This window comes from Mya arenaria, chromosome 9, assembly GCF_026914265.1.
Source record: "Mya arenaria isolate MELC-2E11 chromosome 9, ASM2691426v1".
Taxonomy (NCBI): Eukaryota; Metazoa; Mollusca; class Bivalvia; order Myida; family Myidae; genus Mya; species Mya arenaria.
This window is the reverse complement of record NC_069130.1, coordinates 37,339,094-37,408,596: the sequence shown is the minus strand read 5'-3', so window position 1 is coordinate 37,408,596 and position 69,503 is coordinate 37,339,094. Positions and strand designations below refer to the sequence as shown.

The 69,503-nt window shown below is 36.5% G+C and overlaps 1 protein-coding gene and 1 long non-coding RNA gene across 3 annotated transcripts; both read left to right on the top strand.

Moving 5' to 3' along the window:
* The first annotated feature begins 10,211 nt into the window (after positions 1-10,211).
* LOC128202987 (uncharacterized) lies at positions 10,212-18,737 on the top strand. The gene is made up of 3 exons (XR_008255836.1): positions 10,212-10,307; positions 15,253-15,530; positions 15,913-18,737. It is a non-coding gene; the product is annotated as an uncharacterized LOC128202987 (long non-coding RNA).
* A 5,517-nt stretch (positions 18,738-24,254) lies between these two features.
* On the top strand, positions 24,255-48,142 carry LOC128245681 (uncharacterized). Of its 2 annotated transcripts, none has more exons than XM_052963905.1 (5): positions 24,255-24,346; positions 34,525-34,767; positions 36,626-36,784; positions 42,206-42,263; positions 44,834-48,142. In XM_052963905.1, the coding sequence occupies exons 2-5, from the start codon at positions 34,696-34,698 to the stop codon at positions 47,107-47,109; spliced, it is 2,565 nt and encodes an 854-aa protein (XP_052819865.1). In that variant the 5' UTR covers positions 24,255-24,346; positions 34,525-34,695; the 3' UTR covers positions 47,110-48,142. The 2 variants fall into 2 exon arrangements, with proteins under 2 accessions (XP_052819865.1, XP_052819867.1); XM_052963907.1 differs by lacking the exon at positions 24,255-24,346 and adding an exon at positions 29,898-29,973.
* Positions 48,143-69,503: the final 21,361 nt, after the last annotated feature.

Genomic DNA, 69,503 nt, shown 5'->3' with positions numbered 1-69,503 from the left:
TGCAATAGCTTTTTTCCTCAAAAAAACTGTTGTGTTTCAGAAAAACCATCTGTGCTATTTCGTTTTTCGGCAAATGTTCTGCCCGGTCGTGATTCCGAAATCTGTCGAACAGGTCCGGTTCAGTGATAGATTTTTCCAATACATGTTTTGATTTTAAAGACTTCAACGATTCAGCCTTCCTATCAATTATAACTCCGTCTGATTGCTTCCTCATCCAAATAGAGCCATTCAACCGGCGTCCATTGGCTTCTCCGAGTAATCCCATCTTCGTTGAGTAAGATGTATTCTTAAGTGTATTATAATCAGAGTTGCTTGCGCCTTTATACTTGTCCAGCTTCGCCTCCCTGCCAGAAAGCCCTAAAACGCCTTTGTTTTAATTTAGCTTGGCACTTTATGGCAATAACAACACAACATATATACGTCATAACGGGATTGTGTATGACCGAAAGGAAGATATAGATGCTAATTATACCAACATAAACGGTTGTAAGGGGAAGGAGAAACTGGTTACACCGAGAACAACTTGTTCAATAACAACTAACATCACTCCTAGAATTGAAAACAAAGATGTTGAGATGGTTGCAGTTTGTACAAAGACAAACGTTCATGTATGTCATCAAATGCACCGTGTCCGTTTAAAAAGATGCATTAAGATTTACTTGTATATTTTTAAATGGTGTATACCAGTCAAGAAAATTCATTAAAGTAAGAAATCCGTCATGAATGACAGAAAGCCATAGAAACGTATGTTTTAATTCAATTTGGCACTTCATGGCATTAACAGCACAACATATATACGTTATAACGATATTGAATCTAATCGTAATGTTTCTTGTAGGATATAGGTGATGATTATACCAACATAAATTGTTGTAAGGAAAATATAGATGATGATTTTACCAACATAAATTGTTGTTTACAAGAAGAATGACAAACTGAGGACCCCCGGATCAGAACTTGTTCACTAGCGACAAACAACACTACTGAAATGGAAAACAAAGCTGTTGAGACGGTTGCAGTTTGTACAAATACATACGATCATGTGTGGTTCCAAGAAGAACGTGTCTGTTTAAAGCTGCGCTCTCACAGATGGACCGTTTTGACAACATTTTATATTTATCTCAGAATGAGCTAATTTTTGCGTAAATGTCTAACAAAAACAGGAATATAAGACTGCTAATAAAGGACCAGTTGCGTAAATGTCTAACAAAAACAGGAATATAAGACTGCTAATAAAGGACCAGTTGCGTAAATGTCTAACAAAAACAGGAATATAAGACTGCTAATAAAGGACCAGTTGCGTAAATGTCTAACAAAAACAGGAATATAAGACTGCTAATAAAGGACCAGTTGCGTAAATGTCTAACAAAAACAGGAATATAAGACTGCTAATAAAGGACCACTTGCGTAAATGTCTAACAAAAACAGTAATATAAGACTGCTAATAAAGGACCAGTTGCAGATTTGCATATTTACGTTCGAAAATTGATGTTTTATGCCGATAACTCATTTTTCTTTTTTCTTTTCTTTTTTCTTTCAGCTTTAGTAACGCCTTTAGACACAAAACTTTCATTTTCGAACGTAAATATTAAAAAAATGCTATCTGATATAATGTCAACAGTCTTATATCACTAAAGACTGGTTCATTTCTAGACATAAAATAAAAAAGTTGTCAAAACGGCCAATATGTGAGAGTACAGCTTTAATAGAAAATGCATTAAAGATGGTTAAAAAAGATGCACTCAGACTCCCAAATAAGATGTACCACTGTTAATATAATTGTTTTAATTTACCGAAAAGGATGAGTAAATATCGAAAACAATGGTTCTTATGAAGGAAAGGTGCAGAAAACACGATATTTCTAGCTTATGAGACGATAACTGTTAGCTGTATATTTTTAGGAACCACTTGTTATTAAAAACTTGTGCGTTTTTCAGCCATGAAATACACGGAAACCTTACAATCTTGTTATCAGTAATTAATAGTTTCCATTAATGCACTATTTAGTTAGTAGTTAAAGGTTTATCACTCAAAAAGTATGTTTGCTATACATGTGTATGTATAGATTTTCAATGCGAGTGTCACTTTAAGATTTACTTGTGTATTTATAATTTTTGTGTACCAGTAAGGAAAATTACTAAGGTAAGCAATCTATGTAATAGTTAGATGACAGGAAGAGAATTATTAAGAATGGGCGGAGTGAGCGTAGCGAACGAGTCCTTCTTAATTATTAATAATTCACTTTATGTCATCAAAATGACTTAGGATACAACCTCATAGGCTGATACATTGTCAACGCAAAATCTGGATGATTGGCAATAGGCGGGCTTTTGAACACGCGCGAAAGATGAAATTCTTAATGATTAAGTCTACTATTTAATGATTGCCTTTATGCAATAATGTAGGTTGTATTCTAACATTGGTAAACAGTGTGTGTATACCACGTGATAAATACCACGTGCGCCATACATGTTTCGTCTGAAGGCAATATTTTGCTTCGAATGAAGACCTTAACCAAAGATAACTGTACTTTTTCCTCACCATTTGACATGAAACCAAGAACAGTCTTACAGAGCCCCGTCTTCGGTCTCTAACCGAAAATGTATTGATATTTAAGTTTCTTAATTTACTTCGACAATCCCTTTCTCAAACCGCCGTTTGGAGCACTAACAAAACATTATTTTGGAAACAGGTTTGTCGAAGTGTGTGAGAAAACTGATCACCTAATCAAACTCCAGTAATAAAACGAAGGCATGGCTCTTTAAGCGATATAGACTGTCATTTTTTCATTAAAAATGATGAAGAAAAAGAAGTGTCTTCATTCGAAACAAAACATTGCCTTCCTGCCTAGTATTCATGACGTAATTTATAATTTGCCACGTGGTAAACACACACTGATACATCGAAAACACTGAAAGCGTTGAAAGTACAGTGTTGGTGTTGCAACGACTTTGATGTGTGTTACACATCATCATACCCATAAAGGTTAACTTAACAGTATATTATATAATGTGATGTTCTTGAAAGCATTCTTATAAATTCAATGTGCATGTACAATTGTACAAAGTGTTTTAAATGAATATTAATAAGAGGTTTGGCAAACTCTTCTAAGAATTGCTTCCATAGAAAAAGGATTTGTCGAAGAAACTATTGAAATGCTAAATTGAAACAAATTCATATGCAACGACAGAAAGTTGTTAATAAAGTCAATATATGGAAAGTTATGAAAGCTGTTCCATCATTACCCATCAAGTGTAAGCGCTTCTTGGAAAAACTGCTCAAAACATTACACATCAAGGTCTAGCGCTTCTTGGAAAAGTTGTTTCAAGCAGTTCACACCAAGGTCTAGCATTTCTTGGAAAAGCTATTCCAAGCATTACCCATTATTGACTAACGCTTTTTTTGGAAATTTGCTAACTCCCAACGCACGAAAAATAAGAATCAATCCGTATATTTACATTCCCCCTTTTTCATTATTTCTTTACTTTTTCGTGGTAGTAATGATTTTGGTTGCAATGAATTGTGAATGTATCAGGTATCGAGCTTTTTTAATTTGTGTTTTACATATGCATGACCCAGGTCATTTTGATAACATTTCTTAACCTTTCCTGGCAGCTTTCAGAACAACATTTGGATGCCAAACTACCCTGTTAAAGCTGGTGGGAGACTGGAAAGAAAACCTTCATGACAACATATAGGTGTAGTTCTAATACCTCTCAAAAGCATTTCGACTGACTTCCTCATGATCTCATCTTAGACAAGCTTAATGCATATGGTCTCAGCTCAACCTCGGTTTTCTTACAAACAGAAAACAACTTGTGAAACTTGGTCAAATTACCAGTGAGTGGGACTACATCCTGAAAGGCGTGCCACAAGGATCAATATAAGGGCCTCTAGTTTTCAACAAATTTCTCAATGATTTCTTCTACTTTCTCAATAATGCAGTGTAAAAATATGCAGATGACGATACTCTTTCTGTGTGTGATAAAAATCATGATGTTGTTAAGACCACTCTTGAAGAAGAAAGTAACATTTTGATAAACTTGTTTACTTCCAATCAAATGCAGGCTAACCCGGACAATTTCCAAGCAATTTCAGTTGGCTCAAATTATGTTAAAGAAATAAAACAATAAAATATACTTAATTACACTATTGTATGTAAAGATCAAGTTAAACTTTTCGGCGTTGAGGTAGATAGTTTATTAAATGTTGGTGTCCAGATTTTTAAAATGTGCAAAAAACAACTAAGCAATTGAAAAACCTTTAAAGACTGACATACTGTAATATGTGTTTAATAGTAGGCAATAATATTTGCGTAGAAATTTGAATTTATAACGGAGATAATTTCAAAATTGTGACTGCGAGGATTCTCTGCGCAAGGACCGCTTGCTACTTTTTGCTGGGATGGTGGACGTCACGAGTCTGCCATATTAAAAAAATCGTCAAAAGACTCGTTGACGGCCATGTAGGTGGACTAACTCTGACTGGTACATAATCACAAGTTAGACATAGCTACAATAATGAGCGATCAGGGATACTCTTTTTATTATTTAGACATGTTTTATGTATCCCTGTAACGCTGCAACAACTCTCTACCATTTAACAACGGGCAAAATGATATACTGTAATAATATGCATTGATGTTGAATAATAATGACAAAGTTGTTCAATTTTTATCCAACAGTGATCTGAACTTGATTAAATTGGTCATTTGAGTTGTTATTTTCACATTACTATATTATGGGTCACGAATACCGTTATACATGTACACAACCAGTCAAATTTGTCCCAGATTTACCGATATCGGGATACTTGATAAACAATCGACACTTGTACGTGTTTTATGATAACTTAACATGTTTTTGGGCATACTGACATAACTTAATATGTGTTTAATAGTAGGCAATAATATTTTCGCAGAAATTTGAATTCATAACGGAGATAATTTAAAATTGTGGCCGCGAGGATTCTCTGCGCAAGGACCGCTTGCTACTTTTTGCTGGGATGGTGGACGTCACAAGTCTGCCATATTAAACAAATCGTTAAAAGACTCCTTGACGGCCATTTTGGTGGACTACATCTAGTCCATATAAACAGCCGCTTCAGAGTCTTTGATAATTTTTGTGTTGGCGACTCTTCGTTATAGGGAACACAATAAATATCCAAATGTTAAAAAACGTTCCCTTAACGCGCATTATTGTGGCTAATTGATCATCATGATGGATATTTTTAATATATATGGCAAATCCGTCATGTCCATTTTTTTTTTGTGTAAAGTGGGTAGATATTCGGATCAGGATTCTGGCTTAAAGCATAAAATATTATAAAAACAAAAAATATTACTTGATAAGGCCAAACTAAAAAATAGGTCTGTTTCAGGTTACCCGACCGACCCTATTTTTCCCCGCCGACCCTAACCTATTTTTCCCTGAAAAAAATGTGATTTGGGTACGAAAAGCATTTGTTACGAAATGTATGTACTTAAAGTTGACAATATTAGAGTTGGATTTCAGAATGTATTTACCGTACTTCACCTTAGAGTTCAGACACCAATAATTATTTTTTTCGCTCTCCGAAATTCATAGAAAATAACCATTTTTACATTTTATCTACATGTATGGTAAACCTTCTTCATCAAGTTAATTAAAATCCCATTCAACACCATTTTATACATGCACTGAAATGAATAATCACCTTTTATCGGCTTCAGATCAAACAGTCACGTTGTGTGACGTCCCATAACTCTCAGTTATACGTCCCTTAACTCTCAGTTATACCCACGAGGATCTCATGGAGAGCATGGATATTGCTATGCAGGATTAATGTGTCTGGGTGGTGTTTTTGATTGTAACTTAAGTATTGCATTTCTAACTTTAATTCATCACATTAAATAGTTGCCTGTATCATTGAATGTGTTGACTTTGATTGTTCTATTGATGTTTAAATGAGTATTACTGTACGATTATTGCTTCATAAAGTCTATATTAATAGTGTGGTACAAGTTTCAAAGTTTTTGGCGGATCGTTTTACAAACATGTCATGTCTGTGTTTTCTTAATCACTTGATTGCCCTTGTTGTTTCTTTAATCCTCCATTAAATATATCACACATCCTTTTCAACAGGTAATAAATCGTTTAGGATGGGTAGTAACTAACTAACTTATCACAGTGATGTATACGGTTAGGTAATCTAGCCAGGCATTGTAACGATAAAGATCAATAATTTTTATCTGTGAGGCTTAGTAACTGTAAGTTTTGACCGTCTCCGTGGCCTAGTGGTTAAGAGTCCGCCTATGGAGCTACGGTGCTTTACACCGAGCACGTAAAAGAACCAAGGGGTCCCTTCGAAAAAGAGCTAGGGTATCGCACCCGGACTTCCTTGTATCCCACCACTTTCTCTTCAGCGTGCTGTCCCTTCAGCAAAAACAAAGGACCCTGTTGGAAATAAGTGCTTGCACTTTCACGGGTTATCCTTGACCGCAAGGTCTAAAGAAAAAAAATACATACATACATACAATCGATGTTCTTTGGGTGTCCAAAAATTAGGTACCTAAAATAAATTATTTTTTAGAATAATAATGGATGTCTGAATTTTTAGATTGTCCGAACTCAAAGGTGAATTACGGGTAGTTTGTGCTTTTGTGGCAGGTATATTTTAATTCTTGAACTATATTTTCTTGTCAGATACAAATGTGTCAGATACTGACTTTCGGATTGATATTTAAGACTTAAGTGTGCAATTTTGGCAATAGAACCTGCATGTTACTTGTTCTTCAAACCTGAACCCCAGGTCCTCTTGACAGCATTGAGGTTTCCTTGGCTGATGGCTTATATGGTAAATTTGCCGTCCCACTCTTCATGTAATTATGTTACAGGGAAGTTAGCATTCTACAGAGGGTGATTGAAAGCAAATGGGTGCATAAAGAAAAGTAAAACAGTTCCTGGAAAGTCTTAAATAATAGCAGAGTGGTGTACCATAACTTAGTTGAAATCCAACCATCTTTGTAAAAGTATTTAACCAGACAAATAAAGAATGTTTCCTTTGAAGCATGGAACATGTTTAAAAACTACTGATAAACCTGAAAATTGATGACACTATTTTTGTTACTTTCTGAGTCAACAGTTACTGAAATCAATATATCCAAAAAAAATAATATTCCGACCTACCTGCCCTATTTATTGGCAGCGTTACCTGAAACGGACCTATTTTTTATTTGGCCTTATGTTATTTTATATCAGTTAACAAAAATAAATATCCATTTAATAATCATGAGTTTGATATGAATAGCACCTGAAAGGCTGCAGTTCACAGAGTTTTACAACAATCTGAACAATTGCGCTATGGCCGAGTTGTTACGGTTGTATTTAAGAGAACTATTTGAAGCTTGTCAGAGGTGGCCGAGTAATTACGATAAGGGTCGAGTTTTTCTGCTTGGCATTATTGATGTCTTTGTCAGTCAAGTTTCGTTTTTGTTGGAAAGGTAAATCATGTGTTTAAATGCATTAAAACCTTAATTATCCCTTTCAAACATAAAGTACTTCACTAAATAAAATTTCAATATTTCTCAAATCCTCCCAGTTTTTGCACTTAGCAATAAGACATTAGGGATTGGAAGAATCCCATATAACATGTCTATTATATTAGACTAAAAAACATGCTAAACAGTGATATTGTAAGTGCTTTTTGCAATTTCTAGGTCTGACTTAATTCTTAAACGATTTATCTTAATCGTATTGAAAATACATTTATACTTACAATTTTGGCACGAAAAAATGAGATCGTCCAATAAAGGAATATTTTATAATAGCTTTAAGCAAACGATTACACAAGAGAAGTATTTAACTATAATTCCACTAAATCATGCTTTAAATTTATACAAACTTAGATCATGTAATTTTAAATTTCCAGTTGAAACTTTAGCATGGCAAGGAATAGAATACGCGCACAGGCAGTGTCCGCTCTGTCAGTCAGACATTGGCGACAGCTACCATTACATATTAACGTGCACAATTTTACAGGATCAAAGAAAAAGCTTCATTTCACGATATTATTGGCAGCATCCAAATATGATAAAATATAGCGAGCTCCTAAGTACAAGTAATAAAACAACTCTCGTTAATCTGTCAAAGTTCGCCAGATATCTGATGAATCACGTGAAATTTTAACAATTATTGATTACTCTACTTCTTCTTACCTCCAGGCTTATATTCCTAATCAGCAGCGATCATTATCTCTACTAAGTCCATTATTCATAACTAGTTAAATCTAAATAATCTCATATTAAATTTGTAGTCCAAGACCACTTACACCATTCATAATTTTCTGCACGTGCTTTTTGTACCGTTAGCCAACGAAACGAGGCGAATTTCCATTCATAAAATATCCCGAGTTTAAGGGACTTGTTTTTACAACAGATCTGTTAGTATACATGCCAAATTTTAAGCTGTACAACTTTGTATTACATTGATTTCCTTAATCATGTCTGTTAGCGATTTGTCACTGTACCCGGTGGTAAAATTGCCTCAATTGTTATTTTCCGTCATGTTGTTTACCCAATTGCCTGTTTATGTTATTACATGTCTGTTGTAACGATATGTTACCGTGACAAAATAAAAAGTGAATGTGTGTGTGTGTGTGAGATATATTATCGGGTTACCTGGCAGTTTGTGTAATTGTTGTTTTGCTTATTTGATGTTAGCTAAAGTCGATAAAGAATCCTTATTTTAAATGATATTCCTATGTTTTTATCAAACATCAGCTCTTCTTTTGTTGAAATAATGTAAAATCAAGTGAAATTAAACAACTTATTTTCTATCAGTTTTTATCAAAACAATGCAACATGTGTGCCTTTTGATAAAAACTGACAGAAATCATGTAACAAGTGTCAATTAGACTGTTGAGATGAAAGGTGGCTTTTCATTAAACTATATTATTTATCAAATCAGAGAGCATATAACAAATTAAGAGCTCTTTACTTTGTGTTAAAAACATGTTTAAAAAAGGATTAATATTAAATTTAAGGTGACAGTAAATTGTTTGGTACAGAAGAGGATTAAAATAACTTATAAAAAATGCTGTTCTCTGTCATGCCCTACCTACATGTTTAAAAATATGACTTAAACTCTGTACACAAAATGTTTTAGAATCACTTTCTTTTATGTTGCAGTGCATACTCAGAATTAAGAATTAAATATTGTATAAGGTCAAGTTGGCCATCTCAGGCTAACTTTAAGCACATTATGTTAAATAGAAACCATAAACAGGTTACCAATCTTACAAAATTTGTTTTCTATGCTATGAAACTAAGAAATGAAAAGTTACAAGAATTAGCTGCTTCTTAATAAATCAAAATTTTACGTGTAGAGTATTTTAATATAGAACAGTAAAATTATAATGTTAATCATGTAAATACTAAAGAATTTTTTGCTTAATGTTGTATCACTTGATTAAAATTATTTATATTTGCTTGTATGTTTATTGTTTGTCATGTTATTTGTACGTCTTGGCCCTAATTTATGGTTATATTTATAAATGGCCCAAGGCAAATTTGCCGATATGCCAATAAATCTGATTAATTGATATTTATTAAAATGATAATGTATTTATTTTTGATGATTGCCAAAAGTTAACATGTTTATAAAATGAACTTAAACAGTTAAAGTTAATGCATTTGCCCTTTGATCAAATGTAAACAAATCTGTCTATTTGGCAATTGGAAAAAATGAAAACTTATCATATATATTTGTTCCATTTTCTATTAGTCTGATAGTCATAATTTCAGATAAACAGCAGATATTGTATCCAATTTTAGAGGAAGCTGAGCCCATTAAATGGTCTCTGAAATATATATATATATATATATATATATATATATATATATATATATATATATATATATATATATATATATATATATATATATATATATAGATATATATATATTCCTATTAAGTATTCTGTTTTGTAATGAGTGCTTTTATTATGCAATATAACAGTGTCTGACAAAATGTTTATATGAAAGTGTTGAAAGGGGTGAAATAAGTGATTTGGCACCTGAGTGCTACATGTATACAATGTAGCTATGATGAAAAATCCCCTGATATGTGACCCAAATCCCCTGGCATTCTGAACAAAACTCTCTGGGGAGTGTACATGTATGTTTTAGTATGTTAATTTACAATTAAATCAACTCTTGTTATTGCAGATGACTTTGCCTGGAAGGAAAGCATCACAAAAAGATATTGCCCTTCACTGGGGTGGGAAAAAAGATCCAAAAGGCTTTGCAATAAAATTTTATGGTTTTAAAGGTATGTGGTAACATCAATTCATCATATTGAAGTATAACAGATATCATAAATTATTTAAATGTTCATTGTGAAATCTATAGGGCAAACTGGTATTCACTAATTGAGCTAAAATCAAAACAACTGACACTGAGAGATCTTGTCTCTGGCCAAATGTGGGCCAATATGTTTCAAACTTCTCCACATGATGTCATCTATATTTTATGACATATAGACTAAATCTTAAGGTTTTTAAGTTATGGCACAAATGACAGGCATCCTACTGATAAGCAATATTTGATTATTGACATCCTACTATTCAGTATTCTTGGTTAATCTAAACAACATATCATATAATGCTTAAAAACATGATGAAATAAATTCCGAAAGTGTTATTAATTATTTTTATATGGGAGTAAGATAACAATTAACATGACGCTGCCTGTCAGTCAAACTAGCTGATCAGTCAGCGTCCATATTAGGCATGGCTTATCAGTTGCCGGTGCTATCTGCCATGTCCTCCGACGATCATCACATATCAACAGTAGTGTTATATATATTTAACACAAATTATGTCTCATAATTAAGTGATAGTAAAGAGAGTTTAAGTAATCCGAAATACTGACATTTTCCCTTAATACTGCTAAAATTATAATTGATAACAAGGGACTGTTTAGTAGACTAATTCAATTCTCAAAATGTCTTAACGTAAACGTACATAATATACATATATTTCCGTTTTAATAGCCTTAAAATAAGAAATATCATGATGTGAACTAGTGTACAATATTGATGATTTCTTGCGATTTAGTTTGATTTTGAAATTTGTCTCCTTATTGCGGGAAAAGTTTTAAATCTGAAGCATTTACATTTGCTTTTAAGTTTGTTTGATATATTAGTGAAAAAGGCACCTCTGTTTATGTGAGTCATATTTTTTTATTAAATTTAATTAAGGTCACAAAAAGTATATACGTATAGATAAAACAAAATCATATTTAAAAATGACGCAAATCAAAGTAAAAACCTTTGCATTTATAATGACTATGGTTGTTTCAAAATTTCTATGCTGATTGTTGGAACAGTTTTGCATTTCATTTAATACAGAAATTTATTCATTGAAAGAAACAATAAGGTAGTTATATAAATAATGATAATAATGCATTGCACTTGTATAAAACAGGTGATTCTGAATCGAGAAAGGAAGAAAAACAGCAAAGTCCATTGAGTTTTGACAATGGATCTATACAAACATCTTTTTTTTGTTGATCAGATAGGAAATAAATACACGTTTTGTTTCCCTTTATTTGAGTTTTAAAAAAGAGACTGTTATTGTACTGTAACAAAATTCCGATGTTATTTAGAAATAAATTATTAGTCTAGACATTTTTCTACCTGAATTATACGTTGCATACAATAAATAATAATGAACTTATTTAATGTTATTCTTGCTTTTATTGCTATGTTTTACCATGTTCCATGCATTTTTTATCTGATTGTCATTGATAACTTTTGCATTATTATCGTCTGCTTCTGGGTATTTGTCGGAGGTCCCTAATAAAGAGGTCATGTGACACTGTATGTGTAGCCTTATCGCTATGGGCTTGGTCTCAATTGGTATTGGCCCTTGCTTCAATGTATAAAATGTTACGACATTTTGGCGTGAAAATTAACGCACACAATTCTGTCGTTGTCTGCACTTACACTGCATTATTCCTATTTTGGCAGTATGATTAATTTATCAGCTGCTCTTCTAAAAGCCAGTTTAAAAGATTTCATAAGCCATACATAATGTTCCTTCTGTTTGCTTTATATAAACACTGACATTTGGCAATACTCTAAACCATAATAACCATGACATATTTTCAGAAAATCTAAAAATAGTAACAACCGTCAAGTGTTTGTCTTCATCGTATCTTTCATTGTTTTTGACTGAAAATGCAAGGGATTTAGAAATTCTGCCACTTATTGGACCCAAATCCACCTTGCTGACATTGGCAGAGGTGTACATGTCTGACGATTAAAACACATCATAGGGTGCAAAAATGGTTTTTCCCTTTCTAAATAAAGACATTCTACTGACTGGTTTAAACATTGATCGAAAGGCTATACGAAATGCGCCGAAATTCGGTTAACAGTCCATGTTGTCCGGAACTGCTCGGCCATCTTCGGCAAGCTTTACAATGAGTGTTTACCGGTGATAATCAGCTTCTTGACATCACGTTTTACGCAAGTTTAAGCGTAATAAAAAAATTATGCTCAATTAACTGATGTGATATTTACTTTCTTCTAGTAGTCCGACGGACTATTGACTTAAAATGTCTTTTAGTCCCACCAAAAATCTGGTAGTCTCAGACTACCGGACTACCGTTAGTGTCGAACCCTGCTGTATTTATAAGCATTTATGGTTTTCGACTACAAAGTGAAAAACAGTAGAGTCATTGCCTTTTCCATATGTAGGGTCAGGTAACCCGAACCAAATGCATTTTTTAGGCCTAACCTGATGTATATAAAGAACCTTTTCTCTAGTTCCCACAACTCTTACAATCTGACCCATTCTCCTAGTAAAATGTAGAATAATTATTTCACAATTTGGAGAAAAAAGTCCCAATTAAAGTTTTAAAAAATATTTTTACCTGAAATGGACTAATGGTTGACATTTAACATCCTTATGAATTGAGTGATATTAATTTTTTTTTTATCACCTTCAGAGATCAGAATTTGACATTTACGGTCATGATTTTTGGCAATAGATAAATATTTACACTTTCATTGATTTATATTTTGAACAGCCATTTCATGAAATGGTCATTTGAAGGGGAAAAGAAACTAATATTTTAATAATTTCTTAAATTGCAGGAGACAAAAAGTATTGTTCTTTTAACTGTAAAATGTTCAATTTTTTAGGTAAAGCATTTCTCAAAATGGCATACATGTAATTCACGACAAAAATTCAATGTCTACGGTCTTTTTCCCACAATGGGTAGAAAAATGCCTGATAATGTGTGTAACTTGGTGAGTACCTGAATCAGAACAGTACATAGATATGGCACATCCATTATAAAAGCTTTTTTCAGATCATGATCATTTAATTAGTAATGATTTTAATCAATAAAGGCACTTGCAGTAGATTCATTAGTTCCAAAGAACACGATTCTCCACTTAGTATTTCAAATACTGCTATTTCAAAGACTTTTCATAATCAAATGTCAATACATGACACATGGCCCAAGGAATGACTTCATGCTTGCCACAATCACAGAATATTGATACAGCCTGAATTATTTTACTTAAATTGTCAAATTTTACTGACAAAAATGCAAGCTGGGAATACAAGAATTATTAATTTACTGAAACAAAACAGGTAGCAATAATGTTTAAAAATTACATGAAATAAATAACAAATAAAAACTGTTCCATATTTACATGTAGGTACTCTTAGGACAAAAAATGGCAGTTCTTGACTGTGCGGTTAGTAAATTACTTTTCATGTAGACTTGTGGTATCTTAAAAAAATATCATTTATATTAACCAGCTGGTCTTGAATCCATGTATGATAATGGAAAATTTTGTAGTATAACTAAAATATTTCAAAAATAGTGCCAAAAGTGTTCTGATTGAGGTACTTGGGCCTAAAAAAAAAATTGTTTGGTTAGGGTTACATCCTTTTCAAAAATAGGTAGGGTAGGTAGGCTTTTTATTTTTTTTTGTATTAGGCTTTATATAAGAATGTCATTTTCATCATTGGAGAATGGTGTTAAAGTTATCTTCTATATAAGCAATTAAGGATTTAAACTACATATTGAAAAGCAAAAAAAAGAAGAGAATTTTTTTTTTTTTTTTTTTTAGTTTTTCATTTTTTTTCCAACAGACTATAAAAACGTTAAGGTCGGCGCCTATTCCGTAGGTAGGGTCGGGTAACCCGAACCAAATGTATTTTTTTTTTTAGGCCTTGGCGGTAAGCACAGGCTAATTTTCACAGTAACACTTTCCAATCGACTAAATACTAAAACAGAAAAAGGCATCAGAGCAAAACATTAACTGTCATGTACTGGACTTTCTTTGAATGACTCAGCAAATGATATCACACATTCACCTGGGAAGGAGTTTTTTTAACCGATTATTTCTTGATTTTCATGATGTTTACTACTTAATTAACCAAGTTAGAAAACTTATTTGCATAAACTTTTATTGTGCATCATATTTGCATGCTTGTGGGCAGAAAATTATGTCTGCCCATTAATACTACAGTATATATATAGATATACAGGAATTGAAATTTCGGCCATTTTTATATTCCAAGATGGCTTTGTCATGCTAAGGACTAAGGAATTAAATTCTGACTAATAAGCATGAAGATTATTTAGGAAAAAATCATTATATTATCATATCTGAATTATCACTGTTCCATAAGCACTTTCATGACAAGCTGTTTTTAAAGCCAAGAAGTAGTTTTACACTGACTTTTGAAAATGAATGCTACTCAACTTGATAAAGGGCAAGTCTGGAGCAATTAACTTTTATAGTTTTTATAAACTTGCCCTAAAATAATGTCATTATCTGTCTGTCTGTTTATCCATTTATCGAAACTTTATCATAACACCAACAAAAGTTGAACGTAGTGTGTTGTGTTTATAATGCCTCAACAGTGCAACAGTGCATACCATGTTGTTGGGCCCAGATCTGTTAGTGATTTGTCTAGCTGTAACATCCTCACCAAGGCGACCAGGGTTCGATTTTCGGCCTGGGCGCCTTTGAGTTTGGTAAGTGGTCACCAAGCCGGACAAGTGGGTTTTCTCCGGGTACCCTGGTTTCCCCCACAACACAAGATGACACTCTCGTGAAACATTATGCCAACGAGAGTGACTTAGTATAAGCTATCATAGCATCCTTCACAATCGTTGTAAAATATATTATGGTTAAAATTAAAGTAACATTTGAGATTTTAAAGGGTAGGTCCTATATATTTTAGATGAGCAACCAGCAGACGCAGAATCCTCCAACTGGTATACTATCAAGTGAAGTGACTCAGACCAACTAGCAGAAGCAGTATCCTCCAAAATGGTATACTATTGAGTGAAGCGCCCAGACTTACCCTGCAGGGCAACAAGCAGAATCAGTATCCTCCAAACCTGTATATGATTGAGTGAAGTGACCCAGACCTACCCCGCAGAGCAACCAGCAGAAGCAGAATCCTCCAAAATGGTATACGATGGAGTGAAGCGATCCAGAATTACCCAGTCCCCAAAGGTATATTGTTGCTTACACATTCCTCTATCAAAAGGTGTCAGTTGTAAATACTGCCATTAAAATTTTGAAGTGAAATATAATTTCTCAATTATCTTTTTCTCAAATTATTTGTATATTTCTTTGGAAAAAGTCATAACAATCAAACTACATTTGACATCAGTTAGCCTAACTGTACACTGTGGCCGGAGCTTGCAGGTTCATGGTACACTGGCCATGTTTCTAGATAGATTTGTTCTAGAATCTGGGAATCAATAATTGTGCATTTTGGGATATTGAAATAATTAAAGAATCTTAACTGTCTGTTTTGTCAAAATAAAACCCACCATTGTTATTCCAGTTGTTAACATTATGCTGCATGAAAGTTTTGCTATGTTTTTTGCAGATGATGATGGCGATAACTCGATAAGAGATCCAACTTTGATGGAAACTGTAATAGGGGAGAGACCAGCATAGATGGTGAACCAATATCAAAGGATTCTACACAATAAAAGAAACAAAGGTGGTCTGAAGAAGAAAACAAGATCTTCATACCAATCTTTAAAGCATGTCTAACGGACAAACACATACCAACTCTTACCGCATAAGGCTTGCAGCTGGGAAAATACCTGAAAGGACAATAGCTCAAATAAAGAAGAGAGTTCACAACAGGCAAACAAGCTTGGTCATTGAATTTGTGTTAAAGGTTTGGTCTCCAGGCTACTTAGTTGAGATGTCTAGGGTCATCAACACCTTTTTTCTTTTAAAGGGACTGTACACCAGATTGGCACCAATTTTCGTAACGAATCTCAGGACAATTATCTAATAGAATGTGTTACCCTTTGATACCATAATTGTAAAAAAATGTACCAAAATGTAAAAAAAAAAATGTGTAGGAGACCGAGTTCGAACAAGTGTCGCCAAAATTGAAGTCCAGCGTCGTATTCACTGAGCTTCGATGGCTTATTTTAATCAGGTGACATAAGTAAGCTAAACAATTAACTCTGTAATATCAGGTGATAACACCGACTAGCCAATCAAGCATAAGGAATGAATTTTACTAGGTAGATATACCCAGTAATCTTTTTTAATGGAAAAATACCTAATAACTGCTAAACTTGAATAAATTTTAAACTATGTAGTACTTCAGTTAGTAAGTTTCAATACATTGTACACATTAATACCAAATTTGTGACAGTCTTCGACAATAATTATTGTTTTTTTTTCTTGCAAATTGATGATCTGGTGCACAGTTGCTTTGAAGAACCATCAGTGTGAATAGGACTGCTTCGAAATTGAACATGAATTGTTCATTAAGCTTCTGTGTTATAAACATGATCTAAAGACATTTAATATTTTAATGCCCCCACTTATCAGGATAATGGATTACCTGTGAATAGACTTAGTTTGGTTGGAAATTATTAAGAACTGCTGTGATCATTTCCTGAGATCACATGAGGCAAGTGGGGGCATCCGGGTCATATCGACACAATTCTAGTTACTTTCACAAGATGTTTTACTTAAAGCTGCACTCTTACAGATATAATGTTTTTTTACAACTTTTTTTATTTTTTGTCTTGGAATGAGTTTTTTTTTTGCGTAAATACAATGTATCTGCAAACCAGCATTAAAAGACTGATGACAAAAGATGAGTTTGCAGGTTTTCATATTTTATCTCCAAAACTGATGTTTTATGCATTTTTTTTAAACCATTAGTACATGCTGAATTTGCTTGTTGTAAATGTTACTTCTACAGTTTAAAAGGATTTTGTTGAAAATTGCATACCAGGGGTTAGTTGTCAGATGTTTGTGCTTTTTGCTCCATTTTTGAAATTATATAATTGCTTGATTATAATCAGAAGTCTGTAAGTTCATCAACAGATGCCAGAAAATCAAGATTTCAATTCTACTGGGCACCCTAGGTTCAGTGTGAAATAGTTTTGTAAAATACATATGGGTACTTACAAAAACTTTTATTGAATTTTGTACGTCAGACAACATTTCCTCTTCTGTTGGATATAAGCAGAAAGAAATGTTTGGGAAATATACCTGTTGAATTGGAACTTTACCACCTAAGTGTACCTCATCCTGATCTCCTTAGGCTTAAGTTAAATAATTTCATGCCAGTTTTTTTTTAATTTTCGGATTAAAAAAAAACCAACTCAACTTTTGAAAATATCCTGATGAAAGAACTACCCCACTACTAGTAGACAATCAGTCAGTGTTGTAAGTAACGGTTTGAATTTTCATTCAGTCATTTTTCATATATATGTACTTATATAATAAGGAAATCTTGTGAAAGCAACTTCTCAAGTTTATGAAGAATTTTGTTGAAGCTTGTCCACACTATCAGTCATTATATGTATTTGAGCTGCATTTTCTGTTGGACTCTTCGATCAGGGGTTGCAACCCTTTGTTATTTGCTTTATACATTCTTGTGTAGGCAACCCTTCCCACTTTGTTTAAACATGCTTATACATGTATGCTTAAACATGCTTATTAGACTTTGAACAGAACATGGCATGTGCATCAGGGAACAGATTCCCGATTCTGATTTTATATTGAATTTGTGATATACAACTCTCAAAAAAGTATTAGCGGGACCATTTTTGGTGCTCTTCTTGAAACTTAATAAGAGTGTTTGTAAAATCTAGGTCAAGTACATTATTCCATGAACTGAGGTGGACAAAATATATATTCGAAGACTTGACAGGTCTCATTTTTGTGTGATCTTTAATAAATTGGTGACAAAAAACTTCGTAGGAAAGTTCAGGCCATGGCCATTATATTTTGTTGCATTTTTGTTTGCTTGAATGTATGGAAGGAGAGCTACCGGTATACTCACATTTAAGATGCTTTCTCAGTAAATACTTAATGTAATGCATTGAAACTTTAGACAAGTGTTCACGTGCATCAGGACAGATAACTATTTTTTTGCTTATAATGCAAGTAACTGTCCCATTATTATTCATTTAAAAAATCTGATTAAGATTTTCTTGTTAAGGTTACATCAATTTCAATCTGGTATGGTTTTTTGTTAACTGTAAATGTTCTTGATTGATTAATCAAAATTGAAATCAATGCAGGCATCATTTTCATCCAATTTTATATTGATCTAAAACAGTTTTACAAAATATTTCGATAATTATTTTCAGAAGTTGCTGAAAAGTAGAGCATGCTAATGTTTTGTTCATTGTTCCCGTGTCGTCTGAGACACAAAGAAAAAAAACTTAAACATAAATGTATGTGGTTAAATATAAGTTGTATATTTCATTGTGTTTCATTATTGTCTTTAGCTTGACTTTTCGAAGAATAGGTGGGCTATACTACACGCCCCAGCGTCGGCGTCCGGTTAAAGTTTTAGGGCAAGTTGGGATTTTCACTTATAAGTCCAATACCCTACATTCAATTGACTTAATACTTCACATAGTTGTTCAGGGCCATCACATGATGAGGTTAGATAACTCCATATTATTCTTTACACAGAGTATGGCCCCTGATTGACTATGGAACTTAGGTTAAAGTTTTAGAGCAAGTTGGAATATTTATTAATAACTTCTATATCCTTTGTTCAATTGACTTAATACTTCACACAGTTGTTTATGACCATCACACAATGAGGTTACATAACTCCATATTATCCTGAATACAAGTTATGGCCCCTGATTGACTTAGGTTAAAGTTTAAGTGCAGGTTAAAGTTTTAGGGCAAGTTGGGATTTTCACTTAAAACTACAATACCATTCATTCAATTGACTATATACTTCACACAGATGTTCAGAGCCATCACATAATGAGGTTGGATAACTCCATATGATCTTTTATACAAATTGTGCCCCCTGATTGACTATGAAACTTAGGTTTAAGTTTTAGGGTGGTTGGAATATTGTTTTATAACTTCTATACCCTTCATTCAATTGACTTAATACTTCACACAATTGTTCAGGACCATCACCCAATGAGGTTACATAATTCCATATCCTTAATTCAAGTTATGGCCCCTGATTGACTTGGGTTAAAGTTTTAGGCAAGTAAAAGTTATTGTATTCTAAGTCAAAGTGGCGTAGTCATGGTGAAAAAAGAATGTGTTAACTCTTTCCTGAATCGAGAATAAAGCTGTGTCCTCCAAATTAGGGAATTATTTGGTTTGCTGTTACAACATACCACTAGTTAATGAACATTGATGTCGATGAAGGCAAGATGTTGGAGGTTAAAACATGTGTTTGACATGTAGAAATGCATTTTTGTTGCTTTTTAACAAATTTTGCCTTGCTCAAGATGTCATTGACCCCAGTTTCAAATTGCTTGACAATTTAACTAGATTTCTGGACCCTTAATTTCTTTACACCGTAGGTTAAAATTTGTAGTAAGTGTTAAAGCTGCATTCGCAGATATACCGTTCTTACAACTTATTTATCTTTATCTTGGAAAGAGCAAATTTTTGCAAAATGTATTAATGGTGGCATTTAAATTTATCATCATAATCTAAACTGAGATGGCCTGGGCCAAATAAAGTTTAATCATTCATCTTTTAGACCTTACTAGCGGAACTTTAATGAACTTGAAAACCTAACTGTGTGACACGTTGTAAAACAATATATATGAAAATTGTACATTACAAACAGCGATATTTTCTCGCAACTTGGGCCAAGCATAGTAATTTCTCACACCTGTGGTCAAAAGTGATCTTGAGACACAGTCATGAAGCAATTTACTTGCAAATATTGCAACGGTTGAAGTCTTCTTTGTTAAGTAATGTTTTTGCTAATTAGTGTCACCCCAATTGAAAGAGCAAAAAGGTTCTGAGACACCTCTTTAGAAATGCATAACTCCCCGATGCCAGGTAGGTTGACAAGCGGTCAGCATCAAATACTAGCCGGCGACTTACCGACTAGTCACATCGGTCAGACTCATCGTGGTTACTCGAACCTAGGACCTCCTGCTCTCAAAGCAAAGGCCTTAAACCACAACACTGCCGTGATTCATTCTTAATGAAAATATAACAATCCTTAGATTCTACGTGGACGCAGACAGACTGTTTACACAACGTATGCACTGGAAAGAGTTACTGGAGGAAATATGGCTTATCAGTTGGGTTATCTGTGACATGTTCAAATACAGAGCAATGCAACCGGGGTAATGCTGACCACAGGCTTCGTAAAGTGGTCAAGGTACTCACAAAGAAGCAGATATTGTTTTATATTTCTATAACTGGTTTTACATTCTTATCAAAGGAGAATGAAAATAATAAAAACGTACTCATTATACTTTTTCATCATTCGAAATTTTGTTTATTCGGAATTAACTACGAGTCAGATTGAATCTGCGTTTTAGATATACCTTTAGCATGTATCGCAAAATCGGGGAACTATTGTGCGTGAATAGATGCATAGTATATCTGTGATAGGATTTATATGTTTCATTGAACCACCCCAGAACGAAATGGCAGATATCAACGTTGTTTTTACGTGACAGACGTTATTCAGTAAAATGTATTCGTAGTCCGTCGCCGGTGGCCTAGTTATTACAGCATCCGCCTGGGGAATGTGGGTTTACGGGTTCGATCCCCAGCTTCGACTCTCTAAAGTGATTAAACTGGTATTAACCAAAACGTTCTTATATTACTCCTTGAAGTGCTTTTTAGGATAAAAATATAATATAAGCCTTTTGAATGGTGCACTAAATGTATAAGCCACCTGTTACGGTGCCACAGATTGACATGCTTATATATATATATATATATATATATATATATATATATATATATATATATATATATATATATATATATATATATATATTTATTTATTTAAACTGATATATATATATATATATATATATATATATATATATATTTATATATATATATATATATATATATATATCAGTTTAAATTGATACACCATAAACTGTTTGCCACATTGGTTTGACAAAATCCAATTTGTTGCACTGGCTATGGCATGATTGTTTTTAAATCTTACCATCTTTCTGTAAATTTCTCATCACCAAATATTGAGTTTATTTCATTATAAGGTCTTTACTATTCTTTAGGACATTTATATTCAATATATTTAAACATTTTTGGATTTAATAATCATATAAATAAAGGTGATGCATAAATAAGATTGCTGATAAATTCCTTTGTGTAATTATCATGATATCAATTGTGCTAAATACTGACACTAACTACTACGCATGTCAGAAAAACGTGATCCATTAAATTGCCATTTCATGTTCAAAACACAAGGAGGGATCAAAAAAGATAATTTGGATATCTCTGTAAAGAACTCCTTGTAATTACCGCTATGGTTTTGGGTTTGTTTGGCTACGTCAAAGTGTTAAAAACTTTAATGAACATTTAATGTCTCTGAACAACGGTTTCTCCAATGCAAAAGGCAATACTTGTTCAGAAATATCAGAAACTCGTCCTCTATGACATGTACACACATGTTAAATACATATTAAATCCAGGAACATACAAGTTATTCAGTTTACCCATTAATGTGAGAAAATCGATTGCGAGATTTCGATGTTCTAGTCATCAATTCTATATTGAATCTGATGGTTATTTATTGATTCCAAGAGAGGTAGTCGTCTGTTATTCTGATACTCAATGTGTAAAAACTGAGTACCATGTATTTTTTAAATGTCATAGATATAGACAAGAAAAACAACTATAAATGTATGTTTTTAGTACAATGGTATATATAGTAAATCCATAACATGTGCAATCTTATGCAATTTTTAAGCGAATAAATAAATACGCTTTTTTATGTTAATGTTATTATGAAACAAAATAAGAAGACATATTGATTATTGTTTGATAGAAAAAACCAGTTGATTTTGAATTTTGAGGTTTTGGGGGTTTTGAAGTTTGATGAAGTTTTATGGGTTGGGGGTATTTTTTTAACAAATTAAAATTACAGTGTTGTTGTTTCTGTTGTTTATTATAATTTAACTTGATTGAAATATGTCATATTCTTTATCAATATATCAACATGTTAAAAATAAAACAATGAATCGGTTTTTACAGCAAAAATATCAGTTTTGAGAGTTTATCCCGATATAATCCTTATTACTTATTTACTTATTTATATGTACCGATGTTACTGTTTTGTAGTTCATTTGTACCGTATAAATGAGGTTATCAACGTATCATAATGTTATCATGTTATTGCTTTGACAAGCATGGCCACCTGCACGTAATTTCACATCTTTGTTTGCTATTAAGGTACTGATTTTTCGAAAATGTAGGTTACATTGACCAGGGGCGGTTTCAGGACTTTCTAAACGGGGGGGGGGGGGGCACAACTTAACCTTTTTTTGAATGCATTTGTTTGATCATATAATGACATGGAATTAACATTTGTCTTCACTGGCAATAATGTTTGGCGATAAATTGAATTAAAAAGATATCTTTTACTGAGATAAACAATTAAAATAAAACCCAAAGATATCTCACCGTTATGGGGAATCGAACCAGGGTCGACGGACTAACAGGCTAAGGCGTTAACCACTGGTCCATCTCAGACACACATATTTATGCTTTAAAATTAGTGCTATATAAACCTACACTACAGTATATTGATTGCAATCAACGAGACTGTAGGTACTTCGGATGTCATTGTTATAAATTATTAAATAAATAAATGACGAGCATGTTATGTACACATGTAACCGTTTAAAACAACTTATATATCTGGTATATGATATATTCTGAAAACAGTTAACTTACGCGTATAACTGCAGCCGGCGCCGATTTTTTTTTATCGAATGTTCGGGCCCCGATGTCATTTTTCAAAACACTTTTTCGTTTCGTATACTATAATATACTCGATGATTTGCTCAAATGCTTATATAAAATTTAAATTGTGACAAAACAACTTATTTGTACAGTTAAACCAATAAAGATGTGCCCCCATAAACATTGCCGGCCCGCTGGGGGGGGGGGGGCACGGGCCCTATGTACGGCACATAGGGCCCGTGCCCCCCGGTAGACCCGCCACTGTTGACGAGTACTATTTTCAATTTAACTGCAAGCTTATGTTGCTCATTACTTCTGAACGAGTTTGTATTCCTAACAGTCAGGTTATTTTTAAATGTACTTGGAAACAAATGAAAACGTCAAGGTAAGTAAGGAGAACATAATAGTATAAACTCCTGTAAACGTCATTTATGGATGGCTTTAACCAAAATCTAAAACACAAACAGAAATGAATAGGACAATGACTATCTAAATTGTAACTCAGTTTTTGATCCGAGACCCTCACTGTCCTGATTTTAATATCATACTTGTGACTAAAAGATATGGACGACACACAATAAAACCGAAACACGTAATCTATACTTGTTTTAGATCAGCATTCATATATCTATTATCTTTGAACAAATTGGTGTCTGGTACGAGATAAAAATGTTCTGATAACGTTTGCTCATTCGCTTTATCAGAAATTTATCCCATTCATTTTTCATTCGGACCACAGGCAAAAATGTGGGTAAGATATTTTCTTTCGTGTCTTGTGTCTTCGTTTTCTGCTTTATTGTTATTTTGTTTTTTACATGTATGCATACACTCATGTTTGAGAATTGGGAACATCATTCCTGACACCAAGGACAACAGTTTTAACTTTTACCAAAACACCATGAAATAACTGTTTTATTACTTGATCAAAAGCTTATTTAAATATTTATTATTTGGGTGATTGTCGTGCAATACTGTCATAATGAGTAACAGGTAAAATATTGAAATAAGTTTATATACTTGGCAAATGTTGGGCTTCAAACACGGCGGGCTGAGCCCTAGACTAGAACTCGAAATATTTGGAATATCATTTAAAAAGAGTAAGTTTTCTTTTATTCATCGATTTTAAATGAGATGAAAGGCTTAATAAATATGATATTGTACCCTAACCATTAATTGTTTACAATAACATTTAAATATAGTATGTTTTGTGGCATTCCCGGCGTTGTACTTCAACTCGGTTAACAAAAAGCGTGAGTAGACTTTATAAGATCACCTGATCGCAAAAATGCTCACTGAGAGCTATTGTTATAGGGTGATTGTCCGTCCTCTTAAATATTTCTGGAGTGGCTCCATGCAGAACTCTAGTTGACATGGCAACCGAAATGAAAAAGGGAAAATCTTCTTTTTTAGAAACAGCTGGGCCGATTTCAAAATGATTTATAGAAATGTTCCTTAGGTGACCCTGTTTAAGACTTACTCACTCCATGTTGGTTCCTAAAAATGTCATGCAGGGGCGGAGCTACTTTCCACTATTTGAATTTATGGAAAAAATGACAAAAAAATCTGCCCGATTTTAAAATAATATCAAGTAAATGTTGCTTAGCTGACCTGCTATCTGCACTCCATATTGGTTCAAAATAAAACATGACAGTCTGAGTAGGGCTGCTTTTCACTATAATATTAAGTCTGAAGCCTATAACATATAATCCTACTCCCAGGTCTCAATGGATATGTTTGAAAATCTTATCTTCAGAACCTTTTTTTCAAAATTTGTTTTATTAATTTTAACAATTATTAAAGTTAACAACTTCGTTCTTTACGGAAGTTTTCACAGGACCATAGTGCTTTTTGACAGGTTATATAATTCCAACTTAAATATTGTAAGAGTTATGAATGTTTGTAACATTTTGTAGTAGCTGAAGTAATCCATTGTCTTTTAGTCAACACATTTCCATTTTGTGTGTTATTATTTATAAATTAAATATCTATTCCCCTCCGTTTCCCACCAATATGTTTTTTAGATTTTAGGTTTGCTTTCAAACACACATTAACGTTATGGTGTTATGGACGTTTTTAGATAAAACGGTCTTTTAATTTGCAGAAACTAAACTACATACATATAACACGCTACGTCCTTTTTCTAACACAATCGTATAAATAATTTTCATGTCATGTCAAAAAGTAGAGAGAAAGATTTTTTATTTCCTCCGTTATGAAGAGACATGACACATGATAATCAGAACATATAGAACAGAACTTGATGTAAATTTTATACATCAAAACAAATATATCAGGTAAGAAGGATAATTATAAATGATACAATAAATGGTGATGTGTTATAACAATGCAATCTACAATTGTACTAAAAAATAGTGAATGAAACATAGTTTTATAATTTCATTTACCTTATCTGGTGATACCTGATACTATAGGCTGCAAACGGCCTGCATGGGAGTCGAACCTCCTACCCCTGGAGTGCCAGTCAAGTGTGTTATCACTAGACCACGGATCAGCATCAATTTAATTATTCTCGTTCACCAGAGTGATATTGTTATGCGTACCATAGATTAGATTTATTACGATCGAACCTCTGATGAATGAGAATGCGATTTAATATACAGAGCAGTGGCGTAGCTACACATAGGCCTGCATGAAAATCGAACCTGCAACACCTGGGTTGACAATCAAGTGTGTTACCACTCACTTGGATCAGCAACGATTTAATATACAGGGCGACAGCTTGATGTTTTATCAGCAAAAAAGATCAGAACGTTTCGCATATTTTTTATATTGGGAAACGAATTAGCATTCGAAATTATATTTTGGGATGCCAGTATTTTTAAAATCTGCAGTACATTAAAATAAGCAATTAGCTGTTATAGGGCCTGGACCAGTAGACAAAATTCTCGAATACTTAGCTGGTCTAAGGCTTGTTAGTATGGATTTACCAAAATAAAAAGCTAGATGCGACTGCATCACATTAAATTGTTTATTCTGGTAAACAATATAATAACTGTGAGAAACTGTGACCCACACCCTACCTCTCATAAGCAGCCCCAAGCTAGCCACCCAACACAGTTTCATCCATATTCATATACGTTAATTTGGTCGAAAGCGTCTCTTACCTTTCTTCAACATCTCCCCTTCGTTCTCAGCACTGAGCTTGAAACCGTCTGTTTGCAGCTGTCAACAAAACAGATCAAGACATTAAGCATCACATAATTCAAAGGATATTTTATAAAAATAATATAAAAAAGTTTTAACGGAAAACAGTTTTACTGCATTAGACTGTTTTATGTACGTTGTCATAGAGGTGACATGTGTGAATTTTTTTTATCTCGTGATCACGACTTACTTACTCGTTCCCACAACTTGCATGTTGTTGACTTACTTAATAATCTCACCACCTACACTAAAGTCCGGTGATCTAATAAGGTACATGGTCAAATATGGACCCACCTACACTAAAGTCCGGTGATCTAATAAGGTACATGGTCAAATAGGGACCTTACCTACACTAAAGTCCGGTGATCTAATAAGGTACATGGTCAAATAGGGACCCCACCTACACTAAAGTCCGGTGATCTAATAAGGTACAAGGTCAAATAGGGACCTTACCTACACTAAAGTCCGGTGATCTAATAAGGTACATGGTCAAATAGGGACCCCGCCTACACTAAAGTCCGGTGATCTAATTAGGTACATGGTCAAATAGGGACCTTACCTTCACTAAAGTCCGGTGATCTAATAAGGTACATGGTCAAATAGGGACCCCACCTACACTAAAGTCCGGTGATCTAATAAGGTACATGGTCAAATAGGGACCTTACCTACACTAAAGTCCGGTGATCTAATTAGGTACATGGTCAAATAGGGACCTTACCTTCACTAAAGTCCGGTGATCTAATAAGGTACATGGTCAAATAGGGACCTTACCTTCACTAAAGTCCGGTGATCTAATAAGGTGCATGGTCAAATAGGGACCCCACCTACACTAAAGTCCGGTGATCTAATAAGGTACATGGTCAAATAGGGACCCCACCTACACTAAAATCCGGTGATCTAATAAGGTACATGGTCAAATAGGGACCTTACCTACACTAAAGTCCGGTGATCTAATAAGGTACATGGTCAAATAGGGACCTTACCTACACTAAAATCCGGTGATCTAATAAGGTACATGGTCAAATAGGGACCTTACCTTCACTAAAGTCCGGTGATCTAATAAGGTACATGGTCAAATAGGGACCTTACCTACACTAAAGTCCGGTGATCTAATAAGGTACATGGTCAAATAGGGACCTTACCTACACTAAAGTCCGGTGATCTAATAAGGTACATGGTCAAATAGGGACCTTACCTACACTAAAGTCCGGTGATCTAATAAGGTACATGGTCAAATAGGGACCTTACCTACACTAAAGTCCGGTGATCTAATAAGGTACATGGTCAAATAGGGACCTTACCTACACTAAAGTCCGGCGATCTAATAAGGTACTTGGTCAAATAGGGACCCCCACCTACACTAAAGTCCGGTGATCTAATAAGGTACTTGGTCAAATAGGGACCTTACCTACACTAAAGTCCGGCGATCTAATAAGGTACATGGTCAAATAGGGACCCCACCTACACTAAAGTCCGGTGATCTAATAAGGTACATGGTCAAATAGGGACCTTACCTACACTAAAGTCCGGTGATCTAATAAGGTCCATGGTCAAATAGGGACCCCACCTACACTAAAGTCCGGTGATCTAATTAGGTTCAAGGTCAAATAGGGACCTTACCTTCACTAAAGTCCGGTGATCTAATAAGGTACATGGTCAAATAGGGACCCCACCTACACTAAAGTCCGGTGATCTAATAAGGTACATGGTCAAATAGGGACCCCACCTACACTAAAGTCCGGTGATCTAATTAGGGGCAAGGTCAAATAGGGACCTTACCTACACTAAAGTCCGGTGATCTAATAAGGTACATGGTCAAATAGGGACCCCACCTACACTAAAGTCCGGTGATCTAATAAGGTGCAAGGTCAAATAGGGACCTTACCTACACTAAAGTCCGGTGATCTAATAAGGTACATGGTCAAATAGGGACCCCACCTACACTAAAGTCCGGTGATCTAATAAGGTACATGGTCAAATAGGGACCTTACCTACACTAAAGTCCGGTGATCTAATTAGGTGCAAGGTCAAATAGGGACCCCACCTACACTAAAGTCTGGTGATCTAATTAGGTGCAAGGTCAAATAGGGACCTTACCTACCCTAAAGTCCGGTGATATAATTAGGTACATGGTCAAATAGGGACCCCACCTACACTAAAGTCCGGTGATCTAATAAGGTACATGGTCAAATAGGGACCTTACCTACACTAAAGTCCGGTGATCTAATAAGGTACATGGTCAAATAGGGACCCCACCTACACTAAAGTCCGGTGATCTAATTAGGTACATGGTCAAATAGGGACCCCACCTACACTAAAGTCCGGTGATCTAATAAGGTACATGGTCAAATAGGGACCTTACCTACACTAAAGTCCGGTGATCTAATTAGGTACATGGTCAAATAGGGACCCCACCTACACTAAAGTCCGGTGATCTAATAAGGTACATGGTCAAATAGGGACCTTACCTACACTAAAGTCCGGTGATCTAATTAGGTGCAAGGTCAAATAGGGACCCCCACCTACACTAAAGTCCGGTGATCTAATTAGGTACATGGTCAAATAGGGACCCCACCTACACTAAAGTCCGGTGATCTAATTAGGTGCAAGGTCAAATAGGGACCCCACCTACACTAAAGTCCGGTGATCTAATAAGGTACATGGTCAAATAGGGACCTTACCTACACTAAAGTCCGGTGATCTAATAAGGTACATGGTCAAATAGGGACCCCACCTACACTAAAGTCCGGTGATCTAATTAGGTACATGGTCAAATAGGGACCCCACCTACACTAAAGTCCGGTGATCTAATAAGGTACATGGTCAAATAGGGACCTTACCTACACTAAAGTCCGGTGATCTAATAAGGTACATGGTCAAATAGGGACCCCACCTACACTAAAGTCCGGTGATCTAATAAGGTACATGGTCAAATAGGGACCTTACCTACACTAAAGTCCGGTGATCTAATTAGGTACATGGTTAAATGGGGACCTTACCTACACTAAAGTCCGGTGATCTAATTAAGTACATTGTCAAATAGGGACCCACCACCTACACTAAAGTCCGGTGATCTAATAAGGTGCAAGGTCAAATAGGGACCCACCACTTACACTCAAGTCCGGTGATCTAATAAGGTGCAAGGTCAAATAGGGACCCACCACCTACACTAAAGTCCGGTGATCTAATAAGGTTGAAGGTCAAATAGGGACCCCACATACACTAAAGTCCGGTGATCAAATAAGGTGCAAGGTCTCGAATTGTGTAAATAGAGTACATCGTGGTAGCCGAATTCGAGGAAGAAGTAATAGTGTAATGTAACCAAACTTGCATGTGTTTTTTTTTTTAATTTACACATTATCTCGCGAGTAAAGGCTGTTTTGTTCGTTAACAATGAAAGGTAATTGATGAAATATTAGTAAGGTTGATTGTATTATTAAATACAATATTAAAAAAAATTAGACTGGTTTATTTTCAATACAACGCAAGTCTGTGTTGAGATTTTTTTGGGATATTTTCAGAAACTTTATCAAATTTCTCCAACTAGATGCATGTTCAGGTGAGAATAGTGGTTGCAATTGAAAGATTGAAGGTTTATCTGCATGTTGGCTGCATGTTTTTGTTGCAACTCTTCGTTTGGGTGCTTTAGTAGGCATGTTTTTCTTAGCTGTCACATTTCGATGAAATTGGAGTTGTTTCACTTTACTCTATTTAGACAAATCGAGAGTTTCTGACTTTGTAAAAGTGCCGTAATTCGTAGTTTTTTATGGTAGATAGTTGGTACGAGTGACCCCATTGATGAATCTGAAGAAAAAAAAAATATATTTTAGGTTATTTAAGGTAAAATGGCACTAAATTTTGTAGAGGTCAAAATTCAGCACATTCCCTCCTAGTCACTGTGGTCGTCACCCTTTACAAAGATAATAGAAAAAAAAAATTGCCAGTTATCACAAGTTACAGTTACCACATCATATTCTTACTAAAAAAAAACGGGGGGGGGGGGGGGGCGTGGTGTGTCAAAACAACGCAACCTGCCCCTGTGAAGTAGATTGCAGCACAGGCGTCTGGCTCATTGTTTGTGTCTAAACTGTCGATTAATATCATTTTTGGGTTAGTATTGTTAGAACACATCTGAAGATATTTAATGCCTATATTATTATATGATTTACACAAAAGAAATAAGGTATGTACCTCAAACTTACCAGATATTACGATTGAGTTTAGGGTTGTTTTTGTTTTCAAATCGATTAATCAGCATAGAGATAAACCATTTTTAAAAAGTTGCCATGAAAAGAGGAGCCAATTCCCTTCCAAATGGTATACGATATGTTAAAATAACTATATTGTCTTCAGACAAACAAGCCAAAGTCAATGATCCATTCTCGTCTTTTTCTGTAGTCGGAAACTGTACAGCAAATTCCAGTCTTCAATATGTTCCCGTGTAAATAGCACTACACACAAATCACTAGTACAGTGATTTAATGTTTCTGTGTATAGATGATATAATTCCATTACGAAATATCACAAATTGACAAACGCATGATATTAATCAACATTTTAGACACAAACAATGAGTCAGACACCTGTGGATTGCAGGTAACTTAAAAAAATACTTAAAACTTATAAAATAAGAAAAAACCCATATTTGTATTAAAGAGGTTAATATACGGCGTTGCTGGGCCGTTGTGTGAAAAATGGGTATGAAGGGCCCGAGGTCAACAGGATTTGACGTAAGAAGGGAAGTAACTATTCGGAAGTAATTCCATGATCTTTTAGTCAACTCATTTCCTTTTTCTGCATTACTAGTTATTTATTAATTAATTATCTATTCCGCGCTGTTTCTCACCAAGATGTTTTTAAGATTCGTCCGTTTGCTTACAAATTCACATTAATTAATATTATGATTCTATGAATGTTTTTAAACTTTGGCAGAATTTAAATTACACCACCAATTTTTCAGGAGGAACACCTGAACTTCGAAGTCCGGTATTCCGTCGGGACACTTAAATTTTTGACTGATAAACACTAAATATCAATAAATAAGTAGCATTTAATTAATTTATTACCTAAATTCGGGCTCCCCTAAATTTCTTGACAGCACAATGTCAAAACGATATTATTAATTATCATTATCGGACTCATCAAAGCGAAAGTATAGCTGACTATTTGACTATAGTTACGTCATGAATCTATAAATAAACAGGTCATTTCACAAGGCGCATGCAGGTTAACGCTTCCGTTTTGTTGTTTACATTTTAAACAAGGTCAGAGCTGACAGAGAATTATTATCGGTAAAATACTTGTGTGGAATTGTTTTGCTTATGTGTCAGAACCGCCCAAAAAGATGCCAACTCTGGTGATACCTTTTTATATAATATGATACGAGTATTGAGTATTTACAGTAACATTTACGACACAAAAGAACAGCATCCTACATTCAGCATTCTTTGTTAATTGGCATTCACCTTATCAATATTCTTTGTTAATTTTAAAGACATATGTTTTATGCTTTGATAAAACATAATAGAAATAAAGTTTGCAGGATTTTATTCATTAATTCAATCAATTTATAAAATTTTATGACTTTTTGGCGCGAAAATTAACATGTATACACAATTTTTGGTCGTCTGCTCTTCCAGTATGCACTACGACTGTTGGGCAGTCTGATTGAACAGTTCTACTAAATATTGATTGGAGTTTTCACAAGCCAGAGGTTATATTCCTACAGTTTCTTTATGAAAAGCACCGACATTTGACAAGACGCTGGACCATGATGTATTTTATGCGTATTTTCCAAAAATCTAAAAATAGTAACAAAATCAAGTTTTTGTTTACATTGTATCCATCTCTGTTTTTGACTGAAAACAAAAGGGACTTAGACATTCTCCCGCTTTTGAACCCAATCTTCCAACTTAGAGACCAAAATATACCTCACTGCCATTCAGTGCTACTAACCTGTCTTTACATGCTGCTGAAAACATGTATAATATGGTTGTGTATACTTGCATTACAAATTGAAAAGTAAAAGGATGTTGAATTTAATATTAAAACAGGCTCAACAATGAAAAAAATGTAAAAAGTGGAAGGGACTCCTAATTTCAGGAAGGGACGCCTGATTTCAAATGTTGGTGTCCCTTCGGGATCCCTTGGAAAAATGGTTAGTGTCGACCCCTGATAGGAGATGAAAAGTAATAAAATACGCCCAAAAAGCACCATTTCGGACGAAAAAATCAAAATAAAACTTGGAGGAGCCAGATGCATTTCGTTTCTGAGGGAGGGTTGCAAGAAAAAGGGTACGCCCCTAAGTTACGCCCCATACAACGTCGAATCATGGAGCCGCCCCTGGCTTCGTCTTTTTTAGCTCACCAGAGCACGAAGTGCTCAAGGTGAGGTATTGTGATCGGTCTTTGTTCGTCGTCCGTCAGTCAGTCAGTCCGTCAACAATTGCTTAAAACACATCTCTGAAACTACCAGTCCAAATTCAATGAAACTTCACAGGAAGCTTTCTTTGGGTGTCCCTCTACAAAATTACAACAAGTCAACAAGGGTCACGATTGATTAACAACAACAAAATGGCCGACTTCCTGTTTGCTTTAAAAACATCACCTCTGAAACTATCACTCCAAATTCAATGAAACTTTACAGAAAGCTTTCTTGGTTGACCCTCTATCAATATACAACAAGGGGTCATGATTGATCAATAACAACAACAACAACAAAATGGCCAACTTCCTGTTTTGCTTTTAAACAAATATCTAAAACTACCAATCCAAATTCAATGAAATTTACAGGAAGTTTTCTTGGGTGACCCTCTACAAAAATACAACAACGGGTCACGATTGATCAACAACAACAACAACAGCAACAACAACAAAATAGCTGACTTCCTGTTTGCTTTAAAAAAATCATCTCCTCTGAAACTTCCACTCAAAATTCAATAAAACTTTACAGAAAGCTTCCTTGGGAAACCCTCTACAAAAATACAACAAGGGGTCACGATTGATCAACAACAACAACAACAAAATGGTCAACTTCCTGTTTTGCTTTAAAAAAAAAACATCTCCTCTAAAACCACCAGACCAAATTCAATGAAACTTTACAGGAAGTTTTCTTGAGTGGCCCTCTACAAAAATACAACAAGGGGTCACGATTGATCAACAACAACAACAATCTGGCCAACTTCCTGTTTTGCTTAAAAACATCTCCTCTGAAACTACCAAGCCAAATTTAAAGAAACAGTACAGGGAGCTTCATTGCATGACCCTCTACAAAAGTACAACAAGGCATTAAGATTGATCAACAACAACAACAACAATCTGGCCAACTTCCTGTTTTGCTTAAAAACATCTCCTCTGAAACTACCACGCCAAATTTACTGAAACAGTACAGGGAGCTTCATTGCATGACCCTCTACAAAAGTACAACAAGGCATTAAGATTGATCAACAACAACAACAACAAAATGGCCAACTTACTGTTTTGCTTTAAATAAAATAACTCTGAAACTTGAGTAGGGTCCTATTATAACAGCAAAAATTATATCCAATGATTATAAACGCTGCTTTTTATAGCACGGCCACCTATGATACATTTGGCTGCTATAGCAGTGAATATACCAATCTCTTAACTGGATCTTTGCCCTGTATAATGAAGTATTAAAACTTGGTTCATGTAATGTAATAAGCAAATAGAGGGCAATTTTTTATTGTTTTGTCTTGGAACGAGCCAATTTATACGAAAATGAATAGAAACCAGTGATATAAGACTGCTGACAAAAATTAGATTGCAAATTTTCATAGTCTAGTTAAAATTATGTTTTATGCGTTTTTCTTAAACTGTTAGGAACTCTTTTAGCCATAAAACATCAATTTTCAATGGAAATATGAAAATCTGCGATCTGATCTTTTGTCAACAGTCTTATATGGCTTATTTGCAGATATTTACGCCAAAAAAGTGGCTCATTCAAAGACAATAATAACTAAGTTGCCAAAACAGTAAATTTGTGAGAGTCCAGCTCTTATTTATAAATGCTAGTAATTTCAAATTGTTTAAGAATCCGAAGGTGACTTTAGTAATGTAAGTTATACTCAGTGACTTGTTTCTTTTACCAGGTATTGAATGCAATCTAAGGGCAAAACAATGGCCTCTTATCATGGAAGAATACGAATGCCGACAAATGGTGTACGAGCCACTGGGAGATCGGCAAGTGTTTCCTGCCCCCTGATGGCTACAAGACCGTGTCCTCCATCAACGACAGTGACTTCAACGGAGTGATCAGCGTCATGATGAATTGCAAGGATTTCCAAACCAAGCTGTCGTTTAACGTTGCAACACAGCCAAATTTATTGACAGAGGTAAACATATGAATCATACTATGATCATATTATACGATTCCGATGACTTTTTAAAGCTGCCATCACAGATTGACAGTTTTGACTTTTATTATAATATTATTTTTATCTCTTTTTTATTCAGCTGATTTTGCAAATCAATGCATCTAATTCAGTCATATAAGATAACTCACTTAAGAACTGCCAAAGAATAAGGAGAGCTATACTACTCACCCTGGCGTCGGTGGTGGTGTCGGCGTTGGCGTCACACCTTGGTTAAGGTTTTGCATACATGTAAGCACCTTTAAGTCATTATCTCAGTAAATACATCAGTTAATGCATTGAAACTTTAAATATGTATTCCCAACTATCTCACATACTAAATTTATGAAGTTAGATAACAATTATTTGAATATAATGCAAATAATAGGCCTTTATTATTCGACTTAGAAATTCTGGAAAAGGTTTTTCGTGTAAGCACACATAGGTTAATATCTCAGCAATTACTTGAGGTATTGCATTGATACTTGATACAATGTTACTCAACCATCCAACCTACTAAATTAACCAAGTTAGATAACTCTAGTTTGCATTTAACGCAAAATAATTGCCCTTTATTATTCGACTTAGAAATTCTGGTTAAGGTTTTGCATGTAGCCACATTTAAGTCAATATCTCAGCAAATATATCATGTATTGCATTGAAACATTAGATATGTATTCCCAGATAACACTTTTTTTAATTTAATGCAAATTATGGGCCTTTATTATTTGACTTAGAAATTCTGGTTAAGGTTTTACATGTAAGCACACATAGTTTAATATCTCAGCAATTACTAAGTACTTGATGGATTGCATTGAGACTTTATACAATGGTACTTAACCATCTACTTAAATAACCAAGTAAGATAACTCCAGTTTGCATTAAATTAAAATAATGGCCCCTTTTTTATTCGACATAAAAATTCTGGTTAAGGTTTTGCATGTAACCACTTTAAAGTCAATACCTCAGCGAATACATCATGTATTGCATTGAAACTTTACACACAGGCTCCCATCTATTTAATCAAGTAAGATAACTCTATCTTTTATAATATATAATTTTTGCCCCTTTATTATGCGACTTAGAAATTCTGGTTAAGGTCTTGCATGTTAGCACACATAGGATAATATCTCAGCAACTATTTGATGTATTGCATTGAGACTTTATACAATGGTATTCAACCACCCAACTTACTTGAATAACCAAGTTAGATAACTGTATTTTGCAAATATTACCCTTTATTATTAGACTTAGAAACTCTGTGCAAATATTTTGCATGAAACTACATTTATGTTTATATCTCAGCACACCATGTATTGCATTGAAATCTAATCTAACAGTGATCCATGCATGTTTCGCCAAAACTTTTCAATCCTTACATTGAAAAGCGGCGGAATAGTCGAGCGCGCTGTCTCTGTGACAGCTCTTGTTCTTAAACCATTACTAACGCTTTTTTCCATACAACATCTCACTATATTATCATTATGTCACTGGTTTCCAGACATTAACGCAAACATTGGCTCATTCCCAGACAAAATATAAAACTGTTGTCTGAACTTTCAGTTTGTGAGAGTGCCACTTTAAAGAATGTTCATTATTAATGCAGATATGTTTAGTATTTATTTGAAGTTCCCCTGTATATAATTTAAAACCATGGCAACCATTACAAATACACTATCAAATTGATAATTTTGTACATTCGCGACTCTTATGACATCAACCAAGGAGTCTTAACGTGCATGTACACATTTCTTTATATTGAATGCATTTCCATTTGGGCTATGTTCACCACAACTACAAGCTATGTTAGACAATACTTATTTTAAACATGACATTTAAGGTCCGAGACATTGGTCGACGCGTACGCCACTCCCATGACCAGAGGGTCAAAGACAAGGATCTAGTGGACTACCTGTTCAAGCTCCGCACCCTGCTGGAGGATAAGACTGAACTAGCAAACCAACCTGAGGCACAATACGCCGTTGAACAGCTTAAGAAGGTACTAATTAAAATGCAGTTAAGAGTTAAATGATAGATGACACAAATGAACTAGCGTACCGACCAAAGGCATATCACGCCTTCGAACAGTTTAAACAGGAATTTCTGATAGCGGACACAACTGAACTAGCATATCAACCTTAGGCACAACACGTCGTGGAACAGATTAAACAGGTATGACTTTACATGAAAGATGACTCAACTGAACTGGCATACCAGCCCAAGGCACAACACGCCATGGAACAGATTAAACAGGTATGACTTTACATGATAGATGAAACAACTGAACTAGCATACCAGCCCATAGCACCACACTTCGTGGAACAGATTAAACAAGTATGACCTTACATGATAGATGACACAACTGAACTAGCTTACCGGCCCAAGGCACAACACGCCGTGGAACAGATTGAACAGGTATGACCTTACATGATAGATGACACAACTGAACTAGCATACCGGCCCAAGGAACAACACGCCGTGGAACAGATTAAACAGGTATGACCTTACATGGTAGATGACACAACTGAACTAGCATACCGGCCTTAGGCACGACACGCTGTGGAACAGGTATGACCTTACATGATAGATGACACAACTGAACTGGCATACCGGCCCAAGGCCACAACACGCCGTGGAACAGATTGAACAGGTATGACTTTACATGATAGATGATACAACTGAACTAGCATACCGGCCCAAGGAAAAACACGCCGTGGAACAGATTAAACAGGTATGACCTTACATGTTAGATGACACAACTGAACTAGCATACCGGCCCAAGGCACAACACGTGGAACAGATTAAACAGGTATGACTTTACATGATAGATGATACAACTGAACTAGCATACCGGCCCAAGGCACAACACGCCAAGGAACAGATTAAACAGGTATGACTTTACATGATAGATGATACAACTGAACTAGCATACCGGCCCATAGCACCACACTCCGTGGAACAGATTAAACAAGTATGACCTTACATGATAGATGACACAACTGAACTAGCTTACCGGCCCAAGGCACAACACGCCGTGGAACAGATTGAACAGGTATGACCTTACATGATAGATGACACAACTGAACTAGCATACCGGCCCTAGGCACGACACGTCGTGGAACAGATTGAACAGGTATGACTTTACATGATAGATGACACAACTGAACTAGCTTACCGGCCCAAGGCACAACACGCCGTGGAACAGATTGAACAGGTATGACCTTACATGATAGATGACACAACTGAACTAGCATACCGGCCCTAGGCACGACACGTCGTGGAACAGATTGAACAGGTATGACTTTACACGATAGATGCTACAACTGAACTAGCTTACCGGCCCTAAGCACGACACGCCGTGGAACAGATTGAACAGGTATGACTTTACATGATAGATGCTACAACTGAACTAGCTTACCGGCCCTAGGCACGACACGCCGTGGAACAGTTAAAACAGCTATGGCTTTACAAAATAGATGACAAAACTGAACTAGTATTCCGACCCTAGGCACAATACCAAAGTAAAAATATTAAACAGGTATGCCTTAACATGATAGATGAAACAGCTGAACAAGCATACAAACTCAAGACACAACACACCGTGGAACAGATTAAACAGTTATGACTTTACATGATAGATGATACAACTGAACCAGCCTACCGATCCGAGGCACAACACGCTGTGAAAAAGCTTAAAAAGGTAAGAATTTACATGATAGCGACCCAAACTGAAGTAGCAAACCGGCGTGTTGTACGCCGTGGAACAGATTATACAGATATGGCTTTACAAAATAGATGACAAAGCTAAACTAGTATTCCGACCCAAGGCACAATACCGAGTGGACTCGAGGCACAATACCCCGTGAAACAAATTAAACAGGTATGTCTTTACATGATAGATGACACAGCTGAACTAGCATACCGATGCAAGGCACAACATGCCACAGAACAGAAATGAGAAAACGTATGAATGGAAGTTTACTTTTTAGCTCACCTGAGCACGAAGTGCTCAAGGTTCGTGCTCAAGGTGAGCAATTGTGATCGCCCTGTGTCCGTCGTCTGTCGTAGTTGTCCGTCGTCGTCGTCCGTCATCAACAATTTGACTGTTAACACTCTAGAGGTCACAATTTGGGCACAATCTTAATGAAACTTGGTCAGAATGTTACCCTCAATAAAATCTTGCACGAGTTCGATATTGGGTCATCTGGGGTTAAAAACTAGGTCACCTGGTCAAATTAAAGGAAAAGCTTGTTAACACTCTAGAGATCACATTTATAACTGTATCTTCATGAAAGTTGGTCAAAATGTTTATATTAATAATCTTTAATTCAAGTTTAAATGTGCGGTCAAAAACTAGGTCACCTGGACAAGTCAAAGGAAAAGCTTGTAAGCACTCTAGAAGCCACATTTATGACCTTATGTTCATGGAACTTGATCAACATGTTATTCTTGATGATCTTTAGGTAGAGTTTGAAACTTGGTAATAAGAGGTCAAAAACCAGGCAACTAGGTCAAATCATAGAAAAACTTTGTAAACTCTGTAGAGGTTACATTTTGTCTTTGATCACCATGAAACTATGCCAGAATGTTTGTGTTTATGAAATCTATGTCAAGTTTGAAACTGGGTAATCTGAGTTCAAAAACAAGGTCACGAAGGCAAATCATAGAAAACGTTGTTTAAACACTGTTGAGGCAATACTTTCTACTTTATCTATATGAAACCTGGTCAGAATGTACTTATTACAGCAAAGTAAGGTTTGCAACTGGGTCATCCGTGATATTAAAAAAATCATCCGTGGTATTAATAAAAACTTGGTCACTAGGAAGGATCTAAACCCCTGTCACAATTGCCCTCGCCCTGAAAACACTTATTTCACACCTGAATTGAATCAGGTGAGCGATACAGGGCCTTCAGGGCCCTTATGTTTGTATATGATTTGGTCGACGTGTGTAGAAATACATATTAACTTGTTGGAAGAGCACTTTTTAATTATAACGTGTGCACTTTTTTTGTGTGTAGTTCAGGCATGAGTATATTGAAAAAACTAGGATACGTTTGTAATGTACGGTGAAACTTCGCAGACGACTTTTAAACTTGACTGCCAACTTCTGCGCATGTGCGCACCCAGGTATGACTTATCATGTTAGGGGACACAATTGAACTAGCATAGCCTAAGCTCAAAAAGCCGTAGAAGTGCTTCAACAGGAATGAACTTATATCCTAGAGAACATAACTGTACTAGCATACCGACCTGAGGCTCAACACGCCGTGAAAAAGCTAATTAAAGGTATGATTGCACGTGTACTTTCAAGTATTAGATTCGATGCTCGTGCAAAAATATTTGTGTACTCTTGTGTAAGAGGAGTTATTGGGATTTATATGGAGTGGACTACCTTTTGTGCGGATCATGTGTGAATAACTTGAATACAATTTAGAATAACTTGGTTTGACCTAGCACCTTATTAGATCACCGGACTTGAGTGTAGTTAGGGGTACCTATTTGACATTGCACCTAATTAGATCACCGGACTTTAGTGTAGTTAGGGGTACCTATTTGACATTGCACCTAAATAGATCACCGGACTTAAGTGTAGTTAGGGGTACCTATTTGACATTGCACCTAAATAGATCACCGGACTTAAGTGTAGTTAGGGGTACCTATTTGACATTGCACCTAATTAGATCACCGGACTTTAGTGTAGTTAGGGGTACCTATTTGACATTGCACCTAAATAGATCACCGGGCTTTAGTGTAGTTAGGGGTACCTATTTGACCTTGCACCTAATTAGATCACCGGGCTTAAGTGTAGTTAGGGGTACCTATTTGACATTGCACCTAATTAGATCACCGGGCTTTAGTGTAGTTAGGGGTACCTATTTGACATTGCACCTAATTAGATCACCGGGCTTTAGTGTAGTTAGGGGTACCTATTTGACATTGCACCTAATTAGATCACCGGGCTTTAGTGTAGTTAGGGGTACCTATTTGACATTGCACCTAATTAGATCACCGGACTTTAGTGTAGTTAGGGGTACCTATTTGACATTGCACCTAATTAGATCACCGGGCTTTAGTGTAGTTAGGGGTACCTATTTGACATTGCACCTAATTAGATCACCGGGCTTTAGTGTAGTTAGGGGTACCTATTTGACATTGCACCTAATTAGATCACCGGGCTTTAGTGTAGTTAGGGGTACCTATTTGACATTGCACCTAATTAGATCACCGGGCTTTAGTGTAGTTAGGGGTACCTATTTGACATTGCACCTAATTAGATCACCGGGCTTTAGTGTAGTTAGGGGTACCTATTTGACATTGCACCTAATTAGATCACCGGGCTTAAGTGTAGTTAGGGGTCCCTATTTGACATTGCACCTAATTAGATCACCTGACATAAGTGTAGGTGGGGGCCCCTATTTGACCTTGCATTTAATTAGATCACCGGACTTAAGTGTAGGTGGGGTCCCTATTTGACCTTGCACTTAATTAGATCAGCAGACTTTAGTGCAGTTGGTGGTCCCTATTTGACCTTGCACCTGATTAGATCACCGGACTTAAGTGTAGGTGAGAGTCCCTATTTGACCTTGCACCTAATTAGATCACCGGACTTAAGATTAGGTTGGGTCCCTATTTGACCTTGCACCCAATTAGATCACCGGACTTAAGATTAGGTTGGGTCCCTATTTGACCTTGCCCCTAATTACATCACCGGACTTAAGTGTAGGTGGGAGTCCCTATTTGACCTTGCACCTAATTAGCTCACCGGACTTAAGTGTAGGTGGGAGTCCCTATTTGACCTTGCACCTAATTAGATCACCGGACTTAAGTGTAGGTGGGAGTCCCTATTTGACCTTGCACCTAATTAGATCACCGGACTTAAGTGTCGGTGGGAGCCCTATTTGACCTTGCACCTAATTAGATCACCGGACTTAAGTGTGGGTGGGAGTCCCTATTTGTCCTTGCACCTAATTAGATCACCGGACTTAAGTGTAGGTGGGAGTCCCTATTTGACCTTGCACCTAATTAGATCACCGGACTTAAGTGTAGGTAGGAGTCCCTATTTGACCTTATTAGAAGCGAGGCCAAACCAAGGTTGCGTACCAATGGGTCACGACCCATGACAGACCCGTGACACAAATCGTCAACTGGTCTGAACCCTCCCACGTCTTAAACACACTAAGTGGTGGCCTCGAAATTACTAAGTCGTGGCAACAACATGCAAGTCGTGGGAACGAGTAATTTAGTCGTGATCACGAGATAAAAAATCGTTTTATTTACACATGTCACCTCTATGACATTGTACATACACTTTCTAATGTAGTAAAACTGTTTTCCGTTAAAATTTTGTCTTTATATTATTTTTTTAAATAGCCTTTGAATTATGGGATGCTTAATGTCTTGATCTGTTTTGTTGACAGCTGCAAACAGACGGTTTCAAGCTCAGTGCTGAGAACGAAGGGGAGATATTGAAGGAAGGTAAGAGATGCTTTTGATCAAATTGATGTATATGGATATGGATGAATTGAAACTGTGTGTAGGGTGGCTTATGTAAAGAGCTAGCTTGGGGCTGTGATGAGAAGTAGGGTGTTGATCACTGTTTCTAAGAAAGAAAACATGGTTTCCGCCCACTAACTTGTTAAGAAAGATAAGATAGTGTTGAAACTCTGCATTTCTAGCACACCGGATAGGCATGTCCGGTGTTGTCAGCTGTGCTGGAATATAAGTATCTATCATGTGTTTCTGGTACGGATAGAAAAATCCGACCCGAGGGCACGCGCGTAAGCTGGTAACGAAGCTTTCCGAGTTACCGGCCACGCAGCGTGCCCGAGGGTCAGAATTTCCGATCCGGACCGGAAACACATGCTTGATAAAAAAAAAATGCATATCTAAAATTATCAATTTGTGGATAAATTGACGTAGAAAACGCACTTTTGTGCATTTCACCAAAAAGCGCGTGCGACGTTGTTTACTGACGCCATAAAGCGCAGTAATTTTAAATCACTATTGACGCTAAAATCGCTTTTTGCTATTATTTATTGTCAATTTTAATCCAAAGTTTTGCATACTTATATATTTGGCGCCTTATCGAAATGGCATAATGTACTTTTCATAAACCATACAATAAAAGAAATAAGAAGTGGCGCGTTGTTGCGCGTGACTCCTCTTGCATGGGGGGTGTAAGACGGGTTTTTCCAGCACTGGTCACATGACCGGAAACACACGTCCGGTATGCAAGAAAATTCCATCTGGCACCCCTCCCATGCCAGATGAGTCACGCGCTGTGACGTAATACTTTCTATTTCTTTTATTATACACGTTACACGTTATGTAACTATAATTATGAGATTTCAATAGATGAGTGCCATAAATATTAACTTTACTAAAATATACCTTCAAAACAAAACAAAATAACCCTTCAAAGACTCAGAAACTTCTTGACGTATGCAGTGAATAAAACTTACTGCGCGTCATGACGTGAGTAAACATCATCGCACGCCCTTTTTGGTAAAATGTACAAACATGCGCTTTTCCATGTATTTTTTCACCAAATATTGTAATTCAAGGTATGCTAGAAAATATATCTATCATAGGTGTCGGTTTCTCGGTTCCAGATAAAAAATATCCTACCCTCGGGCACGCTGCGCAGCCGGTAATTCGGCAAGCCTCGTTACCTGGCAACGCAGGTGCATCGGGTCGGGGTTTTTTTTCTATCCGGAACGGAACACATGACAGATATTATAAGATCTCATACAACTTTTAACTGACAGATATTATAAGAACTCATACAACTTTTAACTTATACAACCATTACACTATTGCTGCCTTTCTTCTTACCAAGCGTCTTGTGATATTGCTGCTTCTTATCTACTGTACCAAGCGTCTTATGATATTTTTGCATACCGGACGTGTGTTTCCGGTTATGTCACCTGTGCTGGAAATCGCCGTCTTACACCCCCTATGTCAGACGAGTAACGCGCATCCACGCGTCACTTTTTATTTATTTTATTTTATGGTTTATGAAAGTATATTTTACCATTTCAATAAAGCGCAATCAAATATATAAGTATTCAAGAATTTAATTAAAATTGAAAATAAAAAATCATTTAAAACGCGATTTTCAGAGTAACTATTTGACGTCAATAGTGATTTTAAATAATTGCGCTTTATGACGTCAGTAAACGATGTCGCACGCGCTTTTGGTAAAATGGACATAAGTGCGTTTTCTATGTCAATTTTACCACAATTTGATAATTTTAGGTATGCAAGAAAAAATATCATGTTTTTCCGGTCCGGATCGGAAAATCCGACCAACGGGCACGTTGCGTGGCCGGTGACTCGGCAAGCCTCGTTACCAGCTTACGCGCGTGCCCCCGGGTCGGACTTTTCTATCCGTACCGGAAACACGTGATAAATACTTATAATGCTGCTTCTAATCGTCTTATGATAATGCTGCTACTTATCTTCTGTACTGAGCGTCTTGAGATAATGCTACTTCTTATCTTCTGAACTGAGCGTCTTGTGACAATGCTGCTTTTTATTGTCTGTAACAAGCGTCTTGTGATAATGCTACTTCTTATCTTCGGCAACAAGCGTCTTGTGATAATGCTGCTTCTTATCTTCTGTAACAAGCGTCTTGTAATAATTCTGCCTCTTATCTTCTGTACCAAGTGTCTTGTAATAATGCTGTTACTTATCTTCTAAACTAAACGTCTTGGTAAAGGCTGCTACTTATCTTCTGCAACAAGCGTCTTGTGATAATGCTGCTTCTTATCTTTTGTCCCGGGCCTCTTGTTAAAGGCTGCTACTTAATTTTTTGCAACAGACGTCTTTTGATAATTCTGCTTCTAATCTTCTTAAACAAGCGTCTGTTGATTTTAATTCTCGTCTGCGTCAAGCGTCTTGTGTTATTGCTGATTTTTATCTATTGTACCAAGCGTCTTATCACAAAACTGATTCCTGTTTTCTCACCAAGTGACTTGTGATAATGCATACGTATATGTTCTTAACTTTAATGTTTTGATTGTTATATTTTTCCATTACTACAGGACTGCGACTACGTTTGACAAACCATTACCGAACCACGTTGGCCGACATGCCGATATCTCCCATTCTTGGAGATAAGAACGCCAAACTCAACAAATTCTACGTGTTACCGAAAATTGTGGAGAAAGATCATAGAAAAATCGGCAAAATTGATAAGGAAGAAAGCGGTAAAGATGTTGCAAAATTTTCGGATGTTTTCCTAGAAAAACGTCAGTTGCTCAGAAATGTTTTTCTTGTTGGTGAACCGGGCAACGGGAAGTCCACATTCTCCGTAATGTGTGCCCTGGAATGGACTCACCAGTATTTACCAGCGGAGGAAAACGTCGGTATTAAAACAAGCTATGCCGACCCAGAATTCTTCAAAGAGTTTGCATTTTTGTTTCGTGTCACCCTACGAGATTCAGGTAAAACGTGTGATCTAGCACAAATGATCAAGGATCAACTTATACGTAAAATCTACCACGAGAAGGATGCCGATGATGGCTTCCGGCTATTGCAGACGGTGCTGGAAAGTGAAACAAGTTTAATCATAGCTGACGGCCTCGACGAATGGACCCATCCAGAAAACGTAAACTGTACCTGTACATCTGAGGAAAAAGTCATCCCTTTCCGAAATTCGGCCAACAAGGCCACACTCCTCACGACAACGCGTCCCTGGCGACTGTCACAGTTCAGAGTGCAGGATTCAAAGATCGACAAATATCTTGAAATAGAAGGAGCTGCAGACACAAGGCAACTCGTGGAAAATATCCTCACCATCCTTAATGAGGGAAATGAGGATGAACGGACACCAGAAGCTTTCATGAACATGGTGTCAGCGAAGGGTCTTATAGGATTATTGTCAGCACCTATCAGTATCACCCAGCTCGTGTGCCTGTGGTTCGAGGGCAAATCGTTAACCGATTCAAAGTGTGACATTTATGCTGGCGTGATAAACATGCTATCATGTAGACTTAGTTATATGCAAAGAAATCATAAAATTCCGAAAATTGAACTGCCATCCGTATTAAAGGAACATGAATGCTTCATGCGAAATCCCATGGTTTACCTTGCGCTGGCAAAGTTAGCATACACAACTTTGTATTCAGAGTGCAGAGATTCGTCTGTTGTTTTCAGCAACACAACAGTCAACGCTTTGTTAAGCAGGGAGCAGGTTGAATTTGCATTGAAATCAGGCTTACTCACCGAGAAGAAATCCAACTCATTGATCAAGAGATCATCTCACTTTTCATTCTTTCATAAAACACTTCAAGAGTTTTTAGCGGCTCTTCATTTATGTTTGAATGAAAACGACTACAGTCAGCTATCAAACAAGTACGAACAAGATAATAAGGAAAATATCTTGGGAGATGTTTCTCAGACATTTATTTTCATATGTGGAATGAAGCCCGAGCTCGGTGTGCAAATGTCTTCATGGATCAATAGTTCTAGACCACAATACCAACCATCAATCTACTGTGAAGAGGCTGAACTACTTCAGAGCCTGATTCTCTCCGGACACCGTGAAGCCAGGGCGAACAACTATGGTGACATACCGCTCTATCTCGCACACTTCTCTATTCATAGTAACAAGGATGTCGTAGTGTTAAAAAAGCTGATGATGATAAACAAGGAACGTATTCAGTCACTAGGCATCCGGGGATACAATGATAAAATTAATGGGGAAGAGCTGCAGGAGGTGATCACATCCTCCTCCGACTCACTCAAAGCAGTGACACTGAGGTGCCGTGATGGGCAGTATGACCTGTCCCAGTGTCACAGGCTGGAACATCTGGGTATATCGGGAGGCAATAGAACACGTGTGCAGGTTGATCCAACACATATTACAACATGTGACTTATCTAGTGTATCATCGAATGTTGAAATGTACATATTTATATTATTTAAACACAATCAAAGGTGGAGTAAACTACAACATGTTGTGTTAACTGACGTTAAGAATGTCCAGTTACTTGGTGGTACACTACCAAGTCTCCCTCAGTTACAACGCCTTGACATAGCGTTTACAGATCTAGGTGAGCTCCACCTCCTCCCTCCAGCCTCCATCACCGATATTACACTATTTGATGTGACAATGACAGCGAAGGCGGTGCGGAGTCTGATAGAGACGATGAAGAACATACCACACACCATTACATGCGACATGGAGAAATGCACGGTGAAACCTGCCAGTGAGATGAAAGACAACCGAGAACATATGGAAAGTTCGCCGTCATTCAAGGTTCTCAAGTTTGACGATACGAGTGGACGGCTTCATTTCAGATTCACCAAAATGTGAACAATAAGTTAAATGTTAGCATCGATTATGGGAATTCATATTTGATGAAAAACAGTGAAACTATCAATGGAAGTGTCATTCTATATCTATGTTATATGTCACTTTTATACGAACTAATTACTATCACCCACTTTCTGTGTATTCAAATAATTTGATTTATGTTGTGTATTTACATGCATCCTAAAATAGATTTAACTTTACATAACAATGTCGTTGTGGCAGGTGTTGTTAAATATGTCGGACGGGATGAAAACTTTCATTTAATTATAGCACAAAAGTCCGTAATCAACACGTGCAATAGTCGGTTTATTAAATTTGATCGACTTTTTTAAAAAAGAGTCCCTTAATAAATCAATTAATTTCCTAGTTTAATGTGATATCATTTGATAAATGTTAAGTACTTACTTCGCTTAGGGATTATTAATTGATGGGGAATATTTAGCTATTTGTTTATTCACAATGTCATTCTTGCTCGGCTGTTTTTATATTCTGTATTAGAGAAATATCCCAATAACACGTTGACTTTTTAATTTTAATTATGTATTTTAATGATCTATTACATAAATTTAACATTATTATAATGCTATCTACAAAACTATGATATCATTTATGCACCAGTCAATTGTAACCACGGCCCCCAGGTCCGGGGGTATACCGGGGATAGCCGGGGAAATGGGACGTGTTTTTACCTTCCAGGTGGCCCCGCAGTGCCGGGTGAATGCGGTGATTTTGTCTTCGCGCCAAAACTAGCGATGAATGAGCCTTACCTAGAGTCCCTGGGGTGCGAGGGCATTAAACGGGGATCTTACCAGCAATTCGTCCCACAGAACGGGGATTGTACCCGGGCTTGGCTGGAACGAAAGTCAAAGTCCCCGCTATTCTCCGGACCTGGGGAAGGGGCGTGGTTATAATTGACTGGTGCATTATCGACAAATGCTTCAAAGGAAATACCCAAACAATGAACACATTTAGTTACCTAAATAATAGAATATACAATGGCCTATTATTTAACATGTCACACAATTGGAGTATTATTGAAAAAGATATGATTAAACGTTGAAAATATTGTTTGATTTGTATTTAATATGATGAGGATGAAAATGTGTTAGAACGATGAGTATAAGAATGATGATGATGATGATGATGTTAATGATGATGATGGTGGTGGTGACAATGACGACTACAAACACGGCGACGACGTCGATGATGATGATGATGATAATGACAACGATGTAGACGTCAGTGATGATGGTGATTATGATGATGATGATGATGGTATTGTTGGTGGTGGTTGTGGTGGGATGATGATGATGATGATGATGATGGTAATGTTGGGGGTGATGGTGGTGTTGGTGGTGGTCGTGGTGGGATGATGATGATGATGATGATGATGATGATGATATTATATGACTAAGAAGTCAAATTTAAGGCTGGATAATAAATGTTGACTTGATCTTGAAGTAAGATACGTAAAAATCATACATCACGCTCATGATTTGGGCATAAGAAGTATGTTATATCAAAATAATCACGCAAGGCAAAGTATTTCTTATTTAAGCAAAAGTCAGTAAAAATGCTTTTGTCTACAAATACACACTTTACGGGAGAAAATTCTAGTAGGCTCCGAAATGCATCTGATTGCGTTTATATGAATGAATACTTTGGGGAATGTCGGACACATCTACTACCAGACCATTTCACTACCAGAAGGCGGACACATCTATCACCTTACTACTATTTACGAGGTCTATCTCGTAGCTTGCCGGAGATGGCCGAGTTGGTACGATTGACCAGGCGTCAAACCACACAAATTGCAGACACAGCCTTCACGGTCTTCAAGAACCTTATACACTGTTCCATTTCAATTGTTAGCATTTATTATAAAACAGTTTAGTTTCATCATTTTATTCTTTAAATTTGACCATTTTATAAATAAAAAATATCAACATAACACTACAAAGCAATTTACCGATTTCTTTTTAATGAAAACAAATTTAAAGTGACACTCGTATTTAAAACCAATACATACACGTGTATATCCAGCATACATTTTGAGTGATAAACCCTTCACGACTTCTTAGATAATGCATATATGGAAAATATTAATTTCTGAAAACACGATAGCGTCATCGGTGAGGTATCGTCATCGGTGAGGTGTCGCCCATAGCTTCATCGTCGAGGTGTCGTCATCAGTGAGGCGTCGCCTATATGGTCACCGTCGAGGTATCGTCATCGGTGAGGAGTCGCCCAAAGCGTCATCGTCGAGGCGTCGTCATCAATGAGGTGTCGTAATCGGTGAGGCATCGCCCATTGCATCATCGGTGAGGTGTCGCCCATAGCGTCATGGTGAGATGTCGTCATCGGTGAGGTGTCGCCCATAGCGTCATCGTTGAGGCGTCGCCCATTACGTCATCGGTTAGGTGTCGTCATCAGTGAGATGTCACCCATGGCGTCATCGGTGAGGTGTTACCAATTGCGTCATCGGTGAGGTATCAACCATTGCGTCATCGGTGAGGTGTTACCCATTGCGTCATCGGTGAAGTGTAGTCCATAGCGTCATCGTTGAGGTATCACATATTGCATCATCGGTGAGGTGTTGTCCATAGAGTCATCGGTGCGGCTTCGCCCATTGCCTTATCGTCGATGTGGCGCCCATAGTGATATCGTTGAGGTATCAACCATTGCATCATCGGTGAGGCGTCACTAATTGCGTTCATCGGTGGGGTGCCGTCCAAAGCGGCATCGGTGAGAAATAACCCATTGCTTTCATCGGTTAGGTGCCGCAATAGCGGCATCAATGAGGTGTCACCCATCGTTAAGGTAGTGTCATCGGTGAGGTATCGCCCATTGCGTCATCGGTGAGGTATCGCCCATTGCGTTGTCGGTGAGGTATCGTCATCGGTGAGGCATTGTCCATTGCATCATCGGTGAGGTGTCGCCCATAGCGTCATCGGTGAGGTCGACCCCCTAGCGTCATCGGTGAGGCATCGTCATCGTTAAGGCGTCGCCCATTGCGACATCAGTTAGGTATCGCCCATTGCGTTATCGGTGAGTTGTAGCCCATGGCGTCATCGGTGAGGTGTTGCCCCTAGCGTCATCGGTGAGATATTGTCATCGTTTAGGCGTCGCCCATTGCGTCATCGGTGAGGTGTCGGGATCGTTGAGGTGTCGCCCATTTCGTCATCGGTGAGGTGTCGCCCATTGCGTCATCGGTGAGGTGTCGCCCATTTCGTCATTGGTGAGGCGTCGCAATTTCCTTCATCGGTGAGGTGTCGCCCATTTCGTCATTGGTGAGGCGTCGCAATTTCCTTCATCGGTGAGGTGTCGCCCATTTCGTCATCGGTGAGGTGTCGCCCATTACGTCATTGGTGAGGTGTCGCCATTTGCTTCATCGGTGAGGTGTCGCCCATTTCGTCATCGGTGAGGTGTCGCCCATTTCGTCATCGGTGAGGTGTCGCCCATTACGTCATTGGTGAGGCGTCGCCATTTGCTTCATCGGTGAGGTGTCGCCCATTTCGTCATTGGTGAGGCATAGCCATTTGCTTCATCGGTGAGGTGTCTCCCATTTCGTCATCGGTGAGGTGTCGCCCATTTCGTCATTGGTGAGGTGTCGCCCATTTCGTCATCGGTGAGGTGTCGCCCATTTCGTCATTGGTGAGGCATAGCCATTTGCTTCATCGGTGAGGTGTCGCCCATTTCGTCATCGGTGAGGTGTCGCCCATTTCGTCATCGGTGAGGTGTCGCCCATTACGTCATTGGTGAGGCATATCCATTTGCTTCATCGGTGAGGGGCCGCCCATTGCGTCGTCGGTGAGGTGTCGCCATTTGCTTCATCGGTGAGGCGTCGCCATTTGCTTCATCGGTGAGGGGCCGCCCATTGCGTCATCGGTGAGGTGTCGCCCATTTCGTCATCGGTGACGTGTCGCCCATTACGTCATTGGTGAGGCATAGCCATTTGCTTCATCGGTGAGGGGCCGCCCATTGCGTCATCGGTGAGGTGTCGCCCATTACGTCATTGGTGAGGCGTCGCCATTTGCTTCATCGGTGAGGGGCCGCCCATTGCGTCATCGGTGAGGTGTCGCCCATTACGTCATTGGTGAGGCATAGCCATTTGCTTCATCGGTGAGGTGTCTCCCATTGCGTCATCGGTGAGGTGCCGCCCATTGCGTCATCGCTGAGGTGCCGCCCATTGCGTCATCGGTGAGGTGCCGCCCATCGTGCTCAAGAAATGTATTACTCGTTGCTGGCAAACTCCATAATCTCTCTGTTGGGAAGACGAGTCTGTGGGGCGATTTCTGCTAAATAAATGGCTTTTATTAATGTTTAATAGTATGTCCCTGCTAACATCTGGATAACCTAATATACCACCATCAGTATCCTATATAATAACAACACTAATAGTAGAAGCAGCAGCAGCAGCAACAGCAGCAGCAGCAATAGCATGAACAGCAGCCGCAGCAGTACCATCGTTATCGTCATCTTTATCACATATTCAATAGTAATTGTAATATTAATCATGAACTTCGAATATAAGTATATCTTGCATCTCTGTTGCATCAATGATATCCTGCAATCATACCATAGCTGCTTTAATCATTTATGCGAAATAAAATACCTTTCCGATGAAGGTTAGTGCAAAAACCGGTATCTGATATGGCACCGTAATTTCTTTAATTTCATGGTAAATTGCGTCATCAAATATTTAAATCTCATCGAAAAAACATGTAAATTTCTATATATATACAATGAAACAAGCATAATACGTTTTCATTTTCATATTTGCACACACAAGAAAGATAAATAAGAAATATCAGAAAAACTCGCATTTTTAATATTTATTTTCTTCGTTTTTTAACGTACCCTTGCTGTCTTCAACGTCAAAATAAGTGTTTAAGATGATGGCGGTCACCTTGGCTATTTTTTTGACATGTTATAGCCAAATGTTCAAACTTTCAAAATGTAAAATAAAAAATGGAGATTTTCGGGCTAGTTTTTGCAATATTAACCGTCACAATATAAACAACACGTAATTTCAAAGTAAACGACTTTATGTTACGTTGAACGTCGACGTCATTGGTTATAATGAACTAACTAGCATATTTAATCACGTGAAAAGTCTACATACTGACTACTACTACTTATAATAATAATGATAATAATTATAATAATAATAATAATAATAATAATAATAATAATAATAATAATAATAATAATAATAATAATAATATTAATAATAATAATGCTAATAATAATCCTAATAATAATCCTAATAATAATAATAATAATAATAATAATCCTTATAATAGAAATAATATTGATAATAATGCTTAAATAATGCTAAAATAATGCTTATAAAAATAATAATAAAAATAACGCTAATAACGCTAATAATAATAATAATAATAATAATAATAATAATAATAATAATAGTAATAATAATTATTAAGATAATATTTTTCTCCCACCTCAGATAAGTAGATCCATTAATTTAATCGTGCTTGAAATTCTTATCTTGCCCACGGGCGAAGAGAAAATGCCCGTATGGAACTTCTTTTAGTGGTCACCACATTGTAATTACCTCCCTTGTTGAAGACTGTCGTCTGTAACGCTTCATGGAAAACTTGTCTTGTGGCAATATTTAGAACGCTAGTAAATTATTTCTCGCTTCAAATGTCTCCAGAAAACAGTTTTCACGCACCTTTCAAGAAATAATGCTTCACTCTTCTTAGAACTATTTAAAGACCGATCAGACAATTTACATACTCTGAATCACTTCGCGAATATCCATGACAACCACGAATTTTCGCATATCCGTACGCAATGTATTTCACTAAGCACAAAAGAGTTCCAGCAAAAATAAAAACATTTCTACTTAATTAACTGAGGTTGGAGAAAAAGCATCTACCATAGCCGCTCGTGTAAGAAAGGTTGATCCCGACCCTCGCGTAGGGTGTTTTGCGGAAACTCGGTAAACCTCGTTTCAGCAAAACGCCCTACGCTCGGGTCGGAATGAACCTATCTTAAACTCTCGGCCATGGAAGATACTTATAATGTATCACAGTTCTTTTGATTTTTAACAAAATTTCACATAAATAACTCTGAAAAATAAGATGATAAAGCAGCGATTGGTTTTGCCGATTTAACTAATCTGTTTTTTAGCACTACAGATAGTCCATCGCATCCGTTCTGGATGCGATGGACTATCTGTGATACGCTGTTTGGAGTAATTTCCCGTGCAGTCCAGTACCGGCCAATACTTTTGCTGCGGTTTTTGGACTAGGGCACTTGTGGCCTAGTTCATAGCCATAAACACGCTATCTGCATTCGCAAGCCGCATCTGGGGGTTCACTGACGTAATGTATTCATACGCTGTATTTTGATTGGATTGCTGTTAGCGAATTTGAATAATCAAAGTAGTACCAGAACTGATTACAATGAAAACATCCAATAAAAATAGTTCTCCTAACAATTCAAGCTAACTGTACGTTCTTTTAATGAAGCACAAGAAATTCATACGTAGCGAGTGAGTTAATCGGGTTAACTACATGAATGTTTTTGCATACGGTCAGATTATATGCAATAAGAATATGAACATATTGGAAAAGTACGCATCGAAATTTTTCCGTTCAATGCTCTGTATTGATAGACTGGTACCCTCTTTCTCTTTTATCCGAAATGTAACCGGTATCAGCTAACCGCGGTGCCCGTTGCGCATTCGAAATGTCTTTTGAATTCCTGCGTTAAGCAAATAAAGTGTGCGGTCTAAGTAGAAAACAACCAGGAAAGTTGGTTTAAAAAAGTATTGTTATCCTTTGTATGGAATGTTGGTATTCCGAAGTCGGTCCCTGTTCTTTTTTTCGACATAATTTGCATGTTTCCGTGATATTTTCTTTTCGATACAAAGCTTTTTTAACTAATCATCGCATGGCACTTAGCACTTTTTTAAATACAACATGATTTTTGGTATTTATTGTTCAAATACTATTAATGTTAACTAAAAACCATATGCCGCGTACCTCGATTAGCGGCCGAATGATTCAGACAAGTATGTTATCACTACTTCCGGATGCTGATGATGTGTATTTCATAGTGTTTTATTGAGGAAATTTATCAATAAAGCCGACATTAAATGATTACCACCATCAAACGGATATATTTTCATCTTACCGTGGGTAGCATTTTTAATTTGACACGTAAAGTTCGTTTGAAAAAAAATCATGTGATTTCAATTTTGCAAAATGGAGATAAAAAAATATCAAATATGCGCATACTTATTTATGAAGTTTCATTCTAAATGAAGCCAAATGTATGAATATGTGCACAGCATCTGTGAATAAGATGATTGTTTACCTATGTGCATAGAAAAGTCTTGGAGCCACTCTCAGTGTAAGTACATAATTACTTTATACATTTTGTTTAATGATATGGTGATAAGCCATCTCTTATAATGCACCAGTCAATTGTTACCACGGCCCTTTCTGGGATATACCGGTGAAAGGGCTGTGCTTTTACCTTTCAGGTGTCCTCGTAGCTAAAGAACTGACCACATTATACATTACCTTTTTGGACGTGTTGTAAACATCAAAAAAAAAATATCAACATTAAAGTTATGGAAGCCAGAACTAGTGTCCTCGCAATGCCGGTGATTGCGGTGGTTTTGTCTTCCCTCAAAATAATCAGGGAATTGCTCTTACCTTAGATCCCCCGGGTGCGGGGACGTTATCCACGTGATTTTACCACCAGTTCGTTCTTGCATGGCAGGGATTTTACCGGGGATTGGCTGGACCTGCTATTCCCTTGGGGGGGGCGTGGTTACAATTGACTGGTGCATACTTTACAAGTTCTTTTTCTGAAGACGCTTTGTGCTCACTTTTTATTTTCTAGCCAAGAATTAAAATCAAAAATCAGTCAAAGATACAGTATGGTGATGCATTGTTGTTGATAGATCAATATCAATTTGTGAAATATTTGAGGAGAAGGTATTTGGTTAAATAATTTACAAGTGTAACTTTTGAGTTTTATTAAACAATGCAGTGCCAATATTGTGGAGATAGAATTGAATTTGTATTAATTAATCAGTTGACTTGTGGCATTTAGGGAACAAAATAAAGATCAAAATATTCAATAAAGTTCCCTTTTCACCCAATGTTGTGGAATAGTGAAGTAATGAAGATTTTACCTCACAACAGTCTTTCTCAAATGCTGGCAAGGCTTTTTTATGCTTAAGAATAACTTACCTCGCGATGTCAGACCAGAAATCATCTTGGCATGATATTGGATAATTATGGATCATTATGCACCAGTTAATTGTAAAAACGGCTCCCACATCCGGGGTTATACCGGGGATAGCCGGCAAAATGGGCCATGTTTTTACCTTTCAGGTGGTCCCGCAGTGCCGGGTCTTACTGGAAAATACAGTGTGAATGGGGCTTAACCTAATGTCCCTTGGGTGCGGGGGCATTTGGTGGGGACTTTACCATCAGATTATCTCTGTAGGGCGGGAATTTTAACTGGGGTTGGCTGGACCGAAAGTAAAACTCCCCGCTATTCCGGGACCGGGGGGGGGGGGCATGGTTACAATTGACTGATGCATTAGCTTGTGTATTCAGATAAAGTTAAGAATATATATGTATTTATATAAGTTATACGTTGCAATCTAAATCAAAGATTTGAAAAAGGTATCCTGTATCAATAAATGCAAGTATACATAAATGACTGTGCAAAGCTTTATGTATTATCCAAATATGAGTACCTTGCAGGGTGAATGTTATTTGTAAAAAAATATACTAAGTGAGCTTTCAAGATTACCTTTCCAATCGCATGCACAATGCAGTTTGAAACCTGGATAAATAAAACAAATCTTGGTTGTAGACCATTACTATTAAATATTTGATAAGTCACAGACATTATAAGGTACAGTTTAAAGTGGCTGTACTCAGTTAATGATGAAAAAGCAAAAATTTAAAGAAAATTGTAGAAAATTGACATAAACTTGGTATCGATGTGTACAATTAATGCATTGAAACTTACTAACTGATGATCCCCATAGTTTACCAATGATTTTTAATAGCAGCTATTTCGTGTTTTTCCATTAAAAACAGATTACTAGGTATGTCTAATGAGTAGAATTCATTCCTTATGCGTGATCTGCCGTTGATGTTATTTCATGATATTAGCGAGTTAGGTATACATCTGGAAAATTCCACCCAGTAAAAGTATGTCTTCATAGCATAGTGGATACGACACTTCACTGCATTTTTTTTTCATTTTGGTTTTTTATTTACAATAACGATATCAAAGAGTAAAATATTTTATTAAAAAAGTGTCCTTAGATTCGTTACAGGAAAAAAATGGTGCCAATCTGGTATGAAGTCCCTTTCATAAACAACAAGTGAAGCCAATGCTGTATTAATTTGAGACAATCAAAAAGAAGACAGCACAAAGTTCAAAAAGTGTGACAAATGTGAGAATACCTTACATAATTTATAAATTTTCATGCGATTCAGACAATTTTGATACTAGAAATCACAAAAAAATCATTCCCTTGAATTATTCCTGTCATAGTTTAAATTAGCTCGTTGTTTGTCATATTTCCGTTAAAAGTAATGTTTTATGGCTTAAACCGCTTCTAACAGTTTAAAAATAGTGCTTATAACATCAATGTTTTAACTTTAATATAAAAATCTGCCATCTTAATTTTTGTCAGCAGTCTTATAAATTTGGTTTCCATGGAATTTCGCAAAAAATGGCTCGTTCCATGACAAAAAAATAAAACAGTTGTCAAAACGTTCAATATGTGAGAGTGCAGCTTTAAACTCATAATAAAATTTCAATGCACTGCATTTGACATAATTTTAAACAGATGAAAAAATGTTATTTTTAATAAGCACAATATATCCTTTATGTGACCTTACATAATGAATTTATTTAGATCATAATTAAGTGATTTTTCTTGCACTTAAATGTGAATAAGAAAGCTTGGGATTGAACACTAAATGAAACAAGAATGAAATTAAATGAATCACAAAATATCATCAAAATTATACACATAAATTTTCTTTGATATGCAAAAGAATGAAACTTTTTAGACTTTCAAAAATTTAACATTTACTAAATACGGTTATATAAAATAATGAATACATTTGTAGGATTTGATATCCTACTAGATGTAACTCGGCTTCGTTCATTATTCTAAACTTTCTCTCAGTGATGAGGAATAAATTTTATTCACTGCAGTTGTTTTCTAAGTTTATGAAAATAAGAACAATTAAAACAATTCATTAACTACTGTTGATCAGTGCAGATTGTGGGAGGTCATGGTTGATTTCAATGAACCACCAATAAGCCCTGCCAAAATTGGATACTGATTTGTCAGTCAGGTGCTTTTGGTAGGCATGATTAGCATGAATGTTCATTTTGACCATCATTTATGAATGTTTACAAACTCATTGAATATTGAAATAACAAGCAAAATGTTAGTTTGAATGATGAAAGCCATGAAATATGTAAAGTATTCAAAAAGATACCATTTTTTCAGCTGGTGTAAATAATGATAAAATTGTTAAGTAAATTTATTTATTGTTTATCAGGAAAATGTTGAAATCTCATGTTTAGGCCTATAGTGATCATACTTGATTGCTATGTTATTGGCACTTATTGTAATATGTTTTATTCATTGCAATATTTATGTAAAACGTTAATTATTAGGTTGACTTATGTTTGAAGATAAGAACTAATGGTATAGGTGATGTGAGAATGATCTCGTAATTCTTTAAAACCCCTTTTGGTATTGTGAGTTTTTTGCTCCAGTCTTGTTCAGTTTAGCTTATGAAGATTTTCAAAGTAACTGCAAAACAAGTCCAGCTGTCTAGAAAGACCAGATATAATTTCTTGTCTTTTCAAATTACCAACTTGGCAATGGTTTTATCATAACATAGGATATTGGTTTTAAAGAACATATTAGTATTTTTGTATGTGGAATGAAATATCATAAGTGGCACTAAATTGAACATAATTTATAGTTCTCATTGATATTACACATAGTACAGGTTGATCTAAGATTAAAGGCTTGGATGGAGTCAGGGCAAGAAAAATGCATGTTAATACATTGTACTTTCCAACGCAAGAACTGTTTGTTTATTCGAGTAAATAAAGCAATCCCCACACCACGAAATGCAGTATTGCTTAACCAGCTTAATTGACATTATAAGTTGGAGTTCAAATTGCTGCAATTAAAGGCACATCTAGTTTTCAGAATTATTCAAACTCTGATTAAGCAACCTTAATATAGTTATATGAACTATTTTTGCGAAATGAAAGCTCTTTTAGATTAACAAGGACGGGTGAAAAGTGTTTGCCAAATGTACTGCAACACCTGATACCTGTTGCCTAGGAATCCAACAAATTCTTGGCACTCCAAATGTTACAGTACTATTCAATTTAGAGTGCCTGAAAAGAAAGCTTCTTGATTCTACATTCAACATCTTCCAGGAGAATCATGAACCTACAATCTTTTGCAGCTATTGAGATAGGGAGCCATCAGGACAGTGACAGAGGACAATACAAGAATGGCCAACTGCTGCATTTATTGAGTTATCTAATGCATACAAATTAAGACAGAGAAAATAATTCTTAATTTTTCCAAACTACTTCCTTAAGCATCTTGTACATGTATGTAGTTGTCTTTTACAATGATTGTTCAAAGTTACAATGGCCCTATGGGTTAAAGATGCTCTGTCCACGGGGTAACAGGTTTTGTACATAATAGGGTTATAAGTACTGCGTTTTGATCCAGAAGGTTGTATTCGACTCAAGTAGATTTTTGCAGATTCGGATTTCACAAGGCACATGCCGAGTAAAATCAAAATCTACAAAAAAAAACTACCAGAATCAAATACGACATTCGGCCATATCCGGATCAAAATGCAGTACTAATAACCCTTTTATTATATACATTACTGATTAGATCACTTAGAAGCCACATCTTTGCATAATAAATTTCATTTTAAGGATGCACTCATTGATTTAATGACGTCAATTGAATATTCCGCAACATACTTGTTATGACGTGACGTCACAAGAGTGGTATATGGCCGTATTGCACTGGAGCGGAATATGGGTTAAAGTATTTTGTGATATGTATTGCATGTGGATTGATGATGGGTATATAATAAAGAATAAAATTATGTTTGGTATTCCATTCTCACTAGCAGTGTGATGAAATGCTGACACCATGTTATGAAATTTGATGGTCAAAGTATTTCAATATTTCATACTTTAAAAACGATATTCATCTCATCTTAGTCTACTCAACTTGCTTTGCTATGTACAAAAGTTTGCAGCAGTAATATGAATAGCATTAGACAGAAGGCAGTGCTTAGTATTCATCAACAGCACTAAGTTATCATTAAGAGGGAGAAAATAATTCTTCACTTTTTAAATAAAAACTACTTCCTAATAGCATTGTGTATGCAGTCTGACGTAGGTGTACAATGTAGATGTCTTTTACAAAGATTGTTCAAAGTATGGCCCTGTGGTTTAAAGCTCCCCTGTAAAAGAGGTGACAGGTTTTCTATATAGTATATAATTACATCATTGAAAATCTTCTCTGAAACTGCAAATAACAGACCTTTGATATAAAAGGATTTGATCAAATTAAAGAAGTATGTGTGCCAACCACGTTAATTTGTATAAGTCTGATTTAACGACTTGGAGAAATTCAAAAGAACTATGACTTTATCTGATTTAACGCTTTAGCTCCCCCCCCACACACACACACCCTCACTCTACGCACACTTAACAAGATTTTTCAAATTTCCTTTGCAGCTTTCAAGCAGTTTTAGTCTAAAGTTTAAGCTAGCCCATCAAAAAGTGACCCCTTGTGATGTGAGCCGATTTCGTCAATGCTTAGAACATGGTTGTCAACATTCCCCTAATGAAGCCCTAGTCCATCAGTGCTTTCAGCACTTTGATTGTTAATGCCTTCGCAATGATATAAATATCATATGTCCGCAGGTAGTTCTTTAATTTTTTAGCCTGCTAAGGTTATAATGAGCTTCTTGTAATGGCGTTATCTGCAGCTTCTGTGGTAAGGCGTCAACTGTTTGACGCAGGGCTCCGAGGGCAGCAACATCAGCTTCCGCGTTGTAAGCATTGCAGTCAATCTTCAATACGTTTTGCACGACAGCAGATAATTTTAACATGATTGTCCTGGAAAGATTGCTTTGCACAGCTTTAAACTATCCGCAAAACCATGAATATGCGAATGACTTACACTACAACGCAGGAAGCTATCTATTAATACTCTAGTGTCAAAACCTGCATTGTGGGCTATCAGGACGGGGTTTTTAATTTCTTTAACCACTCAGAAAACGTAGACAGCCCAGAAAACACGCCCGTAGACACAACCGGTGTCATGTTTTAAAACATTTCCTCTCCATGTATCGCGATTCTTGTAAGCGATGTAATGGTTTTTGAATACGGCCACCGGCGGGTCTCATGTATGCCGAAAACGTGTCGCCGGAATCCAAATGCATAGCTGACAGCTGAATTATGTCACTGTCGTGTGCTGGAATTACACAAAGAATTATTAAACGGGTATAAAAAAATACCTAGTTATAAGGACAATATATCTATACAACGCTGACTAAAGAACACGTTAATGTTATTTCTTCTGGAAAACTGTACGAAATGCTGAAAATTTTGGTACCTAATTCCGTGGTCTCAATGTCGAAAACTATGAGAGTATCCGGTTGCGTGGCAGACACAGACGGCCTTATACTTGGGGGAAGAAGTGGCGGTGGGATTTCAACTATGTCGTCCGGTGTGATGTCGTCTGCTTAATCGATTGCGGTTTCATATGTTTTCCCCTCGTGTACGTCAGCAGACGTGTCATTGCGAATCCGCTGTTCCTGTAAACAAAGCAAAAAATAAAACCTCACATTTTTAATGGTATACCCTTGAGGCATCCCGATAGGGCGCATGGCGCACGTACGTTTGTCAATCCAACGCTCGTCTACTTTTACCATATGTGAAAGGGCGAAATTGTAAAGAGATCCATTCGCTAGATTTATAAATAATTAAATATATAGTTATACACTAATTAACATCGATGGGTTACACATGTGAATACCACGGGATTTAAAATACTATAGGGAACATCCTTATTTGTAAGGGACGTATATGTACCATGTGTATGTGATGAATGAACTTCATAAACGTATCTACCTTTAGCTCGATACGACGCCTTTTCTGTTTTACAGTGCTGTGTTGTGTGGCGTTAAACTGGCGTTTCTTATCTAACTCATGGCAACGTTTTGTTGTGATATGTCCTGGTGATAGACTGTGTGCATCGTTCACCTGAAAGCAAATCATCATCATCATCATCATCATCATCATCATCATCATCATCATCATCATCATTGTATAGGATATAGAAATATATTTTTACATTTGTTTTATAAATATGTATAAGTATAAGGTCGTTGACACAAACAAACCTTTAATATATAAGCGTGTCCTTCATTCTCTTGTGCTACTGCCGCCGAAACACGAATATCAAAGCTCTCAGACTCAGTGTAATGGGATCCTTTAGGCGCTTTTCTTGATATCATCATGTTAATGTTCTCGTTTGGATTCGTTGTTGAAAGTGTTGCCAGCTTTTCCGTCATTTTTGCGCTGGTGTAGGGATCTATCACCTTTTCAATGTCCTCTCTAACGGCCTGATCCGTAAGGTTTTTCCCGCACGGCAAGCTCGAATGACGGTAATTTGCGTCCCCAGCACGGCACCACTTCTGGTCACAGCCGCCATGTTCCCCGTAGCTGTGTGGAACAATGGCGGTAAGGTTTCTCTTTATGCCGTCTTGATCACCTTGGTTTTGGGATACAGCGTAGGAAAAGCACTTCTTTACAAATGAAATGGTTTCATTGCCTATTTTTTTGTTGTTTGATTTTACTTTGTAAAGGCAATTGGTCATGTTTTTCACGACATGGTTTTTATCACTATTTTTTTCCAAGGGACGGGAAAAGGCATCGTTTCACTTTAGCATACGTTGACGTGTCGTCGTCCATTGTTAATGCATTCACCTCGAGGCCTTTTCTTTTCAAATCCTGAAGGCATTTCAATGTCAGGAAAGGCTCCATTGCTTTTGAAGAGCCCGTCCAGTTCTTCCCGCATTTGTGATTCGTTGCTGGAACTTTTCCTCTGATTGCATTCTTGCAAAATCTACAATTTTTTAGCAACGCCAAAGCTCAAACATTTCTTTGAAGATTTGCCGACAATTGTCACGTGCCCTGGTGAAAAAAGAATACATGCATTTAAGACGTTTACAGAAGTGTATGAATTCAATAATTCGATTCATCAAAATATATTTAAGAATGAATTGTACTTATACAAATATTTTGCAAAGTATCAAAATATGGACACGCAAGATAATCTAACTTTTCGCTTTACATCTTTATAATTATGGGGGACAGACATGCATGTGCATTACACGACAGAGGCGGTTCCTTGATTCGACGTTAGAGGGGGCATAAGTTAGGAAGCGTAAACTTTCTACTTGTGTCTCTCCATCAGAAGTAAAAAAAAAATGGTTTAAAGATTTAGCTGGAGTGGATACGTCCCTGAAATATTTTACAATATCTAGTCCGAAATACTGCATTTTGGGCGTATTGTTATTTTGTTCCTTCTATATATTCTATATATTGTAATAAAAGTAAACTCGGACGATGGGGGTGTCCTCTCCCCCCCCCCCCCCCGGATATGCTAGTGCAGGGTGTTTTCCTTAACTCATTTTGAAGAGCATACTGCGCTTGTTGCACGCTTACAAGATGAAATGTAACTGGAATCCTATTTACCGGACAAGCTGTTGCTACTGTAACCAGTTCCTCGTTTCTGCCAGCCGCCATCCGCCGAAACCTCTACCCACTGTTCATCTGTTTCCCTACAATTCAATTATTTTCAACATTTAAGTACAATAAGAAAGATACTATAGAAGCATGTTCATCTGCTTCCCTACAATTCAATTATTCTCAACATTTAAGTACAATAAGAAAGATACTATAGAAGCATTTCCTTGTATAACTAAGCTTCTTGTTCAATTATATCCGTCATTGGAATGCTTTTACTTGAATTAAGTACAGGTATGTTTTATACCATAACTTTATAATAGTTCATTTGTAATGTATGACTAGTTATTCAGAATTTCGAATTTCTTCTTCCACTACACGTGAACATGACTGGGCGGCAACTGCCTCAATGCTCTTGTCGATTTCATGCTCCCTGTTCTTGAGTGTCTTCTTATTAACACGGGGGACGTTCATGTAGGCAAGAATATTATTCATTTGTTGTTCCCCAACGCCTGAGTTGATCATGGCTGAAAGAATCGAAGCATTTCAAAACTGTTTTTTAATCACCAACCAGTGATATACAATGTACATGTTACAGAATAATAGAGTCGAGTCTGCATCTTAATCATCAACCAGTGATATACAATGTACATGTTACAGAATTATAGATTCTGTTTCTTAATCAACAACCAGTGATGTACACTGTACAAGTTCCACTTCTTAATCATCAACAAGTGATATACAATGTACATAGTCAAGAATTATAGATTCTGTTTCTTAATCATCAGCCAGTGATATACACTGTACAAGTTCCACTTCTTAATCATCAACCAGAGATATACAATGTACATGTTCCACTTCTTAATCATCAACCAGTGATATACACTGTACATGTTCCACTTCTTAATCATCAACCAGTGATATACAATGTACATGTTACAGAATTAAATATTCTGTTTCTTAATCATTAACCAGTGATATACAATGTACATATTACAGAATTATTGATTCTGTTTCTTAATTACCAATCAGTAATATACAATGTACATGTTACAGAATTAAAGTTTGTGTTTCTTAATTATTAACCAGTGATATACAATGTACATGTTCCGGAGTTATAGATTCTGTTTCTTAATCATCAACCAATGATATACAATGTACATGTTACAGAAATATAGAGTCTGAATCTTAATCATCAACCAGTGAAATACAATGTACATGTTACAGAAATATAGAGTCTGAATCTTAATCATCAACCAGTGAAATACAATGTACATGTTCCAGAATTATACATTATGTTTCTTAATCATCAACCAGTGATATACAATGTACATGTTACAGAATTATATATTCTGTTGTTTTTTTTATCACCAACCAACGATATACAATCTACATGTTCCAGGATTATAGATTCTGTTTCTTAATCATCAACCAGTTATATACAATGTACATGTTCCAGAATTATAGATTACGTTTCTTCATCATCAACCAGTGATATACAATGTACATGTTCCTGAATTATAGATTCTGTTTCTTAATCATCAACCAGTGATATACAATGTACATGCTACAGAATTATAGATTCTGTTTCTTAATTATCAACCAGTAATATACAGTGGACATGTTCAAGAATTATAGATTCTGTTTCTTAATCATCAACCAGTAATATACAATGTTCACGTTCCCGAAATATAGTTCCTCCTTCTTCATAATAAGGATTTATGTTATGTATCGTTGGATATAGGTAACATGTGAACTACACTTATCCACAAATGCAGAAATGAGAAAAACATTCGTCGATTACGTACAAAACTCGCAAGGCACGGCACCGATGCAGATCTCCCACGCTCCGGACTGCCGCGTGACACGACGTTTCGTCAGGATAGGCATATTCAGCTTACACAACTTCACACGTAATCGTTTTGCCGCTCCAAATGACACGGCACGAAACACGCCTGCTCGTAATCGACCTCGCATAAGTGCCAGTACGGTATGACGACGTCTCAATGCAGTCAGGTTATGTTGCCGACGGCCATATCGTGGAGCAAGATTAACTCCCAATCACAGGCGTGTACGGGTAGCATGGGCGTTACGTCATCGAAGATGGCGCTTGAATCAATGGCAAACCGTTCTGATTACGGATGAATGTAAATTTAACGTTGATTCAAACGACCGACGTCAACATGTCTATCGACCCTCTGGTGAGAGGTTTACGGACGCCTGTGTTATTGAGAATGACCGCTGGGGTGGGCCGAGCGTCATGGTCTGGGCAGTGTTTACACGCCATCATAAAACCCAATTTGTATTCCTCGAATATGGTCGAGGACGCGGTAATGGCCTAACTGCACAACGTTACGTAGACCAGTTGTTGAAGCCGATTGTTCTCCCATTCCTTACTGCCCATCCAGGTACTTTCCTACAGCAGGACAACGATCGGCCCCATGCTGCAAGGCTGACTCAAAACTTCCTGGCGGCCAACAATGTCCAAACATTGCCATGGCCGGCGTTTTCGCCGGATATGAACCCAATCGAACATGTTTGAGACTACATGAAACGGAAGTTTAGGGCACGGAACGTGTACAACGTCCATCAATTACGTGACGCCATTGCTCAGGAATGCGGCCAACTTTCGGCTAGATTCCTGCACAGACTTGTAGCGTCAATGCGTAAAAGGTGCACTGAACTCATTCGGATTAATGGGGGTCATACACACTATTGAAAACGCCGTTTAATTTAAAGCTGCACTCTCACAGATATACCGCTTTTACAACTTTATTATTTTTTGTCTTAGAAAGAACAAATTGTTGCGTAAATATATGCAAACCAATGATAAAAGATTGCTGACAAAAATCAGATCGTAGATTTTCAAAGATCATTTTTTGAACTCAAGTATAAAAATCTGCGATCTATTATTTTGTCATCAGTCTTCTATAACTGGTTTCCATGGATTTTTGCAAAAATTGGCTCGTTCAAAGACAAAAAAAAAATGTCAAAACGTCAAATCTGTGAGAGTGCAGCTTTAAGACACACTCAACGCAATCCTTTGTGCCTTGCATATCCTCAATGCCAATTTTCAACACATTGCTGTATCGGCAGTACTGGCTCAAATTCCAAAATTCATTTTTCATTGAATGCATATTAATGTCCTCTTTCCATCAATACCAAATGTATGAGTGCGCGATATAAAACAAAACAGATATTTTAGTTGTTGTAAACCGGACAAGACTTTTGGTCATTAGTGTAGGTTGATTTTACACTCAGCAATTGAAACAGGAAAATTATCATTTTTTTTCAAATAAATTCATATCGGTGTGCACTACTGTCTTTCTTGTTTTTATTGTTTCATTCCTATCAGAGACAAACATTTTAGTCGTTGTAATAGGCTTCGAAGAAGAGGAGTATATTGCATTGCTAATGTCGGTTGGTCGTTCCGACGGTAGACCAAAGCTTGTATGAATGATAACTCGACAATGTCTGGACATTAAGTCCTCAAACTTGACATGAAGCTTTGGTCTGATCAGTAGATGTCCTTTTGATTTAAGGGGTCCTCAGGTCAAAGGTCTAGGTCAAATTGAACTTAAACAGGAAAAGGTTGTCAAAGCTTGTCTGAGTGATAACTCAACAATGCCTTGACCTTTGGTGATCAAACTTAACATGGAGTCTTGTCCTGAATTCTATTTATTCAAGGGGCCAAAGGTCAAGGTCACCGTGACCTTGACTAGACATTGCTTGCACCCATGACCTTTAAACTTTACTTGGACGTTGGTCCTTGCGAATAGATGACTCATATTGATAATAGGCCTGGACCTTTGGTCATCAAACATGACACAAAGATTGGGTCTGACCAGGAAAAAACTCACAATTGATTTTAAGGGTCATCAGGTCAAATGTCAATATCACAGTGACCTTGATTCCGAAATAGTTGTCTGAGTGATAACTCTACAATGCCTGCACCCATGGCCTTCAAACTTGACTTGGAGGTTGAGACTGACCAGAAGATGACACCTATTGATTGTTGGGATCAAAGGTCAAGGTTACAATGGCCTTTAATGCAAAAAGCTTGTCTTTGATATTATTCAACAATCCCTGCACCCATGGCCCTGGCCCTCAAACTTGGCATTATGGTTGGGGTGCGATGACTCCATGTGAATTTTAAGGGAATTAAGGTCACAACTCATATTGGTCATTAAATTCACGTTTTATTTAATGCTGCATATCTTCATTTACACTACGAGTTGTTGCATTACTGCTGCCAGCTTTAAGCAGTACCGTCCCTCAGCACTTTCAGAGCTTTGATTTTCACAAGTATTGACATCAACGAGCTATCTCAGTTTGCTTAAATTATTTTTTTGTCTTGGAACGAGCCAATATTTGCGATAATCCATGGAAACCAGTCCTATAAGACTGCTGACAAAAAATTAGATCGCAGATTTTAATATTTTAGTTAAAAAAATTGATGTTTTATGCATTAATTTTCAAACGGAAATATCAAGAAAATCTACGATCTGATTTTTGTCAGCAAATTAATCTATATCATTGGTGTGCAGATATTTGTGAAAAAATATGCTCATTCCAAGACAAAAAAAGAAAAAGAAAAGTTGTAAAAATGGTATGCAGTATCTGTGAGAGTGCAGTTTTAAGTTAAATAAACATTTTTGTTATGTTCTGTTCAAAATTCAATACACAATCAATTATTTCCTATGATGGAGGAGATATAGAGAATTATATAGGTCCGGAGGTATACCGGGGAAAAGGGCCGTGTTTTTACTTTCCAGGTGGCCCCGCAGGGCCGGGTGACCGCGGTGGTTTTGTCATAGTAACGCAAAATTTAGCGGAGATTGGGCCTTATATAGAGTCTATATGGTGCGGGGCCATTTGGCCGGGGTTTAACCATCGGTTCGTCCCAGGGCGCGGATTTTACCTGGGGGTGGCTGTACCGAAAGTCAAAGTCGCGGCTATTCCCCGGACCTTGGGGGGGGGGGGGCGTGGTTACAATTCATTGGTGCATAATAGGAACAGACGGTAGAACAGCAGTACTGTACCATAGTAACGTTACTACCCGTACTGTATACATTTGTTTTAAATTTTTAGCAAATTTAAAACTAAATCTCGTAAAAAGAACACACATTATTGTTGAAAATAACAAAAAATACAAACAAGCTACTTGTGTAAGAATTTGCTTTTATGTTCGTCCATTATTAAGTAAAATATTTTTAAACACTTTTTATGAAATATTTAATCGACTAATGATGGAAATGGATTACCCCCCCCCCCTTTTCTATTTTCTATAGTGGCAATTGTAGGGGGGGGGGGGTCAATTACATTTGAATGACTTGTTGTCGAGTATCTAAACTAAATATATCGCTGTTTATCTCCCCTGGACTGGTATTCAATATTGGTCTTAATTGGCCCTTTAAAAACGATGTAGCTAATCGGCTATCGGATAACTTGTTATTAATAACTGACATGTAGAGTGAATGAAGTCAATGATGCATGACCCTAAGATTAACCTCAGTTGCATATTTAATACCCACCCAGGGCTCACAATGGTTGAGGTAAATATAACAGGGTTTATAAAGTTCACTTTCGGCTAGTGGACACTTGAATAGGTTGTATATTTTCTATTGGATATAGACTTACAACCGTCTTGTACTTGTGTAGTTTGTGATATACATTCATGTGTTTGCACGTTCATATAAAGTTAATAAATATAAAGTTCTCACTTTGAGGGTATTTGAGAACAAATCTAGCAACATGAGACCTGTGTGAGAGCCCCTGTAATCGTAAGAGGTCACCGAAATTTCCTTTAGTGAACCTCATCAAAAATCGCAATTTGCAAACATATCCATGATTAAATGAAACAATAAAAAAGTGACAGAAATTTACTCAATCAATATGTTAAATTATGTCGTTTTATCGTATATTGCAAACATGTACATTTCTTAATGCACAATGTGTCAGTATTTCATTATATGTATGATTTAAAATGCTTTCAAATTATACATAGTTTTGATACAAGTATGGGAAATTATTTGAGCGTCTTACTTTCGCGATGCGGAAATAACCTCATTTTTACAGCACACGTAATTAATTTTGTGAAATCCCAATTGTAGGCGGGATATTGGGATTTGTCAACAAAAGAAAATGAAAACGAGTCAGCATACGTAGAAATGAGTGGAAAGTTGTTATATCGGGTGCTTAGGGACGGAGAAAACCCTTTATAGTACTGTTTAATTATGTATTTGTGTGTATAATTTTGTGCACCAGTGGTGTAAGTTATCAGTTTTTGTTAAAAACATTTTTTGTCAAGCGGAAAATTACCAAATATTAATGCGCCTTGTAAAATTTTACCTAACATTGCGTCATGTGAAAAATTACTTTGTAAAACAGTTTTTGTTCAGGTGGCGCAGAGGCTCTATATAAACGATTCACAGGACAATTTTGAGTACTTGAGCAAAATTGATTAACTAAACACATGGACTTAAAAAATAGAGTTTTATATTATTTGTTTAAATTAAATTTAAACTGAAAGAAACATTGTGCAAAAT

What these genes read in the sequence shown, in the direction of transcription:
- LOC128245681 (XM_052963905.1), top strand. Translation starts at nt 34,696, where the DNA reads ATGATGAATTGCAAGGATTTCCAAACCAAGCTGTCGTTTAACGTTGCA. An exon ending in AGCCAAATTTATTGACAGAG is followed by an intron (nt 34,768 to 36,625) that starts GTAAACATATGA and finishes ATGACATTTAAG; the next exon opens with GTCCGAGACATTGGTCGACG. An exon ending in AGGGGAGATATTGAAGGAAG is followed by an intron (nt 42,264 to 44,833) that starts GTAAGAGATGCT and finishes CCATTACTACAG; the next exon opens with GACTGCGACTACGTTTGACA.